This window comes from Adiantum capillus-veneris, chromosome 3, assembly GCF_014529385.1.
Source record: "Adiantum capillus-veneris isolate H3 chromosome 3, ASM1452938v2, whole genome shotgun sequence".
NCBI classification, from domain to species: Eukaryota; Viridiplantae; Streptophyta; class Polypodiopsida; order Polypodiales; family Pteridaceae; genus Adiantum; species Adiantum capillus-veneris.
Window position 1 is genome coordinate 57689418 of NC_140933.1, and position 72089 is coordinate 57761506.

The 72089-nt window shown below is 42.4% G+C and overlaps 1 protein-coding gene and 1 pseudogene across 1 annotated transcript; one reads left to right on the forward strand and one right to left on the reverse strand.

Annotated features, from left to right (window-relative positions):
* Positions 1–30880: 30880 nt before the first annotated feature.
* LOC147460969 (uncharacterized) lies at positions 30881–31574 on the reverse strand (annotated as a pseudogene).
* Positions 31575–34294: 2720 nt separating this feature from the next.
* Positions 34295–37007, forward strand: LOC147460970 (pentatricopeptide repeat-containing protein At3g09040, mitochondrial-like). The gene has a single exon (XM_086508634.1). The coding sequence runs from the start codon at positions 34651–34653 to the stop codon at positions 36721–36723; it is 2073 nt and encodes a 690-aa protein (XP_086364760.1). The 5' UTR covers positions 34295–34650; the 3' UTR covers positions 36724–37007.
* Positions 37008–72089: the final 35082 nt, after the last annotated feature.

Sequence of the window (72089 nt, forward strand, 5' to 3'; positions counted from 1 at the left end):
TTCTCAAAAAATGAGGTGTCAAAAAAACCAATCGATATGATTTTTAAGTAGCATATATTTTGATTACAGCAATTAAAAAAGATAATATGTAAATACAAATACTATTAAACACTCTTGTCATAAATTTGGTGACCTTAATCCACGTATAACATAATACTTGGTCATGGTTTTGTAGCATGCTATCAAGTTTCAAACACACACTAATCTAAACAACATTCAAACTAATATTTCACACTTAAAAAGTAATAGCAATAATATAGAGTATCCTATGGCTATAAGACCATGAGATGCCATCTATTGCACCTATGGCCTTAAGGCCATATAATGCTCTTTGTAGATACATCTAAGACTTTAATATAATCCAAAATATGTCTCTTTATGACCTCAAGGCCATAGGGTTAGGATTGTTAGCTAGTCTCAACGTATCAAGATATCCAGTGCTTCAAAGCCATATATATGGGACTTTATTTATGTGCCACCCTATGTCCCTAAGGTTGTAGGTTGTCTTAGGGACACAAGATACTTTTTATGCCAATAAGAAACCCCTCTATGCTCTATGTTGGCACTCTATGTCCGCAGGTGCACAAGGTGTGCCTCGTATGCTAGTTAGAAACCCTTTACTCTATATGTTTTCACCATATGGCCTTAGACCATAGGGTGGTCTCTGTGCTAGTAATAAATCCTCTATACTCTATTTTTGCACCCTATGGACCTAGGGCCACAAGGTACCCTCTATGCTAGTAAGAAATCCTCTACGCTCAATATTGAGACCATGTGGCCCCAAGGCCATAGAATATCCTCTATGGTAGTGAGAAAAATCCTATATGCTCTATGTTCACAAAAAATTAAAAAAACTAAACAATAATATAGAGTATCATATGGCCCTAAGACCATAAGATGTCATCTATTGTACCTATAATTCCATTTGGTATTTTATTTAACTATACAAAGTTAAATGAGGCACTTACTTGGATAAACTATGATAATGCTAGCTTTGAGTTTGTTTCTTAACATAAAACTATAATATAAAAACTCTTAATATAAGTTTGTGCCAAAGAATCTATGTTAAAATGAAGATTTTTTATATCAAGTACATGCTTTAAAACTTCATTCAAAGGTTTTAGAGATGGTGTCTCAAAAAAAGGAGGTGTTTAAAAACACCATTTGATGTGAATAATACAAATCATATACATTGATTATGTCAAAATAGTATCAAGTATAGACACAAAGATTACCACCAACAACTTGGCAGTTTCATAAAAATGATGGTCTTCATCGCATGTACAACAAAGTACTAACTAGAAAAAGTATGATATCTCCAAGATTGAGGGTGTTCAAAAAATACTGTTTTGTAACACTACCAAATGTAAAGAACATATTGATTATTTGCATCACTTAATAAAAGTTAACAATACCATAGAAGCATCAAACAATGAATCCAAAGAACTTGAATGAGAGAAGTCTCCTCACAATAGGATGCACTTCATTAAAAAAATAATTTAAGGATTTTTCAAGCTATCCCACAACTTTCCATCAAGTTTAAAACTTGAAAAGTACACAATGCCAAATACTTGGTAGATGCTATTTAGAATACTTAACTAGTACACTTAAGGTGGCCTCCTTCTCTTGAGATTTTGAGTCCTTTGAGACATATAACATTGCATTACATAGTGAGTCTCAGGATCAGGATGGAACATTACAGAATTTCTTATGGTATAGTCTCTCTTGTCTTTAGCATACAACCATCCACATAACCATGGAACAATTTCATCTTTTAAAAAACTTTGAAGCAATTGAGTAGGTTGGTTCCAAAACTTTGGGAAAATCATATAAGTTTCTTCCATATTCCACATCACTTGGTATGGACTATCATCAAATCTTATAGTGTTACCCCCATCTAAATAATCAAATAGCTTCCATATGGTCGAAAGATTTTTGTGATAGGGTCTTTTGTAACCGATCATGAAATTTGAATTTTGGCACCACCTATTATCCCTAATCATCTTGAATTTGTGACTTTGTGTAGAAAAACAAGTCTTGATTATGTGTTGAGCTTTTTGTAAACAATGGCAGCTCCAAATCCAAACCTCAAAGAACTCAAAGCAAAATCTTAAGAAATACTCTGCATCTGGACGCAACGCATACACCTCATTGTTATCTTCTACAATGCACATGTACTTGGTCTAGGTTGGCCTTGAGTGAAGCTCAAATGTTGCAAGAAGCACACCCTCTAAATCCAAGATAAGCAGTTTTTTCTCCTGTCTGAAAGATGTTGTAGATAATGAAACCATTGCTCTTGGTTTAAATGTGATGTTTGATGCAATATGAAAGGGAGGTCCTCTATTTTGTGATAATCTAATAGAAAAACATTTTTTCTTAGAAGCCCTAAAATGATTAGAAAAAAGAAGTTAATATAGAGATCCTAAGTGTGTTGAAGACCTTAGGGACATAGGGTGCTAATTTGTGGTTAGACTTAGTAAGCGTTATGCAAGAACACATGCCAAACTATGACCCTATGGCCTTAGAGTCATAGGGTGTTGAGACCATAAAGTGCAAATCCCCCAAGGTCATAGAGCAAGATATGACCTTATGACCATGTAGATTGTCCTTGATAACACAATGAACTCAAATTTCAAAGCAAACAAGTATAAAACCTTATTAAAAAAAGAGCATTTGGCACACAAAACTCAAAAGTTACTTATATTGAAAGACAAATTAAAAAACTATTAATCATTTACATCTTCATATATCACATAAAGATCTTTGTAAATGACAAAATGTTACAAAACATTGATCCATCATTTCTTGATATAGGGCTATTTGAGATCATACTGAATTTTTAGATGCTTTATATAATTCCTGGCTGCATGTACTTTGATCAGAGGCTCCTTGTATCCCAATTTTTGGGCATAATTGCTTTTGTACCTTTCAAGACTGATAACGATTTGATATTCTTTAAGACCCTTACTTTTTCTCGATCACGTGCTAAAAGTTTCTTGTCTTGACTTCAAGTGGACATTCCACTAGTGCTAGATGTTGCAACTTTCTCATCGTGAAGAGGACGAGAAACTTCTGGTAGCCTGCCTGGGGAGTAGGTTTTTCCTAGAAAGATTAGATTTATCTCCTCACACTCTGCAACAACCTTGTGTACATGGTTATAAAGCTCATGACCTTGAGCTATGGATGCTTGTCCATATAAATGAGACCCTATAACTGTGTGAATGTCATTAACATGATTGAGAGCTTTAATATATGATAGCAGCTCCCCAAGGAGGATATTATCATGCTCATCATCAACATTAAATGATGGTGGAAAAATACAATTCAATGCAGGATTCACGCATCCCTTTAATGGTTCATCATCTACAAGAAGCAATCTTCTTGCATCAAGCCCAAATTTTGATGATGCAATAGCCAACGGTTTGAAAAGTGCTTCTACTCCTGGATTATCTAAGCGAGTGATCCTTGATTCTACGCATGGTTGACATTGGCTTTGCCCCTAGATCATAAAGAATGGAAATTTTTCTTTAGCTTCCTTTTCTAAAATCTTGATGATGTCCACAACATGCATGTCATTAGGAGTTGACCATATCCCTACATTGAAACTGCTAAGTAGAGCCTTTAAAACCTCAATGCATCCTGGACGAAGAACAGTATGCTCATGTCCAAACTTTAAGCTCTTCATTTTCATGGACTTTTGCCAGCATCTCCTCAGGAACAATCCACACAAGCTCACTATTATAGTCAGCATTGGTTTGTTGGTGGATGGAAGGTCCCACTCACCATGCACTTCTATTTCCAAATCCTTGGGTGCTAAAATATTTGTGTTGGATTCTCCTTCTGGCGTTGCACATGTTCTAGAACTTGCATTTCCTTGTACTTCGATTGTAGTGCCATGCAATCAAATTCTCAAATATTTTCATTGGATTCTTCTTCTTGCCTTGCATATGTTCTGGAACTTTCACTGTCTTCTTCCATTGGATTACTCCTAAAATTTATATCCAGTCGTTGAAGCAGTTGACCTTCAAAAACTTGTAGATTCTTGTCATCTTCTTCAGAAAATCTTTGGTTGACATGGATATTGATAGAATTTTTCTCAGTAGGGTCAATGGCATGAGCATCCTCTATACTAACGATCTCGAGTAAAACTTTGTCAGCCGCAATATCTTGTTGAAGGACTGCAAGTTTAAAGAACACCTAATTTTAGATTCCAAAGTATCTACATTTTGATAAATATTTTTTGACACACTCTTAGAAAAAACTAATTGCAAATAAAAGATTTACTAACTGACAACACATCTACAACAAAGTTATTTCTATGCTCCTCATTGTCTAGAGATTCCTAATCTTTATCAAGATACATTAGTTCTTTGTCCATTATGGTGGCATCTAGAAGTATACTTGGAGAAACATTTATTCCTTTAAGCTCTAGAACACAAGTCTCATTTTCTATTTCACTATCTTCTTCCATTGGGTGATTTCCTTGACTAAGTTTCTTATGGCCTTCAGGCCATAGGTTTCTCTTTGTAGATATCTCTATGACTTTAAGATAATCCAAAATATGTCTCTTTATGGCCTCAAGGCCATAGGGTTAGGATTGTTAGCAGGTCTCAACATATAAATAGACCTATGGCTTCAAAGCCATATGGTACTTTATTTATGTGTCATCCTATGGCCCTAAGGCGATGGTTTGTCATAGGGCCACAAGATGCCCTCTATGAGCACTAGTAAGAAACCATCTATGCTTTATGTTGGCACTCTATGGCCCGAGGGCCACAAGGTGTGCCTCTTATGCTAGTAAGAAACCCTTTATGCTATATGTTGTCACTCTATGGCCCTTGGGCCATAGGGTGCCCTCTGTGCTAGTAACAAATCTTCTATGCTCTATGTTTGCACCCTAAGGACCTAGGGCCACAAGTTACCCTCTATGATAGTAAGCAATCCTCTATGCTCTATGTTTACACCCTATGGACCTAGGGCCACAAGGTACCCTCTATGCTAGTAAGAAATCCTCTATGCTCAATATTGAAACCCTATGGCCCCAAGGCCATAGGATGTCCTCTATGGTAGTAAGAAAAACCCTCTACGCTCTATGTTGGAACCCTATGGAGACTTGAGGGCCACAAGGTACCCTTTATAATGCTACTAAGAATCCTTGTATGCTCTAAGTTGAGAGCACCAAATGGCCCCTAAGCCACAAGGTTTTCTCTATGCTAGAAAGAAAACCTCTACGCTCTAAATTGGCAACCTACAACCCTGGGGCCATAGGATGCATCAAATGGCTCCTAGGCCACAAGGTACCCTCTATGCTAGAAAGAACACCTATGCGCTCACATTGGCACTCTATGGCCCCAAGGCCATAGGGTGCCTCCTATGCCTAGTAAGAAACCAATGAAACTCTATATTAGCATCTAAAGACCGTAGGCCACAAGGTGCACTCTATGCTTGTAAGAAACCATCTAAACTCTATGTTGGTAACCTATGGCCCAAAGGCCATAAGGTGGCCAAGGAACCCTTTAGGAGCATTCCCCTCAAAGACCACCTTATGAACCCATGGTGATTTAGTGGCCTAGGTGCCCTTCTTAAGACTCTTCTATTTTGGTATCATATGGCCCTAGGGAAATAAGCTATCCTCTATGCTAGGAAAAAACCCTTTATGCTCTTTGTAGGAACCGTACGGCCCCAAGGCCATAGGGTGCTCTCTATGCTAGCAAGAAACCCTCCATGCTGTATGTTTGCACCCTATGGCACCAAGGACACAGGGTGTCCTCCATGATAGTAAGAAACCCTCTATGCCCTATGTCTGCACCCCATTTGACTATGTTGACACCCTATGGCCCTAGGGCCGTAGGGTGATCCTCTATGTTAGGAAGAAGACCTATATGCTCTCTGTTGGCACTCTATGGTCCCAAGGGCCATGAGGTGGAAAATGTGACCTTTGAGAATATTCCTTACCACAATTGCAAAGACCACATTAGCCTAGGTGCCATCTTAGAGACTCTATATTGGCATAGGGTGCCCATTATCCTATAAAGAGACCCTCTATGTTGGCACCCTATGGCCCTAGGGCCACAAGGTGACCTCATCCTAGAAAGAGACCCTTTGTGCCCTACATTGCTACTCTTTGGCCCCATGGTCATAGGGTGCCTTCTATGCTATTAAGATACATTATATGGTCTAGGTTGCCACTCTATTGCGTAGGGCTAAAAGCTTTGCTCTACGAAGAAACCATGTATACTATATGTTGGCAGTGTATGGCCCTAGGGCTAGAAGGAAGCCCTTGGGCTATAAGATGTCCTCTATACTACTATCATATGGCCCAAGGGCCAGATGGTGGCCAAGGTGTCATGTGTGAGAGAATTCTCTACTACTGAGGCGGTCCGGGGCGGGAAACAAGAAGAGTGGCCTCTAAGCACCCTTGTAGGCTCCCGTGTTGCTCAATTGGGTTGGGGTTGGGAAAAACAACAAACACACACACAAACCCGCAACCTAACCCTACACAAATTTGGGGCACCACCTAGTTTTGGATGCGAACTAGGACGCGTAGAGAGAGAGAGAGAGAGAGAGAGCTCGGGCTGCTTTGAAATTTATCGGCAATGATCAAGCAAACACAATTATATATGTAAGAAAGAGAGAGAAGAGGGAGGGGGTGCTTGTTGCATTAATACCTTCTTACAAATATGTCATGACCGATCAAAGTGAGATTAGTATTTGTTCAACATAGCTTGAGTAAATTTCACCACGACACATCACAAGAAAAGCCACCCCAATCACTGTCTAAAGGCCAGGGGAGTCCTCTCCACCTTGTCGCCCTCTTACAATATGTGGGATTTATGGCTAAATTGATGACAACACCCAGACACAAGCTATCAAGAACTAAAAATATCACCAAGACACTTACACATCATTGTTGTTCATTACTTCACGTTGGAAGAGAGACAAAGTATCCAATCTTAGTCCAAATCCACCCTCCTTGATTCAGCAAATGTTGGGCTTACACAAGTAGGAGGAATGATAGATTTTTCACTCTCAATTGAATGATCGATCTCTCTCTTACAATGGCATAGAGTTCCCGTGCTAATCACCCCTATTACAACACATGCACAAGCATACGACAATGAGCTTCCACTCAAGAGCTAATTCTAGAGAGGTTGAGCTTGGCTTCTCAAACTATAGCATAGTGCTCTTTCTTATGGCTCTCCCTTTGTGCTAGCTACACCCTCCTTTTATAGCAATTTTGAAGGCTAGGGTTACTCCTCTAACCATGGTTGGGTTAGATTTTCAGCACTTATCTAATTTCTTTTGCTTGGAATTATCAAGAAGTTGGTGTGGATAGATGAAGAAGAGAGAGAGGAGAGAATAGGAGGTGATAGGACTTTTCATAGTAGGTTAGTGTTAGTAAATTAGTAGAGTTAGTTATTTTTATTGATTTACAAATGGAATTGGATATTTACAATGGGAGTATCCAAGTAGTATACAAATAAGGAAGAAAAAACTCTTAATAGGTAAGAAAACATGGATTTTTTACAATGTTGATGCTCCAAGTGTCTTGAGTAGGGTCAATTTTGACGCTTGTTGACGGTCCACTAGCTTTGACGGTACGTTTTTTTCACTCTTGACCTTCCTTTGGGAGCCAAGATAATTGAATATGAGTAATCAATCACCATGATGCTGTCTTTCAAGAGAAGAGGCTGAATTTTATGGTTTTTTGATAGATATGGGTAATATGGATGAGGAAAAATGAGACTAGGTGGTCAATTTTGGAATGGAAGTGTGTGTAGGAAACATGAGTTCACCATGGTTTCTCTTATTCTTCAAGGTTTAGAAGAAGGTGAGTAGGGGGCAGAGAGGAGTGGTGAGAGAGGTGGGGATGATGAGTGGAGAGGTGTGTGTGAAAGAGGAAAATGATAAAGTGGAAGAGGGAGTGTGGCTGCATAGCATGGGCAAAATGGGATCCACAAATAAAATCCTAGCTCATAGCTCGTAGCTCATAAAAATATGAAAAAATTTGAGGTGAAAGTTCAGCTCACGAGCTACAACTTTTGTTTGTATCACCTTTTCAAATTCGGGGAGCATGTGATCTTTAAAAATTCAGCAAAACCAACTGTTTTTTCCACTGCACAAGGTCCTTGTGAGGTCCTTCTTTGGATGATTCTTTTGAATACCTCCAAGAGTGAGCTCCCCATGGTGCATGCATGCATTCCACATACCCTTGACCTTATTTGGTAGGTCTATAATTGAAGATATTGTTGAGATCATGATATAAGTGAATAGTACAACTAAGAAAATCAAATATTGAGGGGTCTAAAAAAATATGTACATGTCAAATATAAATAATATAGGTGGAAAAAATATAAAGGGGTCAAAATAAATCTCTCTCATTATAAGTCTACCATAAAAAGATGAATATTTTTGGTGTTCTAATTTATGAGAGTAAAAGAGAATAGATGTAGGAAGGAAAAATCACAATAGTGAAAAAATATACACATACATAAAACTAGTTTTTTTGGATTTTTGTTGGGATGGAGTTACACCAAAAATAAGAGAAGCTTGCATGAAATTATTTTTATATGGAATAAAGAGTATACAAAATGGTAAGAAAAAATATGGTAATGGTGAGTCAATGTACATAGCATAAATAACACACCATAGGTAGAAATATTTAAATAAATACCAAAATAATTATAAAAATTCCTTTTATTTAAGCCCTATATACAATGAAATATTTACACACAAATGGGCCATAATATACTTATATGTTTTATATATTTTTTTATTTTTTTGGCTCAACTAGCCCAGTGACTAGCTAGCTGAGGGTTTTTAAGAAGATATGGGAAAAGTCCCCTAACTCACACACACCTATATACAGTGAAATGGTAGGGATAGCCACAGTGTTTGGATAATTTTGGTAGGGTGGGTTAACTCACTATGGCAATTACGGAGAGCCGAAAAACGGCTATCACTACATATACAAAAACCACTTTATGGCACTATGGTGTCCCAAGGGCAACAAGGTGCTAATAAAAAACCCTCTATGCTCTATGTTGGCACCCTATGGCCTTGGGGCCATAGGGCAGCCTTTATGCTAGTAAAATTCACTCTATGCACTATGTTTACGTGTATACTTATAAGAAGACATTTATGCACTATGCTGGCATCTTATGACCCTAGATCCATAAGATGTCGTCTATAGTAAAAGAGAAATTGTACATGGGCTATGCTGGCATCCTATGGTCCTAGTGTCATAGGGTGTCCTCTATGCTAGCAAACCCTCTATGCCTAATGCTAGCACCCTATAACCCTAGGGTCACAAGGTTTCTCTCCATGCTCTATATAGGCACCCTATGGCCCCATGTCCATAGGGTCATTCTATGCTAATAAGAGCTGCAATATGCTTTATGTTGGCACCCTATGGCCCTAGGGCCACAAGGTGCCCTCAAAGCTAATATAAACCCCTAATGTTTCATGTTTGCACCCTATGGTTCTAGTACCACAAGGTGTTGTCTATGCTAGGAAGAAACCTTGTGTGCTCTGTGTTCACACCCTATGGCCCCAGGATGCCCTATATGCTACTAAGAAACACCATATGCTCTATGTTGGAACCCTATGGCCCTAGGGCCATAGGGTGATATCATAAGAAACCATCTATTGTCTATGTTGAGACCCTATGGCCCAAGACCATTGAGTGACCTAAGTGCCCCTTTAGAGACTCTATATTTGTACCCTTTGGACATTGAGTGAATTACGTGCCTCTTAATAGACTCTATGTTAGAGCCCTATGGCACTAGGGTCATAGAGGGCTCTCTATGCTAGTGTGTAGCGGAAAATAACATAGACATAGTGAGCATTTCATTAAGAATAGATTCCTAATGAGCATGCAAGAGTGCTTGGATGGAGAGAGCAACAAAAGCATAACACCTAGCTCAATAGGCATGAACAATAATTCAAAAAGAGAGAAAAAATAAGCTATTGACAACAGTTGAGGACCGAATTTACATGGAGCCGGTCCCCCCTCCAAAAGGCTTTGTATTATAGGTTTCCCCCATCAAGGGAGACATTTTACAATACAATACTTTGTGCTCCTTCAATAACTTGCTGGTGCAATGAAGATGGAAGCTTCAAGCACCAAGCTTACACTTGAAAACACAACATCGATTCCCTCACGGTCTCAGACCCAAGACCTCACACACCTTCGAAGATAGTGAGAGCTAGCGGGGTATGACTGTAGATCGAGAGGAAACAGAAGTATTCTTACGAGAAAGAAATATGTCTCCTTACATAATCACTCTTAATAGCTTAGCATATCTTAGTAATTAGCATGGTAGAGGAGACGAGCATGCATTGGAGCTTGGCTCTTGGTTGGATTTGCATCACAAAGTCAAGAGTTGTTGGTGTAGAACTCCCTTCTCACAAGCTTGGAGTAGATGATGAGCTTTCCATTAAAGCTTGGAGTAGATGATGAGCTTTCCATTAAATCTTGAGAAGGAGATAGTTTTCTTTACTTCACTCATGAGTTTGTGTGTGTCTGTGTGATAATGCCTTGCAAAAATTAGTCCCCCTCTCTCTCCTTGGTCGACCCCTCTTGCTGGCCCCTCATTGGCTCATGCCAAGCTTAGCCAATAGTAAATTAGAAGCATAATTGCTAGCCTTGTGACATGTGGCGCCTAGTGTCTAAGTCCTTTGGCACACATACTCTACCTTTGTGGAGTAAGTAGCCATCATCAATGGAAAAATTCTTCGATCGCTTAAGCTCTTCCTGAGTAGGGGTGGAGCTCTGTGTGTTGGAGTTTCTATCTACGCGTGCAGAGACATGTTGATTTGGCTGTTCAGAGACATGTGAGTGTGAGGGATCCCTTTTTAAAACTACACTCCACACTTTAGCATATGAGTGATCTTGTGCACACTTGCCACGTAATGACTCCAAAAATCCACTCTTTAGTTCTGTGAAAGCAAGTGAATTAATCTAAGGCATCCAACTTAGTGCATCCGCTGCTACATTATATCACCCCTTGCGATATCGTAGCTTACAATCATAATCTTGAAGGATTTTTGCCCATCTAGCTTTACGGCCCTTCAAGTTTGTTTGAGTAGTAAACCATTTGATACTCTCATGGTCAAAAACTACTTCAAACTCGGTACCATATAAATAGTGTCGCCACTTTCGTAAAGCGTGAATTATGGCATAGAGATCTCTCTCATAGACATAATAATTATGTTGAGCTCTATCTAACTTTTTACTTTCAAAGGCTATAGGTCTTCCCTCCTGGAGAAGTACCACACCAATGGCTTTATCACTAGCATTAGCCTCTACCACAAACGGCTTAAGTGGGTCGACGATTGCTAGGATGGGAGCAGTGGCTATAGCTACCTTGAGCTGTTCAAAACTGCATTTTTGGGCTTCTTCCCAAGAAAAGGTCTTACCTTTTTTTTTAAGTTGATCCGTCATAGGAATAGTGATTTTGGCATAGTCACGGATATACTATCGATAAAATCCAGCCATGCCTAAAAATATTTGAAGCTCCTCAACCGTGTTGGGATGTGGCCATCGAAGAATGGCAGCGACCTTGTCAGTGTCCATCTTGATGCCATAATAAGAGATCACATCACTGAGGTAATGTATCTATGTTTTAAAGAAATCGCACTTGCTTTGCTTAGCATACAGCGCGTGAGCTCGTAATTGTTCAAACACTAATCGTAAGTGTTCTATGTGTTCATCTTCAGTCTTACAATAAATGAGAATATCATCAAGGAAAACCACAACAAATTTTCCAAGATAGGGACGTAAGACACTATCCATGAGTGTCATAAATGTAGCTGGAGCATTGGTTAGACCAAGAGGCATAACCAAAAATTCAAAATGCCCGAATCGTGTTCTAAAGGCAGTTTTGGAGATATCTTGCACTAGGATACATACCTGGTGGTATCCTGAACGAAGATCTATCTTTGTATAGTATCTTGCCCCGTGGAGTTGATCAAACAACTCATCCACTCGAGGCAGAGGATACTTGTTTTTTATGGTTATCGCATTTAATCCGCGATAATCTACGTACATGCGCATAGTACCATCTTTCTTTTTTACCAATAGAATTGGTGATGCCCAAGGCAAAGTGCTAGGTCTAATGAAACCACGAGCGAGGTAGTCAGCCAACTGACTCGCAACCTCCTTGGCTTCTCTAGCACTCATACGATAAGGTGGTTTACTCACCGGTTTAGTGCCTGGCAAGACATCTATGCCATGTTGTACATCACGTGTAGGGGGTAAACCCGGTGGTACATCACTTGAGAACACATCACTATACTCCGTGAGTAAGTGAGTCAGCTTTTGCCGTGCAAAAGGAGAAAGTAAGCTAGAGTTATGATGGGATGGAGAATCTTGTAATTCTTGTAATGTTTGTTTTACAACAGTTGCACGTTACTCTATAGAATTAAAATTGAGACCACTTTGCTCGTTAGATTTGTTAACACTTTGTTTATCAATAAAATTCATTGCACTTTGCATACCATTACTAGAATTCATTGCTCTTTACATACCATTACTAGAATTCACCGCACTTTGGTCTTGAGAATTCACAAGATTTGGAGACAAGCAGTAACACAAAAAGACTTCACCTATTAAATTTTCTTTCTACAAAATAGAAAGCTCAGCTGTACATATAAGAGGTGCAGATGGTATATTTTTCTCACCAAGCACAAGCACATGTTTACCATTGGCAATAAAGGATAAGGAGTTGTGTTCATAACTAGTGTGCAATGTGTTTCCTAAACCATGCAGCCACTCCCGTCCTAAAACTACATCAGCACGGTCCGTGTTCATAACTTGGAAGTCAAGGGTCATCGTATGATCTTGAACAATAAGCTCAACCCATTGAACTACCGTGTCCCAGACTTCTTTATCATTCCCAGACATCTGCTCCACCACATACTTGTGAGTACAGGGAGTCTGTGTAAGCTTCAATTTCTTAACTAGCTCATAGTTCAAGAAGTTATGAGTTGCACCATCATCCACTAACATACGAACGCGTTGTCCGTTAATAGTGTCATGCATGCGAATCAAATCATGGGGGCCAAAGGTGGGCTGCCACATTGAAGTAGGCACACAACACTTGTGCTTTTCTTCCATATGAAGAACCTCTATAGCACAATATTTAGGAGATGAATCTAATGTGAAGCGTTGCACCGTGTGCATGGCCTTTTCTTTGCCTTGCAAAAGAGGACAATCTTTCTTGTTATGTTGGTCCGAAAGACATCTAGAACACAAATATGTTTCTTTGCACGCTCAAAATCAGTAGTGCTGAGAGACCCACACGGAGTATCTCGTGATTGCTAATTAGGCTTCTTAGCTTCTTGTGGGCGTGGAGAGGTAGATTGTCTCTTGTTCCTCTTGGAACGTGTGGGAAATCTACCTCGCCATTGGCTCTTAGCCACATTGCTCTTAGCAAAAGTATTCTTAGAGTAGGGAACATTTCCTTTCCTCTCTTGGTCATCATCATATCTTTGTGAATGACTAATGGCTTCTTCCAAAGTTTTTGGATGTTGGGTCTTGACATGAAGACGATAGTCTTTTTCAAGACCCCGTATCTTTTGGAATTCATCTAGACCTTCTAGTTTTAATATCATTTCCCAATACTTTGAAAGGTACTGTGTGAGAGAGAGGCCAATCATGCGGCCTGCATCCCATGCTAACCAATTCTTATCTTCTTCATTGGAGTCCAAAAACTCTTTGGAGAAAGAAGCTTGAAACGTAGCCCAAGACGGACGACGAGCATCTATTGGAAATGTCATCCACCACGTATAGGCCTTGCCTTTAAGAGAGAGACTTGTTTCCACATCCGTCTTTATATCCGGGGTGTGTCTCAATCTATGAATACCACTCCATTTGTGTAAGAACGTATTGACCACATCCTTGTTGCGATCACGCTCTTCCCCGTGAAACTCAAGAATGGTGATATTCTTAAGTAATGCATTGCTACCTTTTGCATCTTCTGTAGCACTTGTCTCTTGGCCTCCTTGAGTCGTGCGAGCTTGGTTCCCTTGAACCGTGCCACTTGTGGCTCCTTGAGTTGTCTGTGAATTCATAAATTTCACAAGTAACTCTGTAAGATTGGTAACATGTGCATTGAGTGCAGAGAGGTTTCTTTCAAGTACGCTTTGGCGATTTTCCAAAGTCTTGAAAGAAGCCATATCTACAAGCCCATGATCTCCTAGATCATCATCATCATGCATATTAGTGTCAGCAGCACCCATGGTGCCCTGATTTTGCTCTACGTGCTCAAAATCAAACGCGTGTGTAGGTGGGATCTCCTCACTGGCCATGGTAAACACACACTAATGCAAAGAGAGAAAAAGAAATGACAACTTGTACCATGAGAAATTGAAGTCTTTGTGTTTTAGTATGCTCCGCGATTTGCATTGCATACGAACCTCGCCTTGCGGGAAGTTGAGCTCTTCACTTGTCGTTCCTTGTAAGAACACCGTTGATGATTCTTCACAAAAACTCGTCGTTTTTGTGAAGGCTTTTCTTCACTTTGAAGCTACCTCCTTGAGGAAAAAAGAATTTTTGGAGGAAAACTTGCCTTCCTCCAAGAAGTGAAAAGGAAGAGTAAAGCTACTTCTTTGAAGTTTGAAGCTTTCCCTTTCCTTTTAGTTTTCCTTTCAACATGACTAGACTATCTTTCCATGTTATACACAACAAGGGCCAATAGCTTGATAGTAAAGTGTTGGCCTCTTATCCTCATGGAGTGGGTTCAACCCTTCTTCATGCAAGGGTTAAGCGGGCCTTCCTACGCACGTAGCCAACGGCGCCAATGGAAGCCTTCGGAGCCTCGGTGTTGTCGAGTTGTCGGTCGAGTTTGCCTTGGTCGCTCGCCTTGGTCGTGCGCTATCGAGGTCGACTCTTGTTGTTTGTCCACGCGCGCGCAGAATACTGTGTCTGTCTTCTTTTTTATGCACAGCAGAGGTGTCGCTGTCTACGGAATGTGGGAGAGAAGCAGGGCGTCGCACGCACATGCAAGCCGCTTTTAGCCTCCTCCCAAAAATAGCTCGGATACTAGTGAAAGGGCGGTGGTAATGCATGTGCATGCAAGCCGCTTTTAGCCTCCTCCCAAAAATAGCTTCGATACCAATGAAAGGGAGGTGGTAATGCGTGTGCTAGTCTCCACCCAGCCGCGATATCTTATAGCCTCCCCCTAGCGTACACACTATCCGATCGTGCCGGTGGCCTTGTCCATAGGACCCATGTCCTTACAATTTCATTTAATTTTGGAACCTTAGCATTTTGGAAGTCTTAATGGGTTGAACCTTAGGGTCTTTGAATCCCATTGATGCACATTGCTCTTTTGTAGATGGCCCCCCTTTGGATCCTATTTTCCCTCCTTTGGATCCCTACTGTGACTGGTCTGCCAGCCTAACCAATATTCTAGCTTTTTCTCCCCTGGTACTTCCCCATATTAAATGATCATTTTAGCATGAGAAAATCATTTAGGAGAATTAGATATTAGTTATTATAACAAGCGCTCTTCCACCTCGCATGAAAATACTTGGCCAAAATTCTTTGTTGTTTTGCAAACAATGGTAGCCACTCCTCTACTACACACTCTTTTAACTCCTTACGATTTTGGACTGACCACTAGGTCATCCACATTTTGTCTATATTTGGCACCTTCTGATAAAGGTTGTGAATCGTGAACATAATGGGCATCATTACATGTTATGCATCCATTACACTCCACCAAGCAGGCTTACTTATGGACCCACGTAGACATGTAATTTTTTCTTTCACTTTTTTGGTATGCTCAAGTTACCATTCTGTTGGAATTAGGGTTGCAGAGAAACACACACAGCTTGGAGAAGACGAAGGAAGCTCAAGAGTTTGTTACTTAGTGTGCAATGGAAAGATAGATAGCCCTAGAGTGATGGGCGTATATACAATGCACGGGGGAAAAAACCTCCTAAAGAGGGAAAAAATGCCCCGGCGGTCTTAGTGTGTTCACACAAATCACTACCACATGTATATGGTAACAAATCCCCCCTGGAGTGATGCGGTGAACAAGAGCTGGCACATGAGTAAAGGGAAGTGCCATGCCCTGAGGACAAGATCAGTCCACAAAGGGGAGTAAGCCCAAAGCTTTGCGGAAAGCTTCAAGCTTCTCACGAGACAATGCCTTTGTGAAAATATCTGCAAGGTTGTCCTGTGTTGGCACATAAGCCAAGCTGATCTCTCCTGCTGCGAGCCTCCCCCTGACATAGTGGTAATGCACCTCAATGTGCTTTGTGCGAGCATGAAAAACTGGGTTCCTCGCAACTACCAATGCGCTCTGACTGTCAATGTAGATAGTGTTGGCAGTGTCCTGTCCAACACCCAAATCAACCATAAGGCGTCTGAGCCATACACACTCAACCGTAGCTGTGAAGACTGCCCTGTACTCAGCCTCACAACTCGAAGTGGCCACAGTAGGTTGCCTCTTGCTCAACCATGATATACATGAACTGCCAAGCATGAAACAAAAACCACTTGTGGACACTCTCGTGTCAAAACAACCAGCCCAATCTGAGTCCGAAAAAGCATGTAACTCTGGCGGCAATGATCCCCCCTTGGGATAAAACAAGCCAAGATGTAAAGTGCCACTAAGGTAGCGGAAAATCCTCTTGACAGCCTGCCAATGCTTAGACCCTGGGCTATGCATAAATCTGTTGACCTGTGAGACTGCAAACTGAATATCTGGCCTCGTGTTGCATACATAAATGAGGCAGCCAACAGCAGTTTGGTAAAGAGTGACATCAGCAGGATCGCCAGCATCATGTAGACTCAACTTCAAACCTGTTTCCATGGGAGTGGCAATAGGTTTGCAATCCTCAAGTCCAAACTTACATAGCAATGTCTCTATGTAACTTTTCTGACACAAGGAAATACCACCATCACACTGCTTAAACTGTATACCCAAGTAATGATGCAACAGCCCCAAATCTTTCATCTTGAAAGTAGCATTCAAATCAGCCTTAAATTCAGCAATATGTCTCTCATTTGGTCCAGTGATCAGCAAATCATCAACATAAAGAACCACGATGAGAAATACATCACCCTCACGCTTTACATACAATGTGCTTTCTGTTGGACTGTTACGAAAGCCTTGTTTGACCAAATGAGTGTCAGCTTTCTCATAACAAGCACGAGGAGATTGCTTCAACCCATACAAAGCCTTGTTACATTTGCACACTTTGTCCTCTTTTCCTTTTATGACAAAACCGCGAGGCTGCGTTACATAAACTTCCTCAAATATGTCACCATTCAAGAAAGCAGTAACAATGTCTGATTGATGTACATCCCAACAAAAATGAGCTGCCAATGCACATAGAAAACACACAATAGTCATACGACAAGTGGGAGCAAAAGTCTCTTCATAATCTATGCCTTTTTGCTGTGCATAACCCTTTGCAACAAGTCGAGCCTTATGGCGATCGATCTCACCATCCGGTTTGCGTTTCAACTTGTAAACCCACTTTGTACCAATGGCCTTTTTGCCAGGAGGCAAATCACATAAAGTCCATGTGTCATTTTCTATAAGTGCATTATATTCTGATTGCATGGCAGCCATCCAATTTTTTGAATTATGTGCTTCATCAAAAGACAGAGGCTCCTCAACATCATGTAAACTAGACACAGCCAAAGCATAACAATCTGATCCATAAGATGCATGGCGAGAGCCTGAACGAGTACGACTAGACAAAGGTGCATCCAATTTACTGTCACGCAAAGTGTGCACCAGCCATTTTGGCATACCTCTAGCCTGCTCATTTTCAGCCCTTTCCTCATCAAGTACATCATGTACATCTGCATCAGTAATAGTCTGATCTAAAACATTTTCAGAAACCCCCATAGGCTGTACATTTGCCTCATTGGAACTTACATTCGTATTTCCACCACTGAAAAGAGGCAACAAAGTGTCATAAATGTCCTGTGAGCTTACATTACTGTCTCTAGTACATGATAGCAAGGGCTGAACAGAATCTTTCACAAACACTACATCCCGAGAAACCAGAATACGTTTTGTTTGCGGATGATACAACCTGTAACCTTTGCTTTCAGCACTATAACCAACAAAAATACATTTGACAGCCTTATCATCCAATTTTCTGTGCTGCACTTGTGGCATCAAAGCATATGCCAAACAGCCAAAAACACGCATGTGCACAAAAGAAGGCTTTCTATCATGCCATGCTTCATATGGAGTAATAAACTGCAAAGCTTTCGTAGGACACCTGTTAAGTACATAAGTGGCACACATGATGGCCTCAAGCCAAAAAGAATGCGGTAAAGCTTGACTTTTGACCATACATCGTGCCATTTCCGTCAGTGACCTGTTTTTCCTCTTAGCAACACCATTTTGTTGAGGCGTATAAGGCACTGTACATTGGTGTTTTATCCCACGACTAGCCAGAAATGCATTAAATTCATGAGACATATACTCCCCCCCTCGATCGGAACGGAGGGTGCCCATAGTACATTTCGACACATTTTCAGCCATAGCCAAAAATTGTTTGAAGCACATAGAAACTTCAAACTTCTCTTTAAGCGGAAATACCCATGCATGCCTGGAGTAATCATCAATGAAAGTCACGAAGTACAGGTAATTGCCCAAGGACGGAGTTTGCATGCGCCCACAAACATCACTATGCACAAGTTGCAACCTGCATGTGGCCCGAACTGAACCATCCTTTGGAAACTTAGAACGCTGCATCTTACCCAAAATACAGCCTTCACAAACATGTTTGACAGGTGCTTCAAGAGGTGGCAAAGAAGCAACCATATCAGATTTCTGCAAACGCAGCACACTCGCAAAATTCAGATGACCAAAACGTGCATGCCAAAGTTTTGCATCTGAAATAGCCCTTGAATCTGCAACAGCATTTGCAAAATTTTGTCCACACTTGTCATACAAAGTGAGCTTATACAGCCCACGGCATAGAAGCCCAGATGCAACAATTTCATCACCAAAACTGAGATCATGAACTGTACATTTGTCATCCACAAATTTGACTACAAGTCCAAGTCTAGCAAGTGCGGATACAGACAAGAGATTCTTCTTGATCCCAGGTACATAAAGTGCATCAACAAGTGTGAAGGAACTGCCATTAGCAGCAGTGAGCACAATCTTTCCAACTCCCTGAGCTGGATAAGAGGCGTTGTTGGCACAAGTGACTGAATTCCCATGAGGGACAGACTCAAGAGAGGTAAACAATTCACGATGTGAGGTAATGTGCTTTGTAGCACCACTGTCGAAATACCACACATGTGAATCTGCAGCAACGACTGACAAGCATGCATCATGGATAGCAGGATTGTAAGTGCACTCTGCGCTAAAAGCCCATTCTGCATCAACATCAGCATTACAGTCTCCTTTCACAGAAGACTCAACAATGGCTGCATTCGTAGTGGAACCAGCATTTGCAGTGGAACCACCCTCTTTCTTCTTAGCCTCTTTGGCCTTCAACTTAGGACACGACTTGATCAAGTGATCATTGGATTTACAATAATGGCAACGCATCTTCTTTTTGCCCTTATCACCTGAATTGCCAGACGAAGTACTGCCAGCAGAAGCATTAGGAACATAATTTTTGCCACTCGCAGCAGAACCATAAGAAGTGGCTGCATTGTTGTTACCACCCTTTCTTTGAGAAGCAATAAAAGCCTGTTCAACTGCACGCTGCCTAGTCCTGTTTTTTCTGGAAAGTGACTCTTGCAACAGCAATGTGCATAATGCATCAAACTTGACAACTTCAGGATTTCCTTGTGTCATCAGTCTCCAAGTACTAGCAAAAGTCTGGTAGGAATCTGGTAAGGCATCAAGAACAGTCAACAGTCTGCACAAGGGAACTGTCTGAAATGACTTCACCTGCAGAAATAAGCTGCTCATTGATATCCTTGACACTAGCAAGGAAAGTGTCCATATCATCTTCCTCATGCATAATCTTCGACTCCAGCTCTTTACGCAGCAAAGCAATTTTAGCCTCATTGCGGCTTGCATAAAGACTTGCTAGAATATCCCAAGCCTGTTTTGCAGATTTCGCTGAACAGATGTGAGGAACAATGGTGCACTTCACAGACAACGCAATCAATTCATGAGCCTGTGCATCCTTAACATCCCAACGAGCTTGTTCTGCCGTAGGCAAAACAACTCTAACAGCTGCAATCCTTGCAGCAAGACCTGCAACATCGCCTACATCCTCAGAACGAGGACGTACATCAATGCCCTGCACAATGTTCCACACGCCCTTAGACACAAGAACATGTTGCATCATATAAGCCCACATAGGGTAGTTGTCCCCATCCAACCTGTCCTCAGCAGCAAACATCTTGAACACATCTGTGTTGTTGTTGTCAGCCATGGTAAATGCTGCACCTGATGTGAAAACTGCTCGAAAATAGGAGAAACGGAGCGGGAACAACCTATGCTATATAGCACAAACCGTAGAAGACTGTAAGGCACTTGTTATGTAGAAAATGACACTGACAGAAATTCTGCACAAAATGACAAAATAGCCTGTGCAGTACTGCCTGTAGTGGAAACGGAGGCCGAAATGAGCCCAAATCAAAATTTTGAGCAGACCTAGCTCTTCGAGCTGTCCCAAAATTTTTGTCGACCTGTGAACGCTCGCCAAAGATCACTGAAATCGGAGAAGGTGAGCAGGCGTGTGCTGGAGCAGTTGGCGACTAAGCCCGGGAGGACGTGACCTGCTCTGATACCAATTGTTGGAATTAGGGTTGCAGAGAAACACACACAGCTTGGAGAAGACGAAGGAAGCTCAAGGCACACAATAGAGAGTGTGTTACTTAGTGTGCAATGGAAAGATAGATAGCCCTAGAGTGATGGGCGTATATACAATGCACAGGGGAAAAAACCTCCTAAAGAGGGAAAAAATGCCCCAGCGGTCCTAGTGTGTTCACACACATCACTACCACATGTATATGGTAACACATTCTTCAAAGGCCGTGCATTTTTAAGTGTCAATCACAACGAACTTATTGCATAGGAGTGATTTCAACGTATACAAGTGCGTAAAAAATTGAGTTTCAACCTGTACAAATTGAGCACTTTTTGTCGTTTCAAGATGAACTTCACAACTTGTCTTACTATGTCAATTATTTTGGCAAACCATGTGGTTTCTTTACTAGTATACCAATCCTCTAGCACCAAGTTTAAACTGTGCGTCTTGCAACCATTGGCAAAAATGTATGGAAAGCATTTTTTACTAATTTTCTAGCATTTTTTGCATAGTCCATGACTACTTGAATGACATGTTCAACACCAATTTATTTAATTACGTTAATCAAGACCTCAACAATGTATTTGCCACTTTTGATTACACCAGAACTATCAACCGCCATTAAGAATGTTTCTCCCCTTGGACAAACCATCATCACATTGATCAGTGGTCTTCTTTGAATATTAGACCAACAATCACTCACAATTGTGCATCCTAAAAGCGATATATTCCCAAGTATTATTTTGAAAACAGGCTCTTTAACTTTGATGTAATATTTGTCCAAGAGATCATTTCGTATTGTGTGATACGAAGGGGCTGAAAATCCTAGGCCAAACTCACAGATTTTCTTCCATACATGTTTCCAATGATTTTTGTCTACCATGACTAGAGCACTCGCAGTGAAAAAAAATGCTTTGGCGAGTACAGCTTGTGCTTCTTCTAGCGACTGCATTCAAAAGCTTTGATGCAATGATTTTTTATGCATTTGCCTAATTCCACCTTCATTGTGGCGCTTAAATGGAACACTTCTTGGCATTTACTCTCCTTGTGTAGACTGTTCTACATGGTTGGTTGGTGTCACCACAGGATTAGGAGAGTCTGTCTGCTCTTGACATGCATCCATAACAGATTTATGTACCTGATGTCTCTTGCCACCCTTTTTGGCAAGCTCTTCTCTCAAACTCTTTGCAATTGCAACCACCTGAGAATGATCACATTTCTTACAATTCTTTGTAAGGCTACCCAAAAAATGGTCCCTAATACATGGTGCACCGCTTGATTTTGTGGTGAAGCAAAATTTACATTGCCACTCTATATATCGACCACATATATTGTGAGCATAATCCCACTCTTTGCCAGGGGCTTTTTTATTCTTTGCCTTTTTCGTACCACTTATGCCAACATTTTTCTCCATTGCTTTCAATTTAAAATTGAAGGCATAGGAACTAGATGTTTAGTTATAAAAACATTTTTCTACATTTCAATATATGTTAGAAAAATAATCATTAACAAAGCAATCAAATCTACACAGTGTGTGATTTGCAATGCACTCTTGTGAATCCACATATTGACCACATGTTGTGATCAAATATACACATTGCAATGCACTCTCTACGTCCTACAAGAGGTACTTCACATTAGTGACGCTCGCAGTGCGACGCTCAAAAGTGAAAATCCACGGCGTCTCTATGAGCGTCGCTATTCTATTTGTTGCATAGCGACGCCAAAAATCGAGAGCGCAAGAAACTCAGATCGCAGATCTAAGTTTTCAGTGCTCAAGCGAAAGAGGTAACCCGCGCTCTCCCTCTCTCTCTCTCTCTCTCTCTCTTTCTTCCCCCCTCCCCCCCCCCCCCCCCCCCCCCCCACACACACACACACACACGAGGAGAAGGAGGAGAGCCAGGTATGCTCCTTCCCTCTCCTCTCTCTCATGTTCCCTTCCCCTCTTTCTCTCTCTCTCTCTCTCTCTCTCTCTCTCTCTCTCACACACACACACACACACACACACACACACACACACACACACACACACACACACACATTGTGTCTTTGAAAGAGAGAGAGAGAGAGAGAGAGCACATGCATAAACAAAAAACACATACACACACACATGCATAAACAAAGAATGGAGGAGATTGGAGAAGATGCTCTGTCAGAAGCCGTTGAGCTGGTGCCAAATGAGCATCAAGCTGCTACTCTCTATGGGGTGCATGCAGAGGATCTACAAAATGAAACGGAGGACATCTGTCTAAATAGAGAGCTCTATATAGATATAGGGAGTTATGTTGAGCTATGCAAGGATGAGAGAGAGACCTCTTAAAGCCATAAGCATTGTATTTGAACAATTTTGCTCCATTTTATGATATTTATTGTATTCACATGGCTACACTTGAGAAATTTAAATTGTGTTTAATCGTCATTGCATCCACTCCAGATATGTATGCTCTAGGTATGTTCTCACAAGCAGGGACAATCCTTGATGTGTTGTGAAAGTCTGATATGCCGACAAGCACTGCACTTCGAGTGCGATAGAGACTGAGGTTGCAATCGCAAAGGAGGTGATCTGTCCCTGCTCATAGATGCTGCTCGTCTAGTAGTGCTTCTTAGCGTCTCTTTCACCCGATCAACTAGATCTAGTGGAGGGAAGAGTAGCATCTATGAGTAGGGACAGATCACCTCCTTTGCGATTGCAGCCTTAGTCTCCATCGCACTCAAAGCGCAATGCTTTTACAAGATACGTAGAATGCACATCTCTCTACACAGGAATCCCTCCCCCTTTATGAGTCATCTCTCTCTCTCTCTCTCTCTCTCTCTCTCTACTTGTCCATGTTTTCTTCTCCATTCAATATTAAGATTAAATGTTCATGTGTTTAATGCAGGTATGGATGATGACAAGTTTCTTTCTTCTTTGTCACCTCAGCAGACACAGTGGTACGAGGATCGTCATCGCTCTGGAGCACCATCACGTCGTTCTACTCCTTTAGCATCTCCCTTTGTTTCGAAGCATTCAACGCGCTCTGAAGCTTCGGTGTCAACGAGACGATCTTCACACTTGTCTAGGCACCAACGCTCTAGTGGTGGCAGCGGCGGTTGTTGTGGGGATGCCACCGCTGATGCCTCAACACCGCCTCGTGTTCGACGAGGCTCTTTACCTGACCCTTCTTTGCCCGCCTCCACACCAGCCACGGCATCGCCATCTATGCCAGGTTTTGCGCGGCTATCGGCCGTTCCTGGCTACACACCACTACCTACTCCTCCGACAGTCACCCCGGTTTTGACACTCCTCGCTTCAGGGCCCATACTCCAGTGGAGACACCTGACGTCCATACCCACGTCGACACGCCGCTAGAGACCCCTGCCAAGACACCCAGGTTCACGCGTCACAGGCAAGAGGGCTTGCCTTACTCCGTCGACTTCAGCGACGGCATCATCTTGGATGATGAAGGCAAGAAGGTGATCTTGCACATGTGCGGTCTTTACTCTCAGGTGTTTAGACACTACATATCAAACACCTAGAGTGAAGTACCAAGTGAATTAAAAGACAGAGTCATCAGCATGTTGCATGACGAGTTTCCCGTGTCAACACGGGATGTCCGCTTCAATGAAGACCAGATGAAGGTTCAAATGCGCGAATACTACAAGCACAAGAGTTCTGAAGTGCAAAAAGTAATAAAGCATGGGTGGAATAGACCAGATTGGCTGGCCAAAGAAGATTGGAAGAATATGAAGCAAGCAGCGTGCGAGAATCCTGACAAGTGGAAGCAACAAAAGGAGGCTGCCAAAGCGCGAGTAGAGGCATGGAGCTCGCACCACTTGGGGAGCGGCAGGTGGGTATCATTTGAGGCCGATTTTGTAAGTATTTTTGCATTGCTCTTTAGGTTTGGTAGTTACGTCTATTTATACTTTTAAATTCTAACATAATAGATTCTTTGTATGTTTTGAACAGTGGTCAATGACAGGATGTGACCCCACACCGTACGAGCGTGAGTACGCAGGCAAAAAGGGCTTAAACGCCTTGATGGACATTCAGAGTTCTCGCGGTGGCATGGTTAGTATATGGTTTACTCTTTTCTATTTGTTGTATTGTTTTGTAAATTATATGTTTTTACTTACAAAAATCTATCTTATTGTTTTTTTTTGCAGAATCCGACAGATACGCCTCTTGGACATGATAAGACATATGATTAGACGACGTCAGTCTAGCCGTAACTAGATAGCACTAGTTTTCTTTTGTCATAGCATATGTATCATGAGATGACATGTATACGTCTTTTTGTAACTATTGGAAAACCATGCATATTTTCTCAATAATGACAATGGTGTTGTAACTATTACATTTCAAAGCTTAACAATCAAGTGATTTTGCCTATGATGTGTACAATTGTCATTGATTTACTTTCATCAATTTACTTTTGTGCGTTTTGTATCTTTATTCTACAAACAATATTATGGATGATGTAGTTAATGGTTATATTGTCTTGTGGGTGACTACTTTGGGTCTATACCTTGCACTTTCTTTCAAAGGTGAATCTGGGCTTGTCTTGGATTCATTTAGGTTTACTCTGTTATTAAAACATTCAATATGGTTGATGGGTGGCAGGGCATTCCATGCCTTGCCACCAAGAATTTTCACTCTCGGGTGTTGCTATAAGCGTCGCTATATAAGGCTCTGCAATGTCGCTATAAGCTTTGCTATAGGTAGCCTGTAAGCGTCGCTATATAGCGACGAGTATAGAGACGCATATAGCGATGATTTTAGCGATGCTCGTAGCGACGTTCCCATATATATCGACGCTATTAGCGACACCGGGGAGTATAAAAAACCAATGTATTTTCGTCGCTAAAAACGTCACAAGTGCACACCAACTCTCTACATCCTAGCATTATATATGCAACAATGCAATGAATTTGTCAATGCAATTATAAATATGAGGATCAGTTATACACCCTTTGCAATTTGCAGACAATAAGACACATGTATTTTCACATGCTACAAAGGATAATCAACTTTTACATTGAAACGATGATCATTATTTGCAAAACACAAACGAAAGCTGTTAAATATGGAGCCTAATTTACCCCTTGTAATTTTTTGTATTAAAAATGTACATTTGTAAGGCCCCCGTTATGAGGAGCCATCGTGCCTGAAGAAAAATCACTCACCAAAAATCAAAATTTTTGTTGGAATATTATGGCCGGACAACGGTCAAAAAGTGTTGAAAAACAACCGATTGGCTGGCTGGTGGCCAGTGGTTGAAAGTCAAATTGGCCGGTGGCCAATTTCAAAGGTGAATTTGTCTTTTGAAGGGCGGCCACACATGGGCGGATTGGAGAGTCCAATTTGGACTTGTCTACATAAGGGCGGCTACACACGGCTGTCTCTCATGAGAGAGGACAACCCTTCTGGCCTATAAAAGGAGGCTATTTCTACACACGTTTTTGGAGTATGAAGTTGATGCAACAAGGTGGGTGTGAGGTGGTGAGAGTGAAGCAAGGAGGGAGCTCCATTATGTTAGACTGCGGGGGACTGGACCATGCAACTCTCCACCCAACCGTGCCATATATAGACTCCTAGCCCCTAAATATAGCGCCCCTTGACCGCATGTCCGCCCTGGCCCTTGGCCCTGCCCTTGGCCTGACATTACTTCCCCCTTGGAGAAGAGTTTTCGTCCTCGAAAACACAAGTGGTAGTATCTTCGTAAGAACACTGATGTTTTCCTTATTGGCATCCTCTACACGGGCCAATTGTCCATATGACCGATACCTGGTGCAGTGAGGAGGTTCAATGAAACCAAGAGCAACATCTTGATTTTCAACATTGTTGTCCTTTTGCAACCGTCGGTATCTAAATGGTAACTCATGTGAGTATCTTGAAAAGCTCATAGGTACTGAAAGATAGAATAGGGAGTGTTCTCATGTCAGACTTCTGAACATTTTGGAACACATAGAACCACATGTTCACCCCTAACAAAGGTTACATGCCAACATACTCTGTCAGCACACTTACTAAGTCCTTGACTTATGAAACTATCGGTATCCAACCCCACCACAACAGGTGTTCAAAGTTGAAAACTTAACCTAAGAAAATTCTAGAATAAGGAGAGAATCACCTATTCAGAATGCATTGTGCTAACGTATGCTCTTAGCAGATCCTTTAGCACGGTTTACTAACGTATGCGCTTAGCATATCCTTTAGTACTAAATAAAATACTTGTAAGCTGCCCATGGGATGAATAACAGCAGTAAGAGTGAGGCACTTTCCCCAACCACTTACAGAGAGTCTTCCATGACTGACGACAAACTATGATTCAACCATTGAGTATCCAGCCATATACTCGATATGGAATGGAGACAACCAACTAGGTTGAAGGTAGATTGGAGGTTCCAGCAACCAATCACTAACATCCATACTCAACCATTACCTTGTATGGCAGGGTGTAAACTCATATGAAATCTGCAAGAGAGATTGCACTAGCAGTGGAAAAGGGTGCAGAAAGAATAAAGTCCATGGATTTGCATGCCGCTCCAAATAAATTTGTGTTAAACACTAGGGCCCATAACACCTAGTGTGCATGCATTTAACACAAACATATCCAAACCGCAATTCCATGACGAGACTTTCCACGATACTTACGTAAAAATCTTGCAACAAAGTTGGACCATAATAGAATGTGACAACCTGGTCACACCTAGGAACCAACCATGAGACCTTCTCATGAACGTAGCAGACTGTGCAGCAAAAGTTGGACCATAATAGAATGTGACAACCCGGTCACACCTAGGAACCAACCATGAGACATTCTCATGAATGTAGCATACTTTGATATATGTAGAAACGACCCTCCGTTAAGGTGGTTTCACAGCACTTGTAATTACAACAAGTCTGTACTTAGTACCCGACAATTTTTGGCCACTGAAATTGTTCCTGATACTGTGTGCGTCAATTGGTCTAATGAACGGATGCGACCAGCACCTAGGGACTACGTCGCGACACATCATTTCGAATTGGGCGCCAGTGTCAGTCCCGGAGACTCATATTCTCCACATGTGGAATATGTCTCAAGTAAGGATGCCGGGAAAAGTGACATCCATCAAGTACGAGCTGTACTTGTGTGTGGAGGTAACTACAAACACTTTGCGATGCGAGTGAGAGGGACCCTCATTATCATGCTCCATACTGGCTAAACCAAACTCTTTGAGTTCCTAGACCATGTTGTATCCCATGTGACAACATGTGCCAAATCGAACCCTACAAGTAGGTTCGTAACAGCATAAGGCAAAAAGGTAGATTGGACACTTGGCCCAAAATACTTTGTGCCGACATGCCCTTGGCATGGCGCTGTAACATTCAAGCGTACTTATACGTCTTGAAAAAAAAAAAAAAAAAACAAGCAAAGCATACAAAAAATGGAATAACACCAAATAAATTAATGCGTACCTGGAGGTTTGAATGTAATGTTCACTTACCAGTATTCAAACGGAGAGGAGCACATCTCCTACCTGAAAAACAAATAGCATTGCACTGGGAACCGTGGGTGTTGCCTTCGCAATCCAACCCCTTTGGTTAAAATCTACGTAGTCAAACCCCTTGGTAAGACCCTTTGTAGAAACTGCTCAACTAGCAGGTAACAGCAACCAACATAGTTAACCGTGTACATAATGATTGGAATCAACTTGAAAAGTTGGGTTTGTCCGCTACCGCGTGGTAGATTGCGGAATTCTTTCCTTGAAAGTCTAACTGAGAGAGATCAAACTGTGATCCTCAATGCAGATCAACTGTGATCCTCAATGCAGATCAACTATGATCCTCAATGCCTATGGGGTGATGTAGCAGTCACCCGTCGGGTCGTACCCCAAAGCAATATGTCCATAGACACTCTGTAGTGCTATAGAGAGAGCAGGAAATCCACACAAGTGAACTGCCTAGCTCTAGTGGACAGCCATGCTGTCTCAATTGATTGCTGCATCTATACTGCCTTGTAAAGATCAGCTGCTGTGAGTTGAAGATGTATCAAAAACTCAACTTGAGTGTCGCACTGAAAACATGTAGTGCAAAAATGACACTGTAAACATCCTAAATGACAAGACCCTTGCTTGTCCATTAACGTCGATGTATACTTCCCTGGGTAGATCTGTTCACTCTTGTAAACAATCACCCAAAGAATGCCAATAGTTGGGTCTTACCCTTGGCCTGACAATGGCTCTTAGCCTGTGTGGCTCATAGCCCTTGTGCAAATTAGTGTTCAATGGACGAACCGATGAAGACTAATTTGAGTAGCATCTTAGCCACGTGCTAGCTGAAAGTTAGAGCACCTTGGCTCAGGCTGACTCACGAGCAAAACACGTATCAAAAGCTTCTTAGAAGATTTTCATTATTTCCTTAAAGAGAGAACGAGAGAGAAGAAGAGCATGTTGGGCTGCGGAACTTTCCTTGAATGACTATGATGTGTATAGTTGATTTCCATGCTCGTGTGCATCTTATGCCTAACGTGCAGCATATCTTAGAAGCATGCAACAAGTTTCTGCTATGACTCTCTCATTGAGAGAGGTAACAGAAAAACACAACCACATCTTGATCTACCTGCATTGCAAGGTCGTGTTTGTATGAAAATGACTTAGCATTGGCGCTTTGCCTGTGAAATAAGTCCTAGATTTAGGTTCCTTTTAGTGCTGTTGGGTGTTGATAGCAACCAACCATCAGGTTCAACAATCCATCACTTAGTCTGTCCTTGACAGAGTTGCGAGTGTGATAGCAGAAGCGTAATGCATAAAGTGGTGGAATCCATGCCACCTACTTAGCATGCCTTGCATGCAAAAACGTAAGCCCTTGGCTACGATAACAGTCTCAAGCGTGAGAACCAAAATCATAAGTGGCCTGCACAGAATAAACTGGTACGGATTCTGTGAGCTGACATTCCCTATTTTGCCAGTTCCCCAAACTTGTGTGCCAAAGCCCTTGATTCCAAATCAATGGCAGTATCTCAGCACAAGGGAGAAGCCGTGCCAAAGCACTTTGCTTTGCACAATGATAGTAATTGCCAAGTAAAGTGTAAACATGGAAAAAAAAAACAGGAAAAACTTAAACTTGGCTAACCTGGTAGTTGTTGCTACAACCAGTTGTCATGAAATTTTGTAGGAGAAAACTTGCTCATAGATGGCTCATAGCCATATGTGGCTGTCGGATAGATGTCTCATAGCCATATCTGATGTCTCATAGATGGTTGATAGCCATATTTGCTGTGCAAGTGGGAGCTGGCGTGTACACAACTTCTCTCTCTTGCGCCATATATGCCCGTCGGGCATGAAATGAAATAACTTGCAAGCATATTGCCAAATCCTTCCCAATTTTGTACGCTCCTAGCATAGACCAAACGTGGGGAAGCTCAATGCAAGATGCAGAAATTGAAGCCTTGCTTCATATAACTATGTCTGGCCTCGTTGCCAACAAATGCTATTGACGACATATGCCATAGCAAAGAGAATCAACCTTGTCGATCATGTACAAAAAATTGACCTTGTCAAGAAATTTCAACTGTAAGTGGTTAGCTCTGGGCTAGCATCTTTGTCGGCTTCTGAAAGCAGTGACAAGAGGTCGGCCATGCCGAGCTCTGTGCACCCTTCATGAAGCCGAGCCACACGGTGTGCCGATCTCCTTGAGATTCCATGGGCATCAAAAGTGAACTGCTGATGATCCGTGCAGCGGATCAGGGCTGCAAGTACTCAAGCCATGCTTGAGCCATGTTGGCATGTGAAACATTGATTCGATGCCAACAAAATGGTAATGCTTAAAACAACTGTCACAAGCCATGCTTGTGCTGGGAGTGTCTAAATTGCACTCATATATGTTGCAGGCAAAGTATATGAGGCTTGTCATGCTTGTTCTAACCACAGAAGCACCTTGTGCTTGGCATGTGTGTATAAATAGTTGTTACCAGCCTTGCTTGTGGATGCGAGGCCAAAACACTTACTCGTCTAGTGCATGCAAAAATTACACAGCATGTCTGAAAAACTTTGGCAAACAAAAACCAAATCTATGCATACCTTGCCTTTGAAGGTCAAAGAGCTACATCAGTCATCGTCGCACTTGCTTGCTTGGTTGGTTGCATGCAACCATAATCACCTAACCTCGCTTTTGTGTTGACGGGTAGCCCTTTCGATTGCCATGGCGACAAGCCCTAGGAGTCTGTTGCCTCGACTGTAAAGAATGCCCGTCGTATAGATGGTGTGTGCTTTCCTGAGCAAAACGCCGAGGGTGGAATGCCAAGGTCGAATACAATTGTCTCAGATATATGCAAAAAATTATGTGTGAAAAACGGCCCATACAGCCTTGCCGATGCCGTGTCTTAGTCGCAGCCCTGGCTGATTTCGAGAAGGAGACAGTGTCCTGGCCCTGGTTGGTGTGGAGGGGCCCCTGGGGTGGCCGTGGGTACCCTAGGGCGCCCACCAATGTAAAAAGAAAGTAAAAAGAAAACTTTTTTGGGCGATGGCAGCAGCTGTCGCCTGCGCAGGCCAAAAACCTTGCATGGGGACGTGCTACAGGTGTTGACTGGCCAAGAGACTGTGTCGACATCGCTTCCTTGGCCCAGGGCGATTCTGTAGAGACCATGCATGGCCGATTTGATTCAGGTCGCCAAAACACCCTCGTCCATGCTAGGGTTGTTGCCCACGGTTCTCTGTGCCGAGAAATCTCGCCATGCCCGGTTGAAGATGAGAGAGAGAAAAGCCAAAGAGCCATGCCTTCCTTTGCTTTCCCTCTCTGCCATGGCCTTCTTGCAACACGACCTTGCCATGCATCCATGAAAGGACTCTGCCATGCTGCTCCTTCTTCACCGAAAGGAGGGCGAGCTTCCATGAACCGCAAAGAGAGAGAGAGAGAGAGAGAGAGAGAGAGAGAGAGAGAGAGAGAGAGAGAGAGAGAGAGAGAGAGAGAGAGAGATTCCGGGAGAGAGGGATAGAGAGAGAGAATACATGCCTTGAAAAGAGAACCATGCCATCTTTCTCCGCCATGGCTCCACCCTCCTTCCTCCTCTCCACCTTGCTCTGATACCAATGTTAGACCGCGGGGGACTGGACCATGCAACTCTCCACCCAACCGTGCCATATATAGACTCCTAGCCCCTAAATATAGCGCCCCTTGACGGCATGTCCGTCCTGGCCCTTGGCCCTGCCCTTGGCCTGACACATTAAGGGTATAATCCCTTTGTAACCTACTTCTTGTTTGAAGTACTAAATCCATTGAGTGGTTGCTTTTCCGTGGATGTAGCCCACATTGGGTGAACCACGTATATCGTGCTCTCTCTCTCTCTCTCTCTCTCTCTCTCTCTATAATGTCTCGTGTTTGAAAATTTGTCTCTCTCCATTAAGTAAGCTACTCAAATATCTATTTAGCTACGTCCTATTTCCTAACAAAAGCAATAATACATATGATTGGATATGCCATGCACTAACAACCTTTCATAATACACAATGCACTCCCTATGTAAACCAATGTATAAAACAAGACAATGAAATTTTCAATACAATTACACAATTGAGGACTACTTGTACCCAATCAAGGATTGTAGCCCTCTTATGCATCCAATTCAATATATAAAAGCTATTCACCCAATAAAGGATTATAACCCTTATATTGTGTAGTGACAATGTATATCAGTTCAAACCTATGATGGTGTAATGCAAGACTACAAGGATCTTTATATACCCAATATACTAGTACATGGCATCAGACTCTTGACTATCAACTCGTTATTTAAATATGCTCATCTTCTAAAACCAACTTCGGTCCTTTTATAGACCAGTGGCTTTATCGCAATGAGCACGACTCTCTAAAGATTCCATTGTTTTGGCTTCATACCTTTGTTTTTGGTGAAGGATTTAAATATTTTTAGAAGTGGTTACTGTATTAAGAATCGCGCCCGGCCTAGAAAAAGGACTTGTAACTTTGTAACCTTAGGTCAATTCACAAGAAGATAATTGTACGCGACGCTCGGACACACTCCCCAGGGATTTGCCTAATCAAAACACCAAAGTTAGAAGATGTTTTACTATATACAATTTAGCCCATCGTGCTTTTTCATTTTCCCGATGGGCCCACAAGGAAAATGTAAAAAGCCGATGGCTTACCGACTCTATTGGTTTTTGCAGATCACCATTAAAATCACGTTAAAAATTAACGTGATCACGTCTTTTTTGTGTGTAATTACTTGCGTTATTAATCTGATCACACGATCGTGATCATGTCAATGAAATCCCTGATGCCAGTGATGGCTCTGTAACCCAATGTGCCAACGAGAGACTTTTGGGCTCCTCTTGTGCTTTTCTACATCGTCACCCACATTCACTTTGCTTATAGTGTGGTGGTTGAGTGGCCTTTTTTGTCGTGGTCATTGCTAGTGTAGAAGGCCTTGTTTCTTGACCGATGTCTACAATTCATGGTGGTGGCAAGAAAATGATTTTTTGGACAATAGAAAATAATCCACAGATGCTTGATACTTCCTAAACTATCATCCTTGTGTGGGAGCTTGAGGAAAGGAAGGGAATGTGGGAGAAGAATATGGTATGAGGGAAGGGAACTATGTAGAGAGAATGTGGGGTGTAAGTGCATCTCTTAGTGGTGCATATCAAATTTGAGCTTGGAAGAGGAGGGAGAGAGAGACAGGAATGTGAGAAGGCATCTCTCAGCAGTGATGCATAACAAATTTGAGCTTGGAAGAGGAGGCAGAGAGAGAGAGAGAGAGAGAGAGAGAGAGAGAGAGAGAGAGAGAGAGAGAGAGGAGGTTCTAGATTTGGAAGAGTGAGATAGAGGGAAAGGAAAGGAAAAGAAGCCTTCAATGAGGACTAATGATGATAGGAAATTTTGACCTTAGTCCACTTTTCAAGGGTGGCCCATTGATGGCTACAGTAAGAGGGCTACGCTAGTCGACATGACTTTCATGAGCTTTATTCGTATTGGTAAAAAAACCCAAGTATCTTCATTATCAAATATCACTCTCTCTCACCTTAGTGATCCCCCTAGATTCCACTTAATGAGCCTATTTTCAGAATGCACCTTCGTGTTACCTGCTAGCTCGTATGCATCTCTCATGTCGGTCCTAGCATCGCAAGTGTCATCTCGATCCTCGCATGCGATCCGAAAAGGCACCTATGTTGGCTGGTAGTTGTGCTCGTAGCCGACATGCCATGTCACTAATTGACACCTCCTTTTGGGAGGTGGGATCAACAACTCACGATCGCCGGTTGATCATGATCGTTGGATTGTTTAGGGAATGCAAAAGATTCCCATGTTTTTGATTCCGTGGCTTGAGCCCGTTTCCCCTCTCCCTCTTGAAATTGACTCTAATGACTAAACTATTGCATACTTGTTGAGAGGGGTGTGTCTATGTGTTAAGTTTATAGATCACGCCGTCGCAGATCAGTTCACATGTAGTTCACATCGAACTCACACCAAATTGAACTCACACCAAATTTAATGTGGTATATCCTCTCAAACCAAGCCCACAGTGACGTCACATCTAGTTCACACTAAATTTGGTGTAGTGCTCAAGTTCACACCACTGGCCGTCAACACCTCTCGAAGCCACCAGGTGCTCACGCTCTCCTTGTCGGCCCGTCTCCTGGCCTCCTTTCCCCTGGGCCCTGGTATCTCGCTCGATTCCTCTTCGTAAGCATGTTAGAGGGTTGCGAGTCACGATGACCAGCTTCACCATAGCTTGGACACAACGAAGCACAAGCACCACAGATGAAGGAGGTGGAGAACATGCAATAACAGGACACCGTCGAGGTCTGCAGTGGAAAAGGGCAAACAGCCCATGCTTCGCATCTGGAGTTGCCAAAAACATACATATGAAACTTGTAGCGTCGCAGCTACCCTTATAGCAGAAGAGACGTGTGATGGGGGTTGCGTGTATGGAAGGGTGTGTAAGAACCGCTGATTTTGTACACACAAACACACTTCTTTTGGAAAATCCACTCAGACACAGAGATCCGTTTTCTCCCTCAGCACCACTGGTTTTGTGTTCACAGAGCACCGCCCAGAAAGCAGCAATAAAGGCTACACAAGCAAACATGGAGTTGAAGAGAACGAGTCTTTCTTTTGTGAGCTCAATTAAAGACTGTGTTAAGAAGAAGGATTTGTACCAAGGCAGTAGGATACATGCTGATATTTGCGATAGTGGGCTACTTGAAAAGAACCCATACTTTGGAAACCTGTTGGTGAGTATGTATGTCAAGTGCGGTGCACTTGTCAGGGCGCAACAAGTCTTTGACGAGCTTCCTTTGCGGGACGTCATCTCTTGGAACACATTGATTGCAGGATATGTCCAACAGGGGCAGGGCCAGGAAGCTCTGGGCTGTTTTCAGCAGATGCAAAGCGAGGGCCTCTCTCCAGATGCAATCACATATGCGTGCATCTTGAAGGCATGTGGCTCTACGCAAGATGCTGATATAGGCACAAAAATTCACGATGATATTGTTAGTCAAGGGCTGTTGCAAAAAAATGTCATGCTTGGCACTGCCTTGGTCGATATGTATGCCAAATGTGGTGTACTTCAGAAAGCACAAAAAGTGCTCGAGGAACTTCCTGTCCGGAATGTCGTGTCTTGGAGTGCATTGATTGCAGGATATGCGCAACAGGAGCAGGGTCAGAAAGCTCTAGGCTGTTTTCAGCGGATGCAAAGCGAGGGCCTCTCTCCAGATGCAATCACGTACGTGTGCATCTTGAAGGCATGTGGATCTACGCAAGATGCTGATATGGGCACAAAAATTCATGCTGATATTGTTAGTCAGGAGCTGTTGCAAAAAAACATCGTGCTTGGCAATGCCTTAGTTGATATGTATGCAAAATGTTGTTTACTTAAGAAAGCACAAAGAGTGCTTGAGGAGCTTCGTGTTAGGGACATTGTATCGTGGAATGCACTGATTGCAGGATATGCCCAACAAGGGCAGGGCAAGGAAGCTCTTGGCTGTTTTAAGCAGATGCAAAGCGAGGGCCTTTCTCCAAATGCAATCACCTATGCGTGCATTTTGAAGGCATGTGGCTCTATGCAAGATGCTGATATGGGCATAAGAATTCATGCTGATGTTGTTAGTCAGGGGCTGTTGCAAAACCATGTCATGCTTGGCAATGCCTTGGTTGACATGTATGCCAAATGTGGTGCTCTTCAAAAAGCACGAAAGGTGCTTGAGGAGCTCTCTCTCTGGGACGTCGTCTCTTGGAATGCATTGATTGCGGGATACGCCCAACAGGGGCAGGGCCGGGAAGGTCTGGGCTGTTTTCAGCGGATGCAAAGTGAGGGCCTCTCTCCAAATGCAGTTACCTACGTCTGCATCTTGAAGGCATGTGGCTCTATGCAAGATGTTGATATGGGCATAAAAATTCATGATGATATTGCTAGTGATGGGCTGTTGCAAAAAAATGTTGTGCTTGGCAATGCCTTGGTCGATATGTATGCCAAATGTGGTGCACTTCAGAAAGCACAAAAAGTGCTTGAGGAGCTTCCTGTCCGGAATGTCGTCTCTTGGAGTGCATTGATTGCGGGATACGCACAACAGGAGCAGGGTCAGAAAGCTTTAGGCTGTTTTCAGCGGATGCAAAGCGAGGGCCTCTCTCCAGATGCAATCACCTACGCGTGCATCTTGAAGGCATGTGGCTCTACACAAGATGCAGATATGGGCATAAAATTTCACGCTGATATTGTTAGTCAGGGGCTGTTGAAAAAAGATGTCGTGCTTGGCAATGCCTTGGTTGACATGTTTGCTAAATGTGGTGCACTTCAGAAAGCACAAAAAGTGCTTGACGAGCTTCGTGTCCGGAACGTTGTGTCGTGGAATGCACTGATTGCAGGATATGCCGAACATGGGCATCGCCAGGAAGCTCTGGGTTGTTTTCAGCGGATGCAAAGCGAGTGTCTCTTTCCAAATTCAGTCACCTATACTTTTGTCTTGAAGGCTATGCTTACATCTTGAAGGCATGTTGCATTACACGAGATGCTGACATTCATGATGAGATGATCAAATCAAGCTAGAGGGGATCCACTTCTAATTGGTTGAATTTCCAATCCACAAAGCCCGTCACTCAAGTGCTGCCCAAATATGGATGAAGAAAACACAAGGGGCAAGCAAGCAAGCTAGAAAGGTTAGAAACTACTACATGGTAGTGTCTCAATGTTGGTATCACCCTTACAGAGTGAAATTGTGCTTGAATGCAAAAGTGGAGCTAGCATATGATGCATTGCTTTACTTGATAAAAATCCAAAGAAGAATCTAGTCTGAGGTCTCTCAACATATTTGGAGGATACTGTCCCCATTTGAAGTGTAGACTAGCAATGTCGTCATTTTGAGGAAACTGAATCTCACTTGGCAAGTCCAGGGAATTTACATGTTGATGTGGTCCTTGGTCAACCATGGATGGACCTCCATCAATGCGACAATGCTATTCTTATCTGCTCCAAATTCACATGGAGAACTTTTCCAGACACCACAAGTGAAGGATCATGTGGCTCGATAAATATCTTCATCCCCACCGATTGAAAGTGAAACGTCAGCTTCCATTTCTGAATATAGCCAATTTGAGATGGGCAAGCGTAATTTCCAAGGGGATGGACAACTTGGCACTGGATTCCTCAGCTCCACTGGTGGCTAGGACATTACATTACATAAAAAAAGCCAAGAAACAGATTTATGAACCAAAGTACCCTTCACACAGGACAAGGGCGAAGCCAACTCCAGGTGATGAAAGCACTAGTCCAAGATAAATAAGTGACGGTCTTGAGCCTCTATGGGCTGAAGGCGAGTCAAGACAGAAGAACAGTTCAACAGGGTGGCTTACTCCAAAGAAGTCGTTGGAGGCACAAGGATATTATGAAGGTCAAATGAAGTTGTCGCACCAAAACTACACCTTAGTGTCAACAGGTTGCAATCCAAGATTAACAATTCCACAAAGAGGCATGAAAATAAAGGCAAACACAGGTTAGGACCATCTCAAAAGATGCGACAAGTATCTACAAACATGAAGATTGCACGGGTGCTACTTCTATGGCCTCTCACACAGCACAGTCATCCGAAACCAAGGCAATTGTGACTACCAAAGGACCAAACCAAAATTTGCAAGGTACAGGATCTTTAGTCCTAATAGCAAAATACTTGGCTTCAAAGGGCTGGAAGTGCTATGCAGTCTTCAAGATCTTCCGTCTCAAGGCTACTTCGGAGAAGTTCTACAATTTGATCTTCGAGCAAATCGCATGATGTATTTTCATTACTAAATGTTGGCTACAGTGAACGACAATTACATCAAACCAATTCAAGCCACACCAAATAGAGGACAATAACGATTATGCCAATAACATGTCAGTTTCTTAATTTACTTCCATGCCAGAATCAATGATGCTGTACTTTGTCAAGATTCTAAATGATAAAACAGATTGAAATGATTAAATGCTAGCATTTAAACCTTAAAAAAATGACACACCAATATAGTTGATAGTCTTACTCTCACAATTTTGATGGTAATATAAATGGTTGATCCAAGTAAACATAGACATGTACTCAATTAGTTGGAATACACATTCCTCTTTTGTTTACATATGGATGTCACATTTTTTCAATCTCCATCAGGGTTAAATATATTTGTTTATGCTTGTATGATGATTAGAATATCCACAAGAAATTGCAAAGAGACGATATGGTGATATAGGTTTGATGGTATGTAGTAGTGATGAGGCGAAAGTCTCGTTCATGTCGATACATATATGTATACACACACCCCTCATGAGTCGTCACTGTAGACTCAGAAATGTCAATCAAAGTGAATGTCAAGATACCAACTATTGCATATGCTTCAAAGTGGAAGAAAAACTCGACCAAATGAAGAACTTTATTAGACATGCAAATAAATATATTTGGATCACCTTTATCACTTCATGACTACGATTTATTAATTGTTCTTTGTACGGGATTATTGATGCATGCTTTCATGCAACTTAAGGTATGTATGGATATGTGCATGTCTTTGATGTTAAGTGGATTTCTCATTCAGACAAGTCTATATAGTGGTTCTCCAGGGAGCTCGGGGTCCAAAATATGGACCCAATTATTTGGTTATTTTTCTCAAGTCTAGCTATTAGTTAAGGATAAGTCTCATACAATATCTAGATTTTACGGATGGTGTCCATGTCTCTTAAATGTGTGGAAAAGGCATCATTTATAGATCTTAAGTATGTTGAGATTTTAGTCTAGTGAAATAAGATTACGATTGGAAAGGATAGAGGTCTCTCTCACTTCTATTGCTTGTATCTTTGCTTATCTAAATTGGAAAGGACCTACACTAAAAGTTGGGATTCTCACTATTTGAAATTTTTCTATGGATTGAATGCATGAGTTCATGGATCGATACCTTTATCCCATTTGTCTTGTTGCACAAATTCATGGACACCAAATCTATAATTGTCTTTCAAGTAAAGTACCACACTGCTCGCCAATTACTTGAATATTTTCATTTTTAATAGAGAGTGTTTCTCATTCTTCTCGATAGGGTTTTCACACCCCATGTAAAATTAGACCTACCTAACACCTAGTGGTATACAAGTCATTGGGCGTGTGGATCACCTTTGCCATCCGAGCACATAACATTGAACTTGGAAATCCTTCACTGAATCAAGTGGGGTGAAGACTTAGATCTGGTAGGACACTTTCAGTTCTAAGAAGCCCCTTCAATTGACATGTGAGGCCAAGGTTTGAGTGGGACTCGAGTGGGGGCTGCCCTATAAGTAGAGGGTAGGATGACTGGGTGGAGTATCACTTCTTAAGCCCCTTCACTTGACATGTGAGGCCAAGGGCTGCGAGGGACTTGCACGGGGGACTACGCTATAAGTAGAGGATATGATGACTAGGTGGAGGATCTCTCAGTTGTATTAGAGCTTAGGTTAGCAATTCTATTTTGGAAAAAACTCGCATGCATGCAACACGTGGAGCATGCAACTTTGGTGAAGGAGACGAAACTTGAAGCAATCCCACCATCAAGGTCATGTGTGCAAAGTCTCTAGTGCACACACACACGTGAGACTTTTGGCATTCACCAAATTTCTGGCTCTCTAGCTTTGCGGATTCATGATGCTCTAAAGGTTCATTCTTTTTTATTTTCTCAAAACTCACAATTGTGAGTGAATTATATTGAGCAGCCGAAAAAATTACAAGGTTTTGTAATGCTCATGTTAAGCCATGACAACATCCAGGAATCATAATTACAATGGCTATTAGGGCAGCCACTCCTACCGATGGCCAAGGTTTGCCTCCGTCCCAAGTATTCCGTTTGCGGACAACAAGGCACAAGTAGTCCTAGACCAATCCTCCGAGTGCCCATATAAGCACTTTGCTTTCCAGTATAATTTCTGCAAAGCTTACCACCGCCCGAGTGCCCATATAAGCACTTTGCTTTCCAGTATAATTTCTGCGAAGCTTGCCACCTCAAATCCTCCTTCAAAAACTCGGCTGTTCCTTGTTTGCCATACATTATGAAAGAAGAAGTATCTGACAATCTGAGTGCTGACGAGGAGTGCAGGACTACCTGAGTTTTTACCTTCAAAGCATAGGTCAGTCTTGAAAAAACTAATTTTCCATGTTCTCTGGACCCACTTGTATACTTTCCGTGCGAGGCCTTTTATAGCTGGGTAGTCCATGAAAAGGTGGGCCAGATCTTCACTAGTCAACCTGCACCCCTAGCATCAATCTGACCCAATCCCTCTCTCCTGAATCTTCACCCCCGTCTCGGTAGAGCACCCCAAATAACCTTCCATAAGAAAGCCTTAATGTACTGTGGAACCTTTGGCTTCCATATGTTCTCCATTACATGCTCCCACCTTTCCTCCGGCCATTGCTTTTTGCATAGCTTATTAAGGGGGATAGACCAATTCTTCTTTTGCATCATTGTCTGATAAATGATTTTAGTATGGGGTTTCCACAAGATGCTGCTTCCTGGCCATTTCTAGGCTTTCCAGTCCAACTCCGAGTCACAGATTGGCATCACTAGATTGTCAAGTTCTTTCATTCTTGCAAAAAAAATTTATAGCGAACAAAGTTATTATCGATTGATGGCTTTGAGACTTTTAATTCAAAGAATATTCTCAAGGAAAAACACACACGTAACAATTAAGCCACCAAGGCTCGCTTCGAGCGTATGCAAGGTCAGGCCTTGTATTGATAGATTTTGAAAATAAATTGATAGATTTTGAAAATAAATTTTATGAAAGCTTTCAAGTAAGGGGTACCCAATCATTTTAAAGGCTCGCTTAGAGTGTATGCAAGGTCAGGCCTTGTATTGATAGATTTTAAAAATAAATTTTATGAAAGCTTTCAAGTATGGGGTACCCAATCATTTTAAAGATTTTATTAAGAAGAATCATCAAAGATCCCTGCTGGCAAACATGTCGTAGGACGGGCTCGCAGGCACGATGCTGCGCAGGAATTGAAAGGAAAAGAAATGGAAAGAGGGGAGGGGTTGGGGGGAGGCTACGACGAAGTAGGAGGCAACGACGAAGTAGGGACGAAGCAAGAGCGAAGGCGGGACGACGTAGGGCAAGGAACCCATGCCTTTTATAAAAAAAATAACAAATCCCCATCAATTGCAGCATCGAGTGCGAAGGCATCTGGTTAGACGAGCTCATGAAGAGACAAATTTTCCATTGTCTCAGGTTTGAAACTGCAGCGCGCCTTCATTTTAGATGAGGTTCTCCTTAGGAGGAAAGTATTGGATTCGAAGGAATCTGTTGAACAAATTGAATATAATAAAGATGAGCCAATAGGAGCCTATCAGTAGCTACAAAAGGTAATTTTGGCCGGGATTTTGGAGAGGGCATCGACATCGACATCGACATTGATTTGCTTAAAGTTCTTTCAATTTTGGAGATTGATTTGGCATGGCCAATTGCTCACCTTAAATTGGAGTTTGAAGACTATTTGGGAAAAAAGCTTTTTAGGACGATTTTTATACAAGGTATTCAATGTTTCATAGCAATGCACTATCAGGCCAAGGACTAGGCCAAGGGCCACGACTCACATGCGGCTAAAGGGTCTATATACAGCAAGCCAAGGGCTTATATATAAAAGACAGTTGGGTGGAGAAGGGAAGCCTTGGAGGAGGGGTTTACGTGATCTCTGTGTGTGTGTGTGTGCGCGCGCGCGCGAGAGAGAGAGAGAGAGAGAGAGAGAGAGAGAGAGAAAAAGAAGAAGAGAGTTTTAACGTCGTAGGAAACTATCCCAAGAGACCTTAAAGATCTAAGCCGACGAGGACTCGAGGAGTAGAACGAGAGAGAGAGAGAGAGAGAGAGAGAGAGAGAGAGATAGATGGCTATGAGAATGGCTAGCACCAAAAAGGAGCGTCCTAACGGGCTCAACAGGTTTCGTTTCATTGCCATGAGAATGCTCGTCTGCATAGAGGAAGACAGAACGATGGACCTACACCATTTGCAGTATGGCTAGCACCAAAAAGGAGCGCCTTAACGGGCCCGATAGGTTCCGTTTCATGGAGAGTGTCATTCAGAGCCAGCAACCAGGGTGACGATGGTGTTTTTCTCAGTGCATGGTGGACTGCAGCCCACCATGCCCTCAACCCAACCTTGGTTTCACATATTTTTTGGGGTTAGGTTGGGCACCATCTTTTCCCTTAGAAGGGACGAGCCCCACTCTCGGCTAAGCAATGGGTAACACGAAGGTAACAAAATTTCACAAGTTTGGCACGAAGCCCTCGAAGCTTCACAACTTTGACATGGAATCCCCGCCCCCCCCCCCCCCCTCTTTCCCAAGATTCTGATACAAAAATTTTGAAGACCAATGGGGTTTGTGTGGCTCATGCATAGTGCCAAGATTTTGCGATTTCGATAAGCTTTGCGGTCGAGGTTTAGAATTTGAGCAATAGGCAAACTTTTGGCGAATAGGTGGCCATGTTAGGTGATCAACTATGCGGGCATATGGGTCATGAAGAGGTTTTTGAGGGATAAACTTTGTTGCAATCATTACTGAGCATGTAATCATGTTAGCCTGTGATATGGTGCCTCTAGCTACAAGCAAGCCTCGATCGTTAATGAGAAAGCAAGAAATATTTTTGCAAGCGATTTACAAGCATTTGATAGGGAAGGGTAACGACCCTGATTGGTTGACAAATTTGCTGGTAACCATGCCTATTTATTTTTAAGTTGATCTCGAGTTTGTTTTGCAGAGTTATGACACGAGTTTAACGAACATAGCAAGGCTTGATTATGTTTCTTTACCTTTGTTTAAATACATGTGATCATGTTTGGACAAATGAGTAAGGCTCCATATGAGGCTACTCATCACGAAACAAGGCTTGTGCACACAAACTCAAGCACTAATGATTTCAAAACCTTTGAAGTTTGTGCCACCAAGATGTTGAGAAAGATCTATTGAAAAGCAAGGCCTTTCACCTTGGATCTCCTCCGTTTTTGTCGCTGCTGGTGCCGGATAGGAGTGCCACACCTTGCTCTTCAACTTTCGCTCCATGGGCTAGTCCGTCCGAGCACGGTATAGCCCGCCATGAGCGCCTCTTTCCCCCCTTAGCGCTGCCTTCACTGTTTATCCGCCATGCCCCTCCTTTCCTTTTCTATTCACACTAAAATCCCCCACCCCCCACTTTGCATTGGACGGCCTCTTACCCTTTCCATAGCCCATATGGATGGCATCCTTGCTCGTTAATGGGCGGCCACCTCTCCCAATGGGCACCACATTTGGCATGCACATCGACCAAGGTGTTGCTACACACCTTATTTAGCATGCACATTGACCAAGGCAGTAGCAAGCTCCTCCGCATTCGGTTAAAATCTCTCGTGGCTTCCTTGCCATAAGCATGATAGGCATACCCTACAATCAATGCTTTCCATAGACGACAGTTTGAACCGAAAGCTCATCAAAAACGTTATGTGATTTTGTAAGGGCACCATATTTGGCCATATGTATCAACCAAAGCATTGTTAAGCACTACACACCTTGTTGCGTCTACCCACTGCCCTATCGGCATTGCCAAACACTACATTAGGCATATATCTTGACCACCGTGGTGCCGAGCACGACTCTGGATGCATATCCCACTATCAATGCACTGCATGAGATGACATTCCGGACAGCAAGCTCATCAAGGACTTGGTGCATTGTGACAAGTACACCACACTAAACACACATACCGAGGAACGTGTCGGCTAAGTATGTGTTATTTTCAAGTAACCCACTATCGCGAATATAGCATCTATCATGTTGCCTTGGTACAAATCCTTGTTCTTAGCATAGTCTTTAAGTGATCTCACAACAGAAAGACTTGAATGAGTTTCCTTGCACAATAAATTTCTCCAATATCCATTCTTTGGTATATATATTCAATCAAAGCATTATATATCACTACATTGGGTATACATCTCGACTAAGGTGATGCCAATCACGCCCAACTATCAATGCACTGCAAGAGATGACATTGCGGACAAGATGCTCATCAAATACTTTTTTATCTATTTAGTGCACCATATTCCAAAATCTGATCAAAGCCCAAAAACTCCCAATTGGCACACTGACCGAGGCCACCAACATGGCACATAATTGGCCCCCGATGAAAATTCAGATGGCAATATCTTGGCAACCAAAACTCCGATTGTCAATTTGAAAAGACCAGTGTGCACCACATGATGATCACTTTAGACCCACACACTCATATCAACTTTGACCCTTCATCAAACCCTGTCCCGGATCTGCAGACTATCCCAGTTTCAAACTACCATCACTTTCACACCGTAGCTCCAATTGACGAGCCGTAAAGACAAGCCTAGAGAGCATGTCGAAGACTATAAATTTTTCTTGTAAAACCACTTTCTAGCAACATCACTACAGCTCGGCTGCAGACACCAACTTCATTTCTAGGCATCGAAACCCACATTTTGCATACATTCCAATCATCCTGTTGTCATATCAGATCCTGACATAAATCATAAGTTTGGCAAAACTTTGAAAATGCATGCAGATCCACATCTTTCATCTCGTGCTCACAAAGCGGCATGACATCCACCCCCTCTGAACCTGCACATCCTCCAGTATGTGTCAATCTTTAGAAGTCTTTGAAGGCAACATATTCATTAGAAGACACATCTTCATCATCTAAATCCCCATCTTCATGCATATTGAAGTCTCCATCTTGATTTTGAATCTCTACATCCCTCTTTTTATACATTTTGACACGTTTACCTGCAATTGGAACCTTTAACTCTATGCCGTCCATTTCACATAAATTGTAAGCAGCATTAGGAAAAGCGTGTTTAATCACATAGGGGCCAAACCACCGCTTAACCATCTTGTGAATAGCTGTGTACTGATGATCTAAACTGCTATCATAAACAAGAACCCAATCCCCTTGTCTGAGTACACAGTTCTCTAGAGTTAATTGGGAAAGTAACGAGCTTTTGGCTATAGACGGATAGTCAGCTTTTGGCCTCAAACCAAGGGAAACCAGTGCATATAAGGAGATTTTAATGTTAGCAAGAAGATATAGAGATTCTTAGAGAGCAATTGTGGAAAGAAATCACGACTCGAAATATAAATAACAATGCAAAATAAATTGAAACCAATTAGCGACACTTAATTGATGCTGGAAACAGTAGATGCTTCCAAAATTTTGATATCTGAAAACCCTATTACAGATCGGTTGCATATGCCATCGCCGGTATGCCTGTTGATTTGCAAAATCCTAATCAGAGATCCCCAATCCGATGGAAGCAAACTATAATCGCCAAACAAATCCAACCCTAATATACAACACCCTTTCTCTTTAGTTCCCAAAAATTTCCCTTTTGCCCTTTGCTTGGTCAATTTTTTTCCTGCTCTTCAGCCGAAATGTTTTTTTATCCCACGACTAGCCAGAAATGCATTAAATTCTTGAGACATATACTCCCCCCCTCGATTGGAACGGAGGGTGCCCATAGTACATTTCGAGACATTTTCAGCCATAGCCATAAATTGTTTGAAGCACATAAAAACTTCGGACTTCGCTTTAAGCGGAAATACCCATGCATGCCTGGAGTAATCATCAATGAAAGTCACAAAGTAAAGGTAATTGCCCAAGGACGAAGTTTGCATGGGTCCACAAAAATCACTATGCACAAGCTACAACCTGCATGTGGCCCGAACTGAACCATCCTTTGGAAACTTAGAACGCTGCATCTTACCCAAAATACAACCTTCACAAACATGGTTGGCAGGTGCTTCAAGAGGCGGCAAAGAAGCAACCATATCAGATTTCAAATGCAGCAAACTGGCAAAATTCAGATGACCAAAACGTGCATGCCAAAGTTTTGCATCTGCAATAGCCCTTGAATTTGCAACAACATTTGCAAAATTTTGTCCACACTTGTCATACAAAGTGAGCTTATACAGCCCACGACACAAAAGGCCAAATGCAACAATTTCATCACCAAAACTGAGATCATGAACTGTACATTTGTCATCCACAAATTTGACTACAAGTCCAAGTCTAGCAAGTGCGGATACAGACAAGATATTCTTCTTGATCCCAGGTACATAAAGTGCATCAATAAGTGTGAAAGAACTTCCATTTGCAGCAGTAAGCACAATCTTTCCAACTCCCTGAAATGGATAAGAGGCATTGTTGGCACAAGTGACCGAATTCCCATGAGGGATAGACTCGAGAGAGGTAAACAACTCACGATGTGAGGTAATGTGCTTTGTAGCACCACTGTCGAAATACCACACATGTGAATCTGCAGCAACTGACAAGCATGCATCATGGACAGCAGGATTGTAAGTGCACTCTACACTAAAATCCCATTCTACATTAACATCATCATTACAGTCTCCTTTCACAGAAGACTCAACAATGGATGCATTTGTAGTGGAACTAACATTTGCAGTGGAACCACCCTCTTTCTTCTTAGCCTCTTTGGCCTTCAACTTAGGACACGCCTTGATCAAGTGATCATTAGCTTTACAATAATGGCAACGCATATTCTTTTTTCCCTTCTCACCAGAATTTCCAGACGAATTGCTGCCAGCAGAAGCATTAGGAACAGAATTTTTTCCACTCGCAGCAGAACCATAAGAAGTGGCTGCATTACTGTTACCACCCTTTCTTTGAGAAGCAAAAAAAGCCTGTTCAACTGCATGCTGCCTAGTCCTGTTTTTTCTAGAAAGTGACTCTTGCAACAACAATGTGCATAATGCATCAAACTTGACAACTTCAGGATTTCCTTGGGTCATCAGTCTCCAAGTACTAGCAAAAGTTTGGTAGGAATCTGGTAAGGCATCAAGAACAGTCTGCACAAGGGAACTGTCTAAAATGACTTCTCCTGCAGAAATAAGTTGCTTATTCATATCCTTGATACTAGCAAGGACAGTGTCCATATCATCTTCCTCATGCATAATCTTCGACTCCAGCTCTTTGCGCAGCCAAGCAATTTTAGCCTCATTGCGGCTTGCATAAAGACCTGCGAGAATATCCCAAGCCTGTTTTGCAGATTTCGCTGAACGGATGTGAGGAACAATGGTGCACTTCACAGACAACGCAATCAATGCATGAGCCTGCGCAGCCTTAACGTCGCAACGAGCTTGCTCTGCCATAGGCAAAACAACTCTAACAGCAGCAATCCTTGCAGCAAGACCTGCAACATCGCCTACATCCTCAGAACGAGGACGTACATCAATGCCCTGCACAATGTTCCAGACGCCCTTAGACACAAGAACATGTTGCATCATATAAGCCCACACAGGGTAGTTGTCCCCATCCAACCTGTCCTCAAGAGCAAACATCTTGAACACATCTGTGTTGTTGTTGTCAGCCATGGTAAATGTTGCACCTGATGTGAAAATTGCCCGAAAATAGGAGAAACAAAGTGGGAACAACACGTGCTATATAGCAAAAACCGTAGAATACTATAAGGCACCTGTTATGCAGAAAATGGCACTGACAGAAACTCTACACAAAATGACAAAATAGCCTGTGCAGTACTGCCTGTAGGCCGAAATGAGCCCAAATCAAAAATCTGAGCAGACCAAGCTCTACGAGAAGCCCCGAAATATTTGTCAACCTGCGAAAGCTCGCAAAATCTCACTAAAATCAGAGAAAGTGAGCAGGCGTGTACTAGAGCAGCTGGTGACTAAGCCCGGGAGGATGCAACCTGCTTTGATACCAATTGTTGGAATTAAGGTTGAAGAGAAACGCACACAACTTGGAGAAGACGAAGGAAGCTCAAGGCACACAATAGAGAGTGTATTACTTAGTGTGCAATGGAAAGATAGATAGCCCTAGATTGATGGGCGTATATACAATACTCGAGGGAAAAAACCTCCTAAAGAGGGAAAAAATGCCCCGGCGGTCCTAGTGTGTTCACACACATCACTGCCACATGTATATGGTAACACAAAGTTCCTATGTTCTAGTCTTGAAATTGTTTTGAGTGTTGTTTCAAATGCAGTTCACTAAAAGTGCTCTAACTTTTGATAGACAAGTCCAAATTGAGTCAGGTATAGCTAGGAAGAAAGCTTGCGAGCAATAGCTAGGAAGAAAGATTGCAGTTTTAGACCTGCATTTTTTTAGGTTTCCTAAATCCAAACTTTTAGGGTACCCCAAGACTAGTTTCCAAAGACCAAAAAGTCACAAATTCCTGACTTTTGAGAGACCTAATCAGGGGCAGCAAGGGATAAGTTGCACTTACCCAAAGTGGGATTATCGAGGACTATCTTGAGACTTTTGAGAGAGCCTTAACCATGATAAATCATCTACCACCAGGGTTCTCTACTCCACTCAGAGAGATGGAAAACGCAAGAAATGCTGCAATGCCAACAACAGGGGGATCGGGAGAATACCTAGAGGAGAGGCATCCTCTGATAAACAAACCGAACATGAGATTCATCAAAGCCAATGAATCCATGAGAGTGCTCACAGATTATGCTCATGAGAGTTTATATAGATTCACAAACAGGGATCCATACATCTTCTACAGGTGTGTAGAGCCCAATGCGAGAGAATTGACCACACATAAGAACCTCTATGCATTCACGTATACAGATGCCAACGGAATGCAATTTGTGATGGTAGATAAGTATGCTCATGAGTACAAACTTGTCGATCCAATTGACTTAGAGATATACACATACAAGGGTACTCCGATTCCTACTTACTTTCAGCCAAAAATGATGCCAGAGTACACATTAGAGAGAATTCCACTGGGATTCTCTCCAAGACGAGAGGATAGAGCGAGAGACATCTTTCCAAAAGGCCACAAATTGGTTAGACTGGTGACTGAACCACAACAGTTAAGGCCATATCAAGTGGCTCAATGTGTCAAGATAAAGTACAATGGGTCAGAGGATCCATATGCTCATGTTTCACTCTTCAAACAAGTTTTGAGAGCTAAACAGATTGCAAATTTCCATACTCAATATGAGGGATTTGGATTGACATTGGAAGGAACGGCTTTGACGTGGTTCCAACCACTAAACAAAGATGATTTTCCCAACATAGCACAACTCTTACAAGAGTTTGTAGAGGAGTTTTTGAAAAGGAGAATCAAACACAACACAGAGTCTCATATCTACACTTTCAAACAAAAAGCAAACAAAAACCTGAAGGAAGCTCTGCTTCGCTTCAAACAGTACATAGATAGATGTCCTGTGAGAGAGCTACCGCAAGATGAGAGGCTATCAGTTCTCTTCATAAAGGGCTTGAGGAATGAAAATCTCAAAAAGGACCTACATTTGAAGGGATGCATGACATTTGAGCAAGTCGCTAGAGAAGCTCTATATCTAGTTGACAATAGCAAGGCCTACGGAGAGGTGACTGAGGATACAGACAACGCGACTAGTAGTGCCTCATCTCCAAAGAGCAAATCAACAACAAATAGAGATGTTCAAACTCCTTGGGAACCAATCATTGATCAATTGGTCGAGGGGGTAATTAGAAGAATAAACCAAGGCTACATACAAAACCTGAATGTACGACAATCTCAATTGAGGAGATGTAATACTTGTGGAGGGGATCATCCCACTCCATGGTTTAGCACTCAATTGAAACATCAACAAATGCTACGGCAACAACCACCTCTTTTGAATAATGGTAGAGTGGTAGTCAACTACACTTAGCCAACGCATGTGCCACAATCCATGAAAAACCAGTACTTCTTGGATGCGAGTACGCTCATGTTCATAGTCAATCATAAGTATGGTTCAAAGAACATCCTCACAAAGCAAGAACAACCATTGACTGGATCAATAGCTATGAAACAAGAAGGTCTATGCTATGAATGTGGAGGTGACCATTGGGCACGAAGTTGTCCAAATAAGGGTCCACAAATAGGATTATTTGTATTCTGTGAACATTGTGGGATAGACCATCTATGCCAACACTGTGCTAAGAATCCAAACTACAAAGGGAAAGCAACAATGAACGTTGTAGGCGTGATACCTTCTTCAAGTGGATCCGAGGTAGAATCCGCCATTCCTTTAAACGTGATGACTCGAGCTCAAGCTCAAGAAGCTGCCAAAAACAAATCAGCTGAAGAAGCCACATTGCCTATTCAAACACAAATTGAGAACATATCGGTGAGAACCTTTGGAAGAAGATCATGGAAAGGCAAACGAGACAAAATGAAAGCAAAGAGGCTGAATCGGAGAAAGCGGCTTTGAAAACTAAGCTGAATCAAACAAGAGAGTAGCTTAGACAAGATCAAGAAAGGAACAAGAACGCAAGGGGACCTAAAGAGTCAAAGACTAACTCGGGAGGTTCACTCCTGGTCGACAAAGTGTTTGAACCTTTGATGCAATTTTGAAGGCCTATGAAGCTATGCTAAAACCCAAGAGGATAGATGGCTGACATATCCTCATCCAGGGTATGAAAAAGAAAGGTTGCAAATGTGCAAGGAGCTTATCCAAAAGGCCCAAGCTCTTACGGAACCAATTCCAGATGCTCCAAAAATGAAGGGTATAATCCACAAAAAAATCCAGGAAATGGAAAGTCGTGGTATCGTAAACAAAGACCAGGAAGATCTAGGAGTTGAGGCACCTTTAGATACAAGGGAAGTAGCCAATACCACATATGGGGTGGGTTCAGAAGCAATGATGCCTATTCCGGAGGTAGAAGCACCGTGACCACAATCCTTATGGGAATCGATTAGAAACCGAAAAGATGGTAGTTGCTACTTTACAGTCAGCACCTATCCCTGAGATAAACATGGATCACAAATTTTTCTTAGGAGATAAACGATCTTTATATGGGGATGTTGGGTCTGTCACATCTGAAGAGAGTAAACCACGCTCTCTAAAGACTTTGCCATCTTTCATAGGAGAACACGAAACAAAATTAGAGGCTAAAATGGTACCTTCTCAATGGAAAGCCACACCAAAAATGATGGATACCAAGATCTTGCATGAATTGATGTCTTCTCCTATACAATGCACACTTTATCTCTCAGAGCTACTAAAAATTAGACCGTATCTATGGAGCCAAATGGGCAAAAACCTGGAAAAGATGGGGTTGAAAATCCCTTCACATGACCAACTTGTGGACAAAAACATGGATGACACCTCGCCTAAGAAACCACAGACAAAGCCAGTACCAGTAAATAAAGTGGGTGATTACTGTGAAGGCGAAGAAGGAAACACCACCTTACCACTTGAGTACAAAGGCGTAAAGACGGTTTCTATTTTAGATAGGGGGGCCGGAATTGCCATTGCAAACAAAGAGATATGGAAAAAATGGGGAAAGCTGCTCTTACAAAAACTTGAATGAAACTGCAATTACTGGATGGATACATGGAGAAACCAATTGTAATATTAGAACAAATCATTGTATCCTTGTGTGGCATAGAGTATGAGCACACCTTTGCCATAATGAATTTTGACAAGAGCGGCAACTTTGATATCATATTGGGCAGACCATTCATGCGTCAGCTCAAAATGGTACAAGACTGGGGCTATGACTATATCTACTTGAGACACAAAGAGGTCACAACAAGAATAAGTGTCAAAGATCATAGTTATAGCGAACCCCGGGGGAAGAATTAAACTCCACAACTGATTTCGAAAGCAAAGCGCATATTTGGATGTACGGAGCTCCTGAGAGTGGAAGTCTTAGAAAGGAAGGTAGCATCCTAGAGCGTTCAATAGAAGATGAGACATATATTCTAGAGCCTTTTCCAGAGGAGTTATTTAAGCCCTTTGGATGGGATCAAATACTGGCGACTCTTGATGTCTGCGTAAACAAGGTGACATACACCAAATTTTGTGATGAAGATGGGTATGATATAACTCCCTTATTTACGATAAAGGTGTTGAAGGAAGCTAATGAAGTTTGTGAGTGTGAAAGCAAAAAAGTTGAGACAGATTGATACATCATAAAGCATGGTTCCAAGGTGCAAACAAAGGAAGCAGAGCAACAACAAGAATATGTCATCATTGACATACCTGAAGAATTGCCAAAAGCTGTTTCAAAGAATTCTACTACAAAAAAAACGCAAACAAAAGCAGATGAAGGAGTAAAGTTTCCACGTTCAACGTCAAATGTTCAACAAATGCAAGATCAAAAGAAGAACAAGGATACAAGAGAAGATCAACTGTCTTCTATGACAATCAAATTCAGCATATGTGGAGAAACAGGACTCAAAATCACATCTTCAGCTGTGATGGATCCAAAAACAACAAAGAATCTAATGACTTATGGAACGTGGATCATGATGGGAAAGCCGCCAATCACCGAGCTAGACAAGATCGTGTACACAAGTTCAAAAATGCCAATTCCTAGCTTTGTCATGGCAGAAGCCGTACTCAAATTGAGTATCGGGGAATATAAAGATACTTTCCACATAATTGAATCCCATCATATCAAGGAGAGTCTAGTCTTGATAGAAGGCTGAAGGAACATCTTCTTTTAACCACAAGGAAAATCTTCAGTAACAACACCATCAAAAATCCCAAAAGCACCTCAAGTCAATGCAAAAAAGGAGCAACCAAGCATAGCAGAAAAAGGTAAAGCTAAGGTAAACACTGAAGTATATCAACCTTGCAAGACGAATTTACCTTCAACGAGCTTCCATCAAACTTCCCACGAAGCCTTTACATCAAGAGCCAAACCATAAAAAATGCAATGGAAACCAAAGCACAAAGTCTACCAACCAAATTTTCCATCACAAAAAAACATCCCGAAGAATCCAAAGAATGTCAACCAAGTGTTGGTATCCAAAGAGCACATCAAAGTCAAAGACCCAATTTGGATACATGAAGCACGGATTCAACCACAACAACAAAAGGTGACAGGGTGGGTAGCATCAAATGATTCAATCATTGCTCAAGGCTACTTCCAAGGAAACGCTAATGTTTGGGCCAAAAAGCCTAAAGTAACAGCTTGGACCTACCCACCTCAACCAACGAGTTCTACAAAGAACAAGACGACCTATCAACACAAGGTAAACAACTCAAGCAGGAGGAAGAACAACAAAAATAGGCAAAAGGAAAGACATTCCAAGAAAGCAATGCAACAAGTATGGGTACCAAAGTCAGACTTCAACGAAGATACCCAACACAAACAGATGCAACAACGGATTATTCCAATCCAGCTACTTGAAGCACAAGGATTCTATGAAGGTAACACACAAATATGGTTACCAAAAATTGTACCTCAACTTGGAACAACAAAGATCAATCAAGAAGTACAAGGATCCACCCAAAGGAACATAATCAATAGGAGGAGCCAACAACCAGTCACCACTGATAGTGCTAAGAAATCTAGATGGATACCCCATCTTCAGCTACAAAATCAAGGCTTCTACAAAGGAAATCATTAGATATGGATACCGAAGCCTAGTGTCACTCAAGCCAAAGAAGTAGCGAAAATTCCAAAGACGGTCACACAAGGACCAAAGGCAAGGTGGGTACCAAAATTGCTAATGGAAACTCAATCATAAAGAACCCACACCTCTCAACAACTGCTTCTCATGGAAGATAAAGCAAAAGCTCCATCAGTCTCTACAGCAGCTGAAGAACTTGTTTCACAACGTAGTGACAACATATGACAAGCAAGTCAAGAGGAGCCAAAATATGCCAATCTACTCGAAAAAATGGTGGCATCCAAAGACCAACACAATAAAAGAGGCCTAAATTTCCATAACTTATGGAATTGGGTTCTCTGGCCTTGAACAGGTAAGTCCAAGTTGCCATTAAAAATACATGGCATAAAAGTCAGAGTCGGGTAGCTCAACCACTAAATGAGCAAGGCGTTAGTCCCAAAGCTTCATGTAATATTCTCTGTGGTCTAAGCGTCTTAGCTATTCTAAGTACTGCTCAAGTTGGAAGAGTTGAGCATAATTATGTTGTGTCGCTCATGTTGGTATAGGTAAGCATAAGAGTCGAAGTCATTGTAGTATAGTGGTAAGTGAATGAGGAAGTCCAAAGGACACTCACGCACTCAGCACAGTGAGAAATGAGTGGATAAGCTTCTACATCGAGAACCCTTCTTGGAAACATGGAAGCTATTGAAACGTCCTTTGATGTCACATGTGCTACATTTTTTCTTTGAAGCACCCATCATCTCCATCTCTTACACTACATGCTTTTGTTTGAAAATTTCTCATAAGCATATAGAGTGTCCCATAATTGGCACTTGCATTAGGCACTCTTCCTTTGTTTCTCCCAAGCACTCACCTTGCATGACAGGTACTTCAAGTCCAAATGCTCAACTCCAATAAGAGCGTATACCAAAGGCACTTTTTTCCCATCGGGTTTTTTTCCCTTTGGTCATCCAGGTTTTAGACCCTAATCTATAATCACGTCATCTTCTTGTATACCTTCTACATCAACAATAAAGAAGTGGCTACCCAAATCAATCAACAACAACTTGGAGAAAAAATTGCAGGTCTCCATCTGCTTATCAAGAGAATCTTTTATTTCAAGGGCGACAACAAAGCTCCATCAAACAATGGTAAGTCAAAGAATGGCCTACAATGACAAGCAATGAAAAATTTGATAAGTGAGCTATCCACAACAATCAAAAGTAGCTCACACAGTGCTTCAACATTGGTGACCTTTTGCAAACAACTCAAATTGCAGTGGACATGGAAAGCATACCCATCATAAAGTCCATGCCACAAAGAGGATTGGTTTATAAACTTAAAAACATGAAATTCCCTCTGCATGGTGACTAAGACTGTCAAAAAAGAGAAGACTGCAAAATGAGAAGAAAAGCTGCCTCGACAATCAAATCTCAAATCATGTATCAAAAACATGGCAACTATGCATCACTCAAGGAAGGGGGGAGCGTCATCAATGACAACACACTTCCCAAGCTGAAGACCAACATTGAAGACAAAGCTGAAGACAACCCCATGACAAGACTACACAAGGTCGTGTCAAGGTACGGCATAGTTTAGGAAGGGGAGAATGTTTAAGGACAAATCAAACGGGCACCCAATTAGTCGAACACGTAGCTAGACACCACATTTGTACTCTATTAGTTTTCCGAGCTAGTGTAGTAATACTCTGTGTAAATCCTGATTCCAGAGTGATGGATCAATTCCTTGAGTTGTAATGTTGTCATGACAATTGTAAAAGTCTGTGTGAGCCGGCCACTAGCCATTTAGAATGCCCTAGGTATAAAGATCAATAACCTTAATGTGAAAGGAGGCTTATTTTTAGAGGAAGAAGGGAGCTCAAAAAAACGTACGCTCAAGCTACGATCTGCTCCACCTTGTAATCATCGCAGTCAATGAATGGGTAATCGTTTTCAAATTCAAAATGTGCATTGTGTTCCTCTCTCTTTGCTCTTTAAATTAAGTGTAAGCATTGTCAGTTTTGTTATGGTTCACGACTACATGTCTGTGAGCTGTAATTGCAGATTTGAATGCTTAAATCTTTTTTTTTAGTCATTTTGACCATAGGAGAGTGTTCTTAGACCATAGAGCAACATTTCTGGATAGTTCTGTTGCAGTTTTCAGGACCTTTTTCTTAATGGATCGTGGTTTTTGTACCTTGTTAGATTGCGATCAGACTTGCTAGGATAGTGCCCCTAGGTGTCCTAGACCTCCTGCTAAAGTTTTGTTGCATTTCAAGTCCGTTCGAGTGCCGAAATGGCGTGATGACCTAGAGCTGTGAGAAAGGACATAGGCAAATTTTCCTGACCATTGAGTGTTGGTTTGCTTGTGGAGTTGTTGTGTTTGCTTGTTAAGGTTCACTTCATGATATTGACGATCTCATAGAGTCTCCGTGCCCCATCTAAGTCACTTTCCCTGAGTATTGACATTATGTTAGTGCCAGAAAGCTATGCTACAGATGTTCATCGCGGTGACCCGCTAACAACGACCATGATGATTGAGGGAATGTATCTTTTTAGTTACATTGAATGCACCTTGTCATACTGGAGGGAGTTTCTTCTCCAAACATGTATGCACTAGGGACTAATGGCGTTATTCTCTTTTGTTTCTTGATTTTCTTACACCATGTATTCATGGCTTCTTCCTCCACCCCCTCAAACCTCCTCACCAAATGACATAAATATCATATACACATTGACCTGGATCGTGAATATGAGCCATTATGCAAGTGAAGTAAAACAAACAAATAGTAATACCCACCAAGAAAGAAAGACTCCGAGTAGAGGTAGAAAAACACATAGATAGATGGACAAATGGCGCACTCTATCCTTTGAATCCTATGACCAATGCCTCCCCTGCATTTGAAAATCCAATTGCAAAGCTCTAATTTGGAAATCAAAAATTCAAAAAAGCATAGTACATCATCAATCCAATGAGATTCTACGACTTTCTAATTTGCATTCTGAGGACCAAAAAACCATTTTGCAGTGCACACAAGAAGTACAAGTCTTGCGAGAAAAGTTGCTGACCTTCCAAACAAAAGATACAAGCCTAGGTGCCCGTGGGCAAAAGAAGAAACTACAATATCTTGAAACCTTGAAGGTTGGCTCTGGTGATCTTAAGAAAAGAATCCAGAGGTGAAGGATTGTGAAGCTTCTAATTTATTTTACTTATACGTGGTTCTTCTTATGGTAATTATGCTTTCTTTGTAGATATGTTATATATCTAGGCAAAGAAAACATAGATCCGAAGGCCAATGTAGAAAAGCAGCTGAAGCCATTGATAGATAGTGGTCTTACAAAGAATATAATCCATGACAAAAAGTTTAAGGTTTTGTAGTGGGATGTTGTTGACCCTTTATCCCTTGGTGTGAGTAAGAGAGGGTACTCAGCTATTAAGCAATCTATCTCCTCCATGTTTGCAAAAAAGGGAATAGATTCTAAAATTTTACCAACACCATCAAGTGTCTGGAAAGAGAAACTTCAACTCAACCATGCACAAACAAACTTCATTGGATGTCCATTTCATATTGATGGTATTTATAGATCTCAATGAACAACTTTAAAGTAATCCATTTCCATCTATTCTTTAGTTCCAACGAGCCGCTGTCAGGAGTTTTTTGGAGCAAGGGATTGCGCATATGTACATACCCATGCATGGTGCATCAAATAAAGTATTGCCCATTTTCCAGAGCCAGGTGGTTACGTGGGGCCCACATGTGTACAGGTAGGACACCATGTACATAGTGCATCGATTTTCATCGTTACTAGTACCATTGTGTTTTTCTACAATAAGGAGGAGTTGGTAGCGCGTAAAACTTCTCGAGGAAGCTATCCGCGGGCCGATGACGTGAGGTCAGCAGGTGCGTCAGATGGCATCTAGTGGCGTCAGGAGGGCGAACGAGGTCAATATTTGCACGCAGATGAGGACGGACACAACGTGGGTGTTTGCTTGTGAGAATTATGCAGAAAGGTCATCATGAGGACCTTTTTTTGGGGCCACTTCACGTGGTGGCGAGATGCATTATTGGAAAAAAGCTGAGTGCCAGGTGTGCGAATGATGCAAAAAGGTGACAACTATGCACTGCGAGGTCAGTTTTTGGCCTGTTCGGGGTCCGTTTGAGGTCATCTAAAAGGCCAAGGGTGCCCAACTAATAAAGCTAAGTGTGGGAACTGAAAAAACAGAGAGAAGACCAGAAAAAACGTGGAGAAGAGAGGAGGAATAGCCGCAGGTGTGTTTTTGCCCATTTTGGAGCCTGTTTTGGCCCTAAACTGCTCATCCGAGGTCGGATTTGAGCACTTTGACATTGTAGACTGGGGTTTTGGGCCGTTCCGGACGCGATGGCGCTGTCCATTTTGCCAAATTCCTCACTCTTTTTCTGCTGTTTTTCTGTGTAATCTTCTCCGGTGAGTGAAGCTTCTTCTCCAATTTGTGATTGTATCTGGTATCTTGTACCCATATTGTGTGAGCTGTTTGCCCCATTGGTGTTGGCCCAAGCTCATTTGTATCTAAACATCAGAATTTCTTCTCTTTTGAGCTGAGTTTTTGTGTGTGTGTGTGTGTGTCTCTGTGTGGAGTGGGCAAGTGGATAGTCTCTCTCCTCTCACTCCAGAGGTGTGTTCCCTGTCTCGGCCAGGTGTGTTGTGTAAGCCGAGTGGTGCCCCATAGTGTGTGTGTGTATCTTCCCAAGAGTGTGTGTCGGGTCGTTATAGAGGCGCTGTGTGTGTTTTCATCCCGCTCACATTCTTTTGGCGCCCCCACGGAGGATCTTCTTCGAGTACCTTCTGCTTCGAGCTTCGAGATTCGGGGTTACAGGTTACAGGTTACAGGTTACGGTTACAGGTACAGGTACAGGTACAGGTACAAGTACAGGTGATTCACACAGGTACAGGTAGCTGGAGTACAGTGATATACTAGCAGTGATGTCACTTGCAGTTGTTGTGGGAATGCATCACTTGGCGCCTATTTGAGCGCATTGTCTGTTGGATTGTACGTTACTTGTGGAAACTGCCATTGTACGCCTTTGTGGAGCCATATATGGTTTTATTTGGCAGTCCCAGCCATTTCTGAGACTTGGTCTGGAAGATAGTCATTTCTGAGACTTGACTATACGCGATTTGCATTAGCTTTCGTGTGAGGGTCGATAGCGTGAGGTTTTTATTGAGCTAGGGGATTCTCAAATGTGGAGATCCTTTCGGTGATACAGGTAGCTGGAGCACCCTTTTCGTGACCTTGCCATAGGCTATGTACTAGTGAGTCCTACTTGATGCTCGGGTTCTATTGTTGACAGTTTATGCATACATAGACAGTCTATATTTTGGGTTCCTACTGCTCTACTTCTGGGGAAACTCTGTCGAAATTTTCCCAAGTTATGATGGCTGGTTTTTTGGTATTTTGAGCCATTTATGCTGTTATGCTGCTGAAATTTTGGCAAAATCAGAGGTTGAGTCAGGTGTGCCTTCTTGGGAGCTTCATGGTTGGCTTTAATGGATGATCAAAATGGCCCTCAGTTCACTCCTTTTCATTTAACGCAAAGAATTCAGATTAATGTTCATGTGTCCAGGAAGATCTTTTTCCAGCAGCGCATAGTCTTTATGTTTGGGCCAAGAAGATTGAGAGAGATCCTGGAATGTCCTTTGCCTGTTGTCATTCCGATGATCAACTATGAAAACTCATTTGATGTGCATGTGTTTGTCCTTATCTAAAGTTGAGCTCCATTGAAGTTTCTAGGGATTGGGAAGTGAAAAGTTTTGGGTTCTTGCACGTGTGTTCGAAGGGGTTCTCAAAGCATCATAATTTGGGTAGCCATGGCTTTCTCTTATCCCGAGTTTCATGGAAGAAGTGATGAAGATGTGGAAGAATTTTTGGAAAAGATGGAGGTTGCCTGCATTAGCAACCAGATTCATGACCCTACGCAAATGTTACGCCTTCTCCAAATTTGTTTGAAGAGTGATGCACGAGCTTGGTCCAAAGCATTTGAAGAGGAGTTGCGTATGGCTGATCCACCTATAAGATTGAGTTGGGACAATCTAAGGCATGGATTGGAAGTGGAGTTTGTGAAGATAGAAGACCCTGACAAAGTGTGGCAAGAAGTACAGGCTTTGGTGCAAAAGGAAGGTGAGCCAGTAGATGCGTACATACGTAAGTTTTCATTGGCATGGGAGCGAATGTGCAAGGCTTTAGCACCACAGGTACCCCCGCCTGACATGATGAAGAAGGACAGGTTCTTGGCTGGTCTTTGGGAGAATATACGTTGGAGAGTAGAGCTAAAGAAGCCTAGGACATATGAAGATGCACTAGAGGTAGCAAGGAACAAAGAGTGGAAGCTGAGGAAAATGAGCCAGTTAGGGGTGGAGTCTTTGCCAATGAGGTCTGAATTTCAGCCTATAGAGTCTTTACAAGGGCGCATGTCAGGGGTTCATCATGAACCAGTGGTTCCTGTTACTACTCAGGTTATGCCAGCAGTGGTCACTACAGCAGTGCAAGATGATGGCCTAAGGCAAGACATGAGGCAAGTGGTTGATCTGATGAAGAATCTCAGCCTAAACATGCTAGGTCAAGTGGGAAATAATCGAGGTCGAGGGCGGTTTGCAAATCAGCCAGGAGGTGAAGAAAGACCTAGGAATGGTGCTGGACAAAGTAATAGTAGGTTTTGGAGGCAGACGCCCACATGTTATAATTGTGGAGAGTTGGGTCACATCAGCCCGCAATGTGATAAGCCACCAAGGATGGGGGGAGACATGTATCCATTGCCAAGACAGGTGCTAACTAGATCAAATGATTATGGCATCGAAATTAAGGGAGACGAAGGAACCAGTGGACTGACCCAGGAGGAAAAGGGAAAGACAAAAGTGCTAAGTGTAGTCACCTTGGAGAAGGCATCAAAGCTAGAGGATACATTAGTGATGCCTATTGGGAAGAGGACCACAGAGGATAAGGAAGGAAGAAGTGCCCCAGGTCCTAGTAAGAAGAAAGGAAAGAGCCATGAAGGTGAGGATGTCAAGGCCAAGAGGAAAAGGAGAGCTCGTCGAAAGTTTCATGTTTCAGATTTTCCACTAGGGGATGGGCAATTAAGCTATGACTTGAAGGAGGATCTGACGAGCAGGAAGGCAGATGTTACTTTTGGGCAGCTTATAGAGATGGTGCCTAAGCTAAAGCGACAGTGGAAGAGGATGGTTAACCCAATGGAGAAAGAGCCAGAGAGAGGTTCAGTGAAGGTGTTGGCAATGGACGAGCTACCAGACATTTGTCCAATAGTAGATGTGTGGCATAAAAGGAAAAATTTGGGACAAGGTTATGTGGATGGCGGAGCCCAAATATGCGTCATAACACACTCATGCGTTGAGAAGATGGGTCTCACAGTGGCTGGGGTGTCAGGTTTTCGGATCAGATTGGCAAACCATCAAAAAGTAAAATGCTTGGGTGTTGTAAAGAGCTTAGAAGTGGAGGCATATGATGCAAAGGCAGTGGTTGATTTTCATGTGATGCCAGCAGGGTTGGGAGCATATCCTATTATACTGGGCAGACCATGGTTACGTGCAGTGGGAGCTGTTCAAGATTGGCGACATGGTACAATTAGCCTCTATGGAAAGACAGGTACCAAGAAGCTTTATAATATGGACACAAGGAAACGATTAGAGGAGCTTTATGAAGATGAGGATGAGTCTAGTGATGAAGACTCTTCCACGGTGACAGATGAGGATAGTGATAGCACTACCAGCAGTGACGAGGATGCTGATGTTGCATTTATTTTGATGGATAAAGAAATCCAGGAGTGTGGTTTAGTCGCATTTGCGAATGAAGTTGAAGATGAAAGTGAAGGGCCTTATGAAGTGATTGAAGGGCTGATGCAAACCAAGGTTGAGTTGTCAAAGAAGCAGGAATTAATGACGCAAATGATTAGTGGAGACCTCTCAGCTATGGAGAAGGATATATTTTTGCATATGCTGGCTAGTTTTCCTGATTTGTTCATTACTTCATATGAAGAGATCAGAGGGTTCAAGGGTGAAGAGATGCATATAGAGCTGAAAGAAGGTGCTAAGCCAGTACGGCAAAGGCTAAGAAGGATGGGTCAAGAGCAAATGGAAGCCTTGCGGGTAGAGGTGGACAAGTTATTGAAGGCAGGGTTCATAGTTCCAGTGGAGACCACAGAATGGGTGAGTCCAGTAGTAGTCAGTCCAAAGAAGGATGGGAAGTGGAGAATTTGTGTAGATTTTAAACCCTTAAACGCAGCCACTAAGAAGAACCCATATCCTCTTCCATTCATCGATCAGATCTTGGATTCAGTGGCAGGTTATGAGAGGTACAGTGTGTGTGATGGTTTTTCAGGCTATTTTCAATTGAAGATTGCTCTTAAAGACCGCACAAAAACAACATTTATTACGCCATGGGGCTGCTATTGCTACACAGTGTTGCCGTTTGGGTTGTCAAATGGACCATCTTTCTATCAAGAAAGAGCAAATTGGGTGCTGGAACCATTCATTGGTAGTTGTGTTAAGGCTTTTATGGATGACTTCTGTGTTTATAGTAGTAGGGCTGAACACCATGAGAAGCTGCAGATGGTATTGGCTCGATATGATGAATGTGGAGGACAACTAAATCCAAAGAAATGTCATCTAGCACAGCCAAGGGTGAAGTTATTGGGCCATATGGTGTCAGAAAATGGCATTGAGGCTGATCCAGATAAGGTGAAGTCTATTATTCTTCTTCCATCACCTATGAGTACGAAGCAATTGGCAACCTTTATACACAAAGTGAAGTACATGGCACGGTTTATTCCATTGTCTTCGCAGCTTCTTTATCCATTACAGCAAGTGGCAAAGCATGATCCATTGCAATGGGATGACAAGTGTGAAGAAGTGTTTCAAGAGGTGAAAGAGGTGTTAGGGGGGTTGTCAGCCATGAAGGCTCCTGATTGGGAGAAAGTTTTTTATGTAAATCCATCAGTGGGGGATGATGCCATTGGAGCCATGCTATTGCAAAAGGGGAAGGGCAGCCAGTATATGAGGCCAGTGTATTGTGCAAGCCGAGTGAAGTTGGTAGCGGAGAGAAAGTTATCGGAAGTAGAGCTAGTGATGGCTAGTGTAATATTTGCTTGTCGACGATTTCGTCATTACTTGCTACCACGGCCTTTTGTTTTCTTGACGAGTTATGCCTTTTTGCCACAGTTAATTAATGGTATTAACATGTCAAATGTGGTGAAGAAATGGGTAATTGAGCTGCAAGAGTTTGAGTTCTCTTTTCTAGTGGAAGATAGTACAAGGGCTACCCTAGCTGATTTGTTGACCTACAAGGAGAATCCCCTTATTGTTAAGGAAGAGGTGGTGAGAAAGGTAGTTGAAGAAGTGCCACAGATCAGCAATGCACATGTGTTGTTCTTTGATGGTTCATACAGAAAGAGCCATGATGCAGCTTCAGGGGGTATAGCACTTTATGATCCAGAGGGGAAGCTAGTATGCAAGAGAGGGTTCAAATTGGATGCTCATAGTAACAATGAGGCTGAATATGCTACATTGGAAGCCGGATTACACATTTGTTTGAAGCATGGGGTTCGAAGGTTGAGCATAGAAGGTGATGCCTTGTTAGTGGTGAAGCAAGTGTTGGGTGTGTGGAAGAGCAAGAACACCTCATTGAAGGAAATGTGCTTCAGAATTAAAGGCCTGTTAAAAAAGTTTGAAGCATGGAGTATCAGACACATTGAACGTGCTCTAAATGGAGAGGCACATGAAGCAGCTCAAGGCATGATTGGGGAGCTATTTGTGTTGAGGACCACTTTACCTCTTTATCATGGCCGGGAAAGTTTGGCTCAAGAAGAGGAGTTTTTGCTAACAGGAATCATTCCAAAGGAGATTCAGAAGTCTAAGAAGTATGGCTTTGTGCGTAGAGCATACAGGTACAAATTGATTGGTGATGTCTTATACATGAAAGGGGCTGATCTCGTGTTGAGACGTGTACCTTGGCGGGAGGAGCTTTACAGAGTGTTGGAAGAGAATCACGAAGGCGCATGTGGTGGCCATTTTGCTCTAAAGATCACCTTGCATAAGATTTTGCAAGAGGGGTATGTATGGCCTAGTTTGCACAAGGATGTTCACCATTGGTGTAGGTCTTGCAATAGGTGTCAAGCATTTGGGAAGAGAGTGTTGAAGCCAGAGCTACGAAAAACCATTATGGCGTTTGATGTGTTTGAAAAGTGGGGGATTGATGCAATAGGCCCGTTACCTATCACAAGCAGGGGCAAAAGCTATATCTTGACGGCAGTGGACTATCCCTCTAGATGGGCAGAGGCTATAGCAGTAAAACAAATCACTGCAAAGGATGTGGCAAAATTTGTGTATGATGAAATATGTTGCAAGTTTGGGGTGCCACTGGAGTTACTTTCAGATAAGGGGCCTGGCTTTAGAGCTAAACTGCTAGATTTTTTATGTGCAAAGATGAAGATTAGGCACCAGCATACCACTCCTTATTACCCACAGTGTAATGGCTTGAATGAAAGATTCAATGGTGAGTTGGTACAGATTCTTTCGAAAGTGACAGAGCACCAAGGAAAGAATTGGGATTTGGAATTGCCTAGTGCATTATGGGCTTACCGTACTTCGGTGAAGACAGGTACAGGGTTTACTCCATTTCATTTGGTGTATGGAAAGGAAGCACTATTGCCTGTGGAGGTAGAGTTGCCTGCGGTCAAGATGTTAGAGAAGTTGCTTGGGCCGCCTAGTGATGCATTCAAAGAGAGGCTCTTGCAGTTACAAGAGGTCCAGTTGGATAGGATGAGCGCTTTGGAGCATTATGGGCAGAGGCAGGATAAGGCTTTGACAAAGCTAAATGAAAAGGTCAAAAGTAAGGGTATCAAGCAACATGACTTGGTTTTGCGCTACAACAGTAAGCTGGACAACACCTTCCAAAAGAAGTTTCAAATTAAGTGGGAAGGCCCTTTCAAGGTAGTAGAGTGTTTTCCAAATGGCACATATCAGCTGGCTAACCTGGATGGTGTTCTACATAAGTCAAGGATAAATGGATTGCGTCTTAAATTGTATCATGCTAGATTGATGATGGTGGAACAAGATGAGTTGTCGGTGGAACAAGAAATGTTGGTGAAGGATGAGGAGACTTGTGATGCGGCGAGTCTCATATCTCTCTTTGCTGCTGCTGATCATGAATGATCTAGCAGGCTAGGGGATGGGCAAATTATGTCAGGAGTTTTTTGGAGCAAGGGATTGCGCATATGTACATACCCATGCATGGTGCATCAAATAAAGTATTGCCCATTTTCCAGAGCCAGGTGGTTACGTGGGGCCCACATGTGTACAGGTAGGACACCATGTACATAGTGCATCGATTTTCATCGTTACTAGTACCATTGTGTTTTTCTACAATAAGGAGGAGTTGGTAGCGCGTAAAACTTCTCGAGGAAGCTATCCGCGGGCCGACGACGTGAGGTCAGCAGGTGCGTCAGATGGCATCTAGTGGCGTCAGGAGGGCGAACGAGGTCAATATTTGCACGCAGATGAGGACGGACACAACGTGGGTGTTTGCTTGTGAGAATTATGCAGAAAGGTCATCATGAGGACCTTTTTTGGGGCCACTTCACGTGGTGGCGAGATGCATTATTGGAAAAAAGCTGAGTGCCAGGTGTGCGAATGATGCAAAAAGGTGACAACTATGCACTGCGAGGTCAGTTTTTGGCCTGTTCGGGGTCCGTTTGAGGTCATCTAAAAGGCCAAGGGTGCCCAACTAATAAAGCTAAGTGTGGGAACTGAAAAAACAGAGAGAAGACCAGAAAAAACGTGGAGAAGAGAGGAGGAACAGCCGCAGGTGTGTTTTTGCCCATTTTGGAGCCTGTTTTGGCCCTAAACTGCTCATCCGAGGTCGGATTTGAGCACTTTGACATTGTAGACTGGGGTTTTGGGCCGTTCCGGACGCGATGGCGCTGTCCATTTTGCCAAATTCCTCACTCTTTTTCTGCTGTTTTTCTGTGTAATCTTCTCCGGTGAGTGAAGCTTCTTCTCCAATTTGTGATTGTATCTGGTATCTTGTACCCATATTGTGTGAGCTGTTTGCCCCATTGGTGTTGGCCCAAGCTCATTTGTATCTAAACATCAGAATTTCTTCTCTTTTGAGCTGAGTTTTTGTGTGTGTGTGTGTGTGTCTCTGTGTGGAGTGGGCAAGTGGATAGTCTCTCTCCTCTCACTCCAGAGGTGTGTTCCCTGTCTCGGCCAGGTGTGTTGTGTAAGCCGAGTGGTGCCCCATAGTGTGTGTGTGTATCTTCCCAAGAGTGTGTGTCGGGTCGTTATAGAGGCGCTGTGTGTGTTTTCATCCCGCTCACACCGCCTTTTTATTTAATTTTAGATTTAATTTCACATCTCATAAGGATTTAATCATGCAGATAAAGAAAGAAGACCATGAAATTTTATATTGGGTGTTCCATCAAACTAATATTCTTGATATAATTGATAGACAAATGAATCAAGGAGAGATGTTGGTTGTCGATGGGAGGGGAGACTTTCAATTCCAATGGTGTCAAGACACCGGCAAGGCCGGACTAGACAAGGGCAAGGCAAGGATAGGCAGTGTGGAAAGGGAGTCCAACTAGGGCAAAGGGCTAGGGGCTATGCTATATAGTGGGTGGTTGGGTGGTGGACTCCTAGGTTCTAGTTCACCTTGTCTAACACTGGAATCAGAGCTCAAGGGAGGAAAGAGCTATGGAGGAGGGAGGAAGGTTTTGCATGAGGTTGCATGTGCTATCTCTCTCTCTCTCTCTCTCTCTCTCTCTCTCTCTCTCTCTCTCTCTCTCTCTCTCTCTCTCTCTCTCTCTCTCTCTCTCTCTGGGGTCATGGACAAACCCTCTAACAAGGGAGGCGCGGATTGTCGTGGGCAGGCGCCCTAAGCAAGAGATGGAGGAGATCTTGATTGCCGTGGGCATGGCTCCTTAAGAGGCAAGGAGGTCGAAATCGAGACCCAGCCTATGTGCACAGCTACTTGCAGCGAGGGGGGGAATAAATTGAGCTCGGCATCAATGGCCATGAGGGCGTGCTTGACAGGTGCGCGCCGCCATCCCAGTGAACTTCCGACACAGGGCCAAGGCTGGGCGAGCATTACAGGGGGCGCGATTCCCTCCTCCATACAAATGACGCATCAACTTTCGCCATCGCTCACAGTAAGAAATTATTTCGTTATTTTTTTTTAGGGTATCCATTCATGCTAAAAGGCAAGCTCCATGCGGAGTGCCGGGAGCAACCGGTTGTGGGCATACAAAGCATCATATTGCTCCTTCATCTGCAAATAGTACGCACGCACGCACTCATGGTACAAAAGGACTGTCTCAACAATTGTACGGTAAGAAATTGAGCATCAACCACATGTTAACACTATGCATGGCATGGTAGGCATAGAGGAAGCTTTTGCAACCCTTATACCTGCAGCAACGACCAGGATCATATAAGAGAGCTTACCTACATCTCAACTATGACCATGGTCAATACATTATGTCCTCAATTTATTGACGCTGTAGTACGACGGAACTTCAAAGGTTTTGAGGGGCTTACACCTCGGTTTATCCGACAATTGAAAGCCAGCCAGGGGCCTCTGTATGAATTACGACTGGCCAAAGTAAGGCCAACATCAGCACATGATTGGCGATGCACGGCTATGAATACACCATATTTGAATACAAGAACAAAAACAAGGTAACCTCTTTCAATTTTTTTTTAATCAAGTTGATTACCCTCATGGTTTATGCAGGGTGGCAATGTTGCCTAGCAATAATGGTCAATAAGTCTATGAATGGTATTGCCATGAGCAAGATTCCGTGCAACGGTGCTAATGAGCACGGTCGGTGTAGTACAATGTTGGGTTACTGCTTTTGTACTATTTGCATTTTCCCCTCGGTAAAACATTCGATTTTCGGGTCAACAAAATTGGTCTGCAGGAGTGCTTAATGAGGTGCATAGTTGATTTTGGGTTTATTGTCATCTGCATAACTGGTTACACAATTCTAGTCGTATCTCTACATAAGGTAATCTATAAGAATGGCGTGATGCACTTACCATACATCTTTTGATCATCGACCACAAATTGATGTAACAACAACAAGGCTGTCAATTGCTTATGAAGCATTTGACCTAGATGGAACATGCATCACCTCTATTGCATATCTAACATGCATCAAAGATAATGCACTTTTCTCCATTCCGAGCATAGGCACGGCCTCTAACATCACATAAGCACTCAAATTTTGTAGCATACATTAATGGAAAGGGCCTATTTTTTTAAATATCTCAAGGAGACATGCATGGCCTCTTACTGGACTTGAAGAAGGAAGCAAGTTCCTTGGCATGGCCGACTCTTTGTCACGGTTTTTACACGCTGACGGAGGATGCTTACCACACAACTCTGGTTTCCGCATAAAGATATTTATGTGAAGCAAGGCTTCAATCTACAACTCTTAAATTGAGATTTTTCCCGTTTGGGGTATGCTATGAGCACACGCTTTTGCGGAGTTTCTCCATATGCCTGCAGGTTCATGCCGAATTGGATTGCAACAGGTATGAATATGATCTAAATTTGAGCGAGTTTTCTTTCGACATCTCAAGACAGCTGGTTACAGCGGGATGACCAGGATAGACCATGTTCAGTATTGTTTATATTTCCATGTTTATACATTTACATTGGAAACTAATGCTTTTGTACAAAGCAAAGTTCTTTGACAATTTTACATGAAGCAAGGCTTCTCCCTTGTGCCAAGGTACTGCCCAATGACTTGGAATCACGAGCAGGGGCACACACATTTGAAAAACTGGCATAATAGGGAATATCATCTCACAGAATCCCTACCAGTTTAGACTGTGCAAGTCCTGAATGGTTTGGGCTCTCATATTTGAGTCCATCACTCTTGCCAATGGCTTAAAAATTGGTATGCAAAGCATGCTCACCAGGTGGCATGAATTCCACCACTTCAGAGATTACGCTTCCGCTATCACACCAGACACTCTGTCACGGACAAACTAAGTTCTGGATTGTTTAAATTTATGGTTGATGCCAACGCACACTACCACTAAATGGAACCTAAATCTTGGACTCATTTCACAGGCAAAGTTCCATATTAAGTCATTTTTGTCAAGTCACGACCCCATACATGGTAAGTGGGGCAAGCTGTGGCTTGTGTTTTCTGTTCCCTCTCTTGCTGAGCGAGTTATACAGGTAAATTGCTGCATGCTTATAAGATAAGCTGCAAGTTAGGCATCAGATGCGGCAGAGCACACAGATTGGGCAAAACATATACAAAATCGTCACTTAAGGAAAGTTTCTCAGCCCAGCATGCTCTCTTTCTCTCTCTTTCTTATTTCTCTCCAGAATAATGCACACTTTCTAAGAAGCTTTTGCTACATGTTTTCACTGGTGAGTTCTCCTGAGCCAAGGTGCTCTAACTCTCAGCTAGAAATTGGGCAAGATGCCATCCACATTAGTCTTCATTGGTTCGATGATTAAACACTAATTTCCATGAGGGCTATGAGCCACACACGCTGGCTAAGAGCCATTGTTAAATCTAGGGTAAGACCCAATTTTTGGTATTCTTTGGATGATTGTTCTCAAGATCGAACAACCCTACCCAGTGGAGTACACATTGATGTTAATTGACAAGCAAGAGTCTTGTCATTACGAATGTTTAGAGTGTCATTTTGCACTACATGTTTTCGGTGCGACTCTCGAGTTGAGTTTTTGATAACCTTAACCTCCCATCAGTTGATCTCTACCACAGATTATAGATGCAGCAACAGGTTGAGACATCATGGCTATCCGTAAGAGCTAGGCATTTCACTTGTATCTCCGGCTCCCTCTATAGCACTACGGATTGTCTATGGACATACTGTTTTGGGGTAAGACCCGGTGGGTGATTGCTACATCTCCCCATAGGCGTTGAGGATCATAGTTTGATCTATCCCAGTTCTACTTTCAAGGAAAGAAGCCAATAATCTACCATGGGGTAGCGGAACAATTCAACTTTTTAAGTTGATTCCAATCATTTTGTACACGGTTAACTATGTTGGTTACCGTTACCTGCTAGTTGAGCAGTTTCTACAAAGTGTCTTACCAAGTAGATTCTACCCAACGGGTTTGGATTGTGAAGGAAACACCCAGGATTTCCAGTGCAATGTTGCTGGTTTTTTTCACAGGTGGGAGACGTGCTCCTGTGCATTTGAATACGGGTAATTGAACTTTCAGTTCAATCCCCAGGGCCATGCCAAGGGCATGTCGAAACAACTATTTTGGGCCGTAATGTCCAATGTCCATTATGCTGTTATGAATCCACTTGTAGGATTCAATTTGGCACATGTTGTTACATGGGATACAACATGGTCTAGGCACTCAAGGAGTTCGGTTTAGCCAGTGTGGAGCAATGAATGAGGGTCCCTCTCACTCTTGTCACAGAGTGTTTAGAGTTACCTCCACTTACAAGTACATCTTGTACTTGTAGGATGTTCTTTTTTCATACATCGTTAGTTGAGACATATTCCACATGTGGCAATATGAGTCTCTGGGACTGACACTGGCGCCCACTATTTCAAATATGTGTCACGACAAAGTCCCTAGGTGCTGGTCAAATCTTTTTTCTATACCATTTTTAGCACGATGTATCAAGAGCAATTTCAGCCAAAAATTATCGGATACTTAGAAATGACTTGTTCCGCTACAAGTATGGCTAAACAACATTATAGATGGTTGTTTATACATATAGCAAGGCTATAAGTTGTTAAAGCAAAAGTTTCATTGTTTTTACCTAGAATTAATCACTGTTTCCCCTTCTATTATGGTTCAGACGTTTCAGCAAGGCTTGCAAAAGATTGCAACTGCAAGTATTTAGTTTCTTTTCAGAACTATTTACATCCCTTTTAATGTGTGCTAGGCGCTTCACATTTTCCATCAGTATTGGCAAGGATTACCATGGATATACAAGTTTGGATCTGTTTTTTGCTAAATGCATGCACACTAGGTGTTATGTGCCGTAGTGTTTAGCAAAGGCTGATTTGGAACGGACTGCGTATTCATCAAGGTGTTGCTTATGAAGTATTTTGCACTCAATGTGCATTATCTCAATGAGTTTCCTTTTCAGTCTACCAATCACCAATAGAGTTCATGGCTCGGTTTGGTGGTTGTGGATCTTTCACGTTAACCACAACAGTTATTCATCCAATTGTTGATTCCTCAGCAATGTGGTACGATATTGTGATCCTCGTTTACTCTCCATATAGAAAGACTGGCTATAAACCATGGGGGAAACACACCTCAGTACTGGCACTTATCCACGGGGATATGCAGATTACAAAGTGTGATCTTGTGCCAAAGGATATGAAACTGCATACATTAGCACCACGCGATCCAGTTAGTAAGCATTTATTGCTCTACTTGGAGTTTGCTTATCAAGTTAAAGCATGTTTCCGACTAGGTTATTCATCCGGTGTTTCATGTAAGCCGTTTACGTAAGCGGTTACATGGGGACGACAATGTCATTGACCAACATATTTTGGTTGATTTCATTGAACCTCCTACCTTACCGCATGAACCTGAACGTGTTCTTGATTATCACTAGTTGCATACACGTCATCATGTACATCAACAAGCCTTAATCAAGTGGAAAGACCGACCTGAGGAAGGTGCCACTTGGGAAAACATTAGTGTTCTTAAGAAGAAGTTTCCAACTTTTGTTTTGAGGACAAAAACTCTTCTTAAGGGGGGAGCAATGTCAGGACACTGGCAAGGCCGGACTAGACAAGGGCAAGGCCGGGCTAGGCAATGTGGAAAGGGAGTCCAACTAGGGAAAAGGGCCAGGGTCTATGCTATATAGTGGGTGGTTGGGTGGTGGACTCCTAGGTTCTAGTTCCCCTTGTCTGACAAATGGCATCTTGCAAGTGACCTTGAAACACTGAAGGACCATGAACCAACTACTTGCAATGCCAAGAGTGATGTGTGGCGATCACTCGATGTGCTATTTTAGATGTGTGACAAAGATGATTGGTCACAAAATGATCTCAACAAGTTTAAGGATAACCTTTTGCTATACTGAAGAAAGCATTTAAGGCAGCATGGGATGAAACTTAGATTACTCACTACATGGTGTTGTTAGAGCACCCTTTTAAATAAAAAAGACCAAGAGGATGTTTAAAATGCTTGACAACTTGTTTTATTTGCAGCACATCATTTTCAATCACTTGCGATACTTTGTTCAAAAGTATGAAAACCCAGGCATGTGGAACACCCAAGGCCTGGAAAAGTCTTATTACATGACCAGGAATGCATATTTCAGACACATAGTATCTTGCACTTGAAGATCAGGTGCATCACTACTAAATTGAGTTGGTTAAGAGGCTACATCCTTAAATCAAACACATATGTACTCAATTTATTTAATGGGCTTCTTGTGCATCTTTGATTCATTGAAAATTACATGTGAGCTGTGAATGACTTTGCGGGATCCTGGGTGCCAGA

What these genes read in the sequence shown, in the direction of transcription:
- LOC147460970 (XM_086508634.1), top strand. Translation starts at nt 34,651, where the DNA reads ATGGGGGTTGCGTGTATGGAAGGGTGTGTAAGAACCGCTGATTTTGTA.